We start from the raw sequence: 72089 nt of genomic DNA, 5'->3' as shown, positions 1-72089 counted from the left end.
ACATGAATCTCGTGTTAATCTAATTTTTTGTATTCGGGCCTAAATGATTGTGCATATCATGGTCAGAGTGGATTTTGCATACACATCATGGTGGGAAGTCCCACCTGCATATATATATATATATATATATATATATATATATATATATATATATATATATATATATATATATATATATATATATTTATATGGAAATGGTACTATGGATTATGTTGATGTAAGATCCACTATAACTATTGGATATTAAATCTCATATTAGGCCTAAAGATAAAATGTAAGACCCGACCCAAGTGCATGTGTATGCATGTGTGTCTGTGTGAGTGTGCATTTTGTTTCTCTTCTTCCCGCGGTCCTACCGGTCGAATCTCGGCGACTCGCGACCCTCGGATAGTGTTTGCGGTCATCCTTAAGTCCGGTCATATAGACAAACCTATGCCATCTTGTTCGCATCATTGTTACGGTTTCGACGCCGTGTCTTGTGCGTCCATCCGATGTGTGGATCATAAGTTGTGTGCATCTCATTTATAGCCTTTGATCATGATCATGTGGCCCACCTAGTGTGGAGAGCACATTTTTCAAGGTGGCAACCCTCTTTTGTGCAAATTCCAACACGCACCACCCATACACTACCTAAACTGTAACACGCCGTACTTTTCAGTACTCGAGTGTAACCGTATAACCAAACTTAGTATAAATACAAGCCTGACATGTTACTTATACACCTTATGAATATTTAAAATTTTTGTAGTAAAATGATGTATAATTATAATCCATAATATATTTATACATTTACAACATCATTTATATAAATTACGAACCATAAAAATCTATATGATGTAAATTAAAAAGAATTTATGATAAATAACATGACTCAAACAACATAACATTTTATATAAAATTTAAAACATAAGATAGATATAACTACACGAATAATACCCCAAATAATATATGTTAATCTTGTTCCTCAATATCTTCATATAATTTAAATGTATTAATAATATATGATAAAATAAACTATATATGACAAATTTCATTAATGAAGTTCTTAGTAATGTAAGACAATGATAGTAATGGGTAATAATTGTAACAAAATTAATATTAATATTAGAAATTAGTAATCTATTATGAAATGAGCCATTTAGACCACTTCAACCGTTGATGCTCAATCCCGGGATGATCCAACCATTAGATTTACAGAAATCCACCATTGGAGCTGGAAATAAATCCATATGGCCCACCTGAGCCTTGGAGCTGCCCCATCCTTGGTCGAGGGCACTAACTGAACTCCTAAAACCTAATGAACGGAGTGGATTTTCTACAAGCACCACCGTGGGCCTCACATTGGTGTGCATGTACACCAGAGCTAAAGCAACCGCAGCGCACCGGACCGTTTGCATGGTCAGACGGTCTTTGACCCGTGCCTAGCCAAAAGAGGCAAAGGGCCTCTCCTACCTCCCCGCCTGCGAGTGTTTTTGAAAAAAACGGAGGCCGACCATTTGTTGCAAACGTGGCCCACCATCATCATCCGCCCGAAAAATCCAAACCGTCCATCGTGTCCAAGGCTTGGGTCCCACCAAAACCCATCCATCTGACACGTTGAAAGGCACCCACGTACGCATAACCCTTGCCGCAAATAGGCCCTACAAACATGAAAATTCCAAAAATGGGAGCTATTTTTCTTCTAGCTCAGCAATCCGCGTGAGCAAGCAAGAGCTCATCCAGGCCGTCTCAAACTCAACATTCTCAGCCGTCGATTCCACTTGTAGAGACCATGGTTTTTGTAGGAAAACCAGCAGCCAAAAACAGCGCCAGTTTCATGTTGCAGACGGTATGTACATCTGTTGCACGCTTGGCAATCTAAGCCGTTTGTTCTAATTCAACGGCTCCGAGAGTTAGGGTAAGCAATAAAAAGGGTCGCGGATCGAGCAGTAGTAGAATCCTCCATTTTCGGGCAGCTGCTCACCGTTTTTCTCCCACTCACGAACCCACCGGCCAAGACTCTCCCAAGCTTCAAAACCACACATCCGTGAGCTTCATAGAGTCCATACGGACTGTCCTCAAGGGCTGGATTGCAGGGAGAAGCAAGGAGACTCCGTCATCCTCTCCACCTCTCCAAATCGAGTCAGGGGTGGAATCGAGTCGAACCAGAACATTTTCTGGTCGTAGTTGAAAAGAAGAAAGAAATAAAGAAAGAAAGGAAAAAAGATCGGAAGAAGAAGAAAGAAGTAGAAAGAAGGAGAGATAGCTCGAATGAGGGTAGACCGTTGTATTGCACTAGCCACCCGAACCGAGGCCTTGACCCACTCGAACTCGCTGACGGGTTTGGGCAAGGTTGTCTCGGTGTTGTTGCCAGCAGACGGGAACCATGAGGAAGAAAGAGAAGTAGAAGAAAAGAAGAGAAAGAAGCAGAGGGAGAGAGAGTGCATCCGCCATTAGCGGCAGCTACCCAAACCGGGCCGAGTCAGCTAGGTCGGGTGCTGAGTATTCTGGCTCGCTAAATCAGAAAGAGAAGTAGGAGGAGAGATAGGAAGAAAAGAGAAAGAAAACACTACAAGAAGGACCTTTACTAGCGCTCAAAAGCATCGGCATAGTTTTTTTGCGTGCTAGGCAAGCGCCGATAATTGGGGGTGTCGATAAAAGACTCACCGGTGCTAGTACACTTTTAGCGGCGCTTGTCTGAGTGCCACAATTGTATAACGGTATTTCTGACAGAAGAGCCGGCAAAAGTAGAAAAAGCGCCGCAAACATCTGTCCAAGCGCTGGTAAATGTGTTATTGCTAAACACTTTTTCCATGGAAAAGCGCCAATAAAAGTCTACACAAGCATCGGTAAAAGTCTCTATGTAGATTTGAAAGGCCCCAGCAAGCCAATAATATTTTTTATTATATATAATTCATTTGAAACCTGCATTTTTTTAATATTTGAAATAAAAAAAAAATGATGCAATGCAATTAAAACTAAATATTCAACAAAATTTATATTACTTCACAATAAAAAAATATAATATTTATTACAATAAATTAAAAATGGTTTCGAATAAATAAATAAAAACAAATCCTCTATATGGTATACTCGTAGCATGAGTGGCGTCAAAAGGCTGAAGTGCTTGTAGGCCTAAATTCAGGCACAATTGATTAAAATCCTGCACACAAGAAAAAAATAAAAAAAAAGTCAAAAAGTAGCATTCAACAAATTGATGCATGAAAAGTCAAAAACCATCAAGGCAACAAATGATCAAGTTGTGTTGTAGAAGAGACCACATATCATTTATTCCTCAGCCCATTGGATTGATTTAGCATTCTTTCAGTGATCTACTTTAGGTGACATGGATGAAACTGGATGGTATCTAAGATGTGTTGAGAATCTAAGCAAGAATCTTCTACATAATGATCACAATAATAGTAGTAAAGGAATAGATTTAGAAACTTGAGAATCTATTAGCATCTACAACAACTCTCAATTTAATTATACTCTAATATTAAAAAAAGAAAAAAAATCAAAGAATAAGACAACTTAAGTAAGGAAAGGCAATTGATCCAGAATAAGGAAACTTAAGTAAGCATTCATGAAATATGACATTCAGAGTATTTAATCACAAAAGTAGCAAGTTATGGTGAAATTTTAGCAATTAAACTGAAATTCTAGCAAATTTATTCAATTTCTATGATCAATATTCTAGCAAATATTTGTGTTTCTTTTTCTGTAGTTTTTGTTTCTTTGTTTTGTTTTTTTGGCCTTTGCCCTTAACAAGATCATCATCTTTCCAAATAAAAATAAAAATAAAAAATCTAGCAATCTGATCACAATTCCCAGCATTTAAATGTAAATTCTAGCATGTGTAAACTTTCTTCCAGTTACTGCCAATCAGTGTCTAGCAATAAGAAATTCCAAGCAATCAATGAACTGTCAACATGACAGACTTACATGCAGATATACTAAAAAGAAGAGAAGCCTTCAACTTGTATCAAAAAAAGGGTGTGAAATACCTAAAGAGACTGTCCACATATCACATGAACATACCTAAAGTGCACACCTTCTGGTCACCAAAGCCATTGATTTGGTGGGCCTGGAATGAGCCATGAGACAGTTACAACCAATGGTTCATATTTAATGGAGACCTTGAACAGTTGTCATTATTCAATAGGGGAGGTGACAAGATTACAATCAAGAAAGTTGTGTTTTATAATGCAGACAACCCACATGCAATGATTCTCTTCTTGCAATTGAACTACCCACCCCTTTTGCTATCATCGAACAAATGCGTGAATGTGGTAACATGTAAACAGGGGCCTGCAATATAGAAACAACATCCATCATTACATGGCCATACTGCACTTGGGTTGTAATTCTTACAAGGTCATAAAACTGGGAACTATCAATGCCTGAACTGCTGAAAGGGATAACCAATTTATATCTTATTAACCAGAACCATAGTAAAGTCACAAACCCAACCAAAACTGCCTGAACAGCTGAGAGTGATAACCAATTTATATCTTATTAATCAGAACTAAAGTTACAAGTCACAAACTCAACCAAGACTTTGAAATATTCACAATTATTCTTGCATATAAATAATTTCGAATGTGAAACAGTTCAAACCCTTGTCATGGTTTTTTACCTATTCTGAGGGTCCTTCCATTTCATTCTACCATGGAAGCTTCTGATGGTGAAAGATGGTACTTTGATGAAGTTATAGAGTCCTTCTCCAAGGATGAGAGCTATGGAGATAAAGACATGCATACCAAATCAGCAATTCATGGTAGAATGAGAAAAAGAGAATGGTTGATGACGTAAATGATTCAGAGATAAAGACATGCAACTATCCTCCACGTACAAACATGAAAGGACCTATTACCATCCACCATTTTCCTAACAAGGCTATATACAGAAGGCCTACAGATTTCTAGTAGCTATAAAATATATCAATGACTCAACAATGTTCTTTTATACACAATTGTAAATGAGAGTGCACCTGTAAGCAGTACTACACATCAACTATCAACTATATTATCTCAAACCCCTTGTTCAACATCAAAGAACACTTATCAGCTTGTCAGCCATCAAGGAGGAATGCCATATTTTCACAATAGCCCTAAGTAAAATGAAATGGGAGCCCAATAAGCATTGTGATGCTTGAATACCTTGATCATATCACTGCGCCTTTCACATGTCTAAGTAATTAGTGTTGTTAGATCTAACATGTACACCTGCAAGATGCAAAAGGAGGTCACCAATCACCATCAAGTGTGATATATGATATGAAAAAACTTAAAAATTATTTGGAAATAAATAAAAGTGAGATTTTTTTTTCAATCTCAAGATGCTCTAAATCTCTAAAATAAAAAATTGAAAATAGAAAATTAAAAATTTCTTCTAATGAAGGAAAATAAAAATAAATTTTTTTTTCCAATCCTCCTCAATCTGAATATGGCTTCAAATCATCTCGAGAATCTCCAAAACTCTGAAATAAACTTCCTAAACTGCAATGGAAATAAAAATAAAAAATAAAAATATTAGTTTCTTAACAAAAACTGAAAGGATATAGAATTTCACAAATGTTAACAAGTACCAAAGGCATTATCTTTTCTTTTCTTTTCTTTTTTCAATTTCTCTGTTTTTCCTCCTAATCCAAGAACTACACCAAAAAAGATCTCTGTAATTAAAGAAATTTGAAAAAATAAATAAATATGAAAAATCATTAAAAACTAAGCACAATCCATGGGATAGTAACCACAAACATAATGATCCTTGCAGAAGATAAGTTATTACTTACATAACTTTCAGTCATGGATCAACCAAAAAGTTCATCAATGGAACAACATAAAATACATCAAAAGAAAAGAAATTGGCAACTGCCCACATTTACAATAAAAGGATAGCTTAGTTAAAAATTAAAAAAAGGCATTTACATGAAGTCACATCATGTCGACACTTAAATGCGTCTGCATATTAGACAGTCCTAAACATGGCTCATATATAGAAACAATTTTATGTTTGCATTTACCTATTGTTGCCTTTTATTTTGTGAAACTTCTTCAACATATAAAAAGTTATTTCAGGTAAATATTCATTATTTATTTTGAGGATTCTTTCACAATTCACATGTTATTATATAAATAAACTAAAGCATAGCATTTTATTATTTCACGTAGGAGTGACAAGGGAAAAAAGATGGGGTTTCGACAAATAGAGCAACATGGGAAATCCCAATACTAGCATGCAACATTAGACGGCACAGGACCAATTGGAACTCTTCCTGCAATGACAGAGTAGCAGGCCTGCTTATTTTTAGAAGAACATACAATATTGTTGATCTTCTTAAAAAGCTCATACAATGCTTCAATTTCACTTACGCTGACTGCAAAGAAAATAAAGCACAAATTATCATCAATGTTATATTAGAAATTGCTTTAGCGAGGTATCGAAAAAGCATAAAACATTAATGAGTTACAGCAAGAAGAACATAGCTAGCCAAAGTGGTCAGACTTGAAGCAGTTTCCCCTCGAAAACAAAAACAAAAATGATGGAGCATGTGGTTTAATTCTGAATGAAGTATCTACAGGAATGGAACTCAAAGAAATTGATGGGGGCCTACACAAATGATGGAGCATGTGGTTTAATTCGATGCAAAGTAGAGAACAAGATTATTAACCAAAACAGCCTAGAAAACTAATTTTCATCAAGTAGGAATATATAATCCAACCTGAACACATCTTTCAAAACGGCTATTAAAAAACCTAACTAGCTGATTTGGACTGAACAGAGCTCACTCTATATTGGCCCTTTATCAACTGTCATGAGTTTTGGTGGTGAGTGATACCGTATGTCAAAACCAATTTTTAATCCATTTGCCTATATGTAGGGAAATTGATGCAAGTTGCCTCTAGGCACTGCAACATGATATTCCACACTCGTTAAAACATCCATACTTGGTAAAATAATCAGCTAGATGACACCTTGGTAGATAGAAAGAACCTTTGGAGTATTTCGTGATTCAGCTGACCACACCCAAATGCAAGGGACCATGGTAATGAAGGGCAAAACTAGAACGTTATCTATTGGTGACAATAAAATGAAGATTATAACTACCTGTGCTAGGAAAAAAAATGCCCTTTTAGATGCTTAGAGGTTTCCAAATGCCAGAGGAAAACTAAACTACATTTTATATATATATATATATAATCAATATTTTTTAAAAAAAAGAGAGAGATTTTCTTGCAACATAATGCCGAAGGGCAGGAAAAAGAGTCTAAAAGAGAATGACTAGTAACTAGAAGAATTTCTATCCTGTCCATCTCCTCCTATTGCCTGAAAGTAAACAAAATGCAGTTAAACTTTCATCATAAGAGTGCATCAATGATTGTTTACTTAAATACCCAAACAATGTGCCATCATCTCAAGACATAATTCATAAAAATGGAAGGTTTCAAAGAAGGCATGGTCAACAACCTCCTCACATAGTGTTTGGCTGCATGTGGCAGAATATGATTGCGGCTCAGAATGTGGATGCATCATGAACCAATAACTTACTTGAAAATACTTGGACATTGCATGCAGCATGCAAGCACTTCAAATCAAATAGTCCAAATTGTAAGCTCGCAGGAAAACAATTAGAAAACCAAAATTCTACAGTTTTTGCCATGGCCTAAGGACAATGCCCAGGCTTGAAATCTTAGGCCTGGTACCTAATAGGGCTGAACCCAGCAAGCACCAGATTGTCTGGATTATTGCCGCCCTAAAGGAGTCTTCCAATCATTTGCAAGGATTATCCATTCATTGATTTCTATGGAATACATGATCTTTGGTAGCGCCCAGCATGTGACCGGTCAGGTTTTGCTACATGTATTTTCTAAGAGAGGATAACTAAGATATAAGCAACAACACCACAGGTATTTTCTGAAAAAAAAAAAAAAAAAAAGGTGATCTAGTTGAAAAAAGATGCCTAGTGTTTAGATATTTTATTCAACCCTGCCTAGTAGCAATGCACCACATGGTCCAAAGATTGTATCAAGATTGATGTCAGGTAGGCACCTACTCACAAAACTTTTACCAATCAATCATGACAAAAGTAGTACATTTTGATTAGCCTGATTTTTAGTTGTAGATAGAGAGACTGAAAAATACATTTATATCCCAGGAATAGTTCATTTTGATTGATGCATGAGGACTGAATTTTAGTCATGATAGAACTGATTAACTAAAGCATTTGGTGAGAATTTCATTCAAAATGATGCAATACCCAAGCATTGGCACCTGCATTGGAACCACGGAATGTTCATGGTGGGACCTAACTGATGGATGGCTAGCTAGGATCTTAAGAAGGTGCTCCTCAACTAGCAAGTGTCAGCAGACACCAGGTACTCAGAGGAATCATAACAAACAATCAGAGGAAAGGAAAAAAAAAATACTACAAGAACCCCAAAAAAAAAAATATTTATCAGTTTTTATAGTTACCCAGCCTAGTTGTCTTCATCAGCAGATACACACTGCAAGAAAGAAAAAATAAAAACAGGAATTCCAATTTTTCAACAGGAGAAATTTATTAAAGAAACCAAAACCACAAGCTATCAAGGTCCTAGGGTTTCAAATAAACGATTCCTCCACATCTCTACAATTTGCATTAGCAAATAAGTCCATAAACAAATTAAATTGAACCATGATCCTAGTGGTGGTGGTGGTATAACCAGCTAATCTTTGGGTATCCTTGTCACCTTTTCTAAATGAAGTATCCTAGCCACATTGAATGCCAACGAGAGACCTTCATGCTCTTTTTCTTTTCTAATTGATGTTTTCACTCTCTTAGGCAATTTGATTGGAGAAAGAAAATGCAATCTAAGAAAAAAGCACATACTGAATTAGATAACTGAAAATCACAATTATGTGAAGGAGCTTCCCTACAATCAAACCTTTAAATTAAATAAAAGGTAGTGCAAACACCCCATTGCAGACCCAAAATGGGTGAAGCAGATTCACTTACAATCTCCGACAAATCAGAAATCAATCACATCGCTTCTGCCTATTCTAGCCATCCAGGTAACTTGCTTCCACCAATGGCAACTGCCACACATGGAAGAAACAAATTCCACACTCCCATAAAGTACCAAAACAGATCTCTATCCACTGTCTAAAATTGGATGATGTCATTCTACTTCTCCCAAAACTAAGCTCCAAACATCCCACATAATTTCCAACAATTGGGAAATATTTTTAGAAGGAAAAAAATGAAAATCATCGCATGTTACCCTCATGCAAGACATCAATCATATTATAGATTCGTTTCTCCGCCTTGGATTGAACCTGCATTGATGTGATATTTCACATCGTTGTTGTCGTCGTCATCGTCATAGAGGTGATAATTCAAAATCAGGATATATTGTTTCTCAAAAATAAAAGAAAAAAATTCTTGGAATAATAGAAAGTGGGAGAGCGATCAGCACCTTTGCAAAAAGGAAAATGGCAGCATCAACAGTTCCCTCTACATATATTGACCGGCCACAAACATTATGCTGAAACTCAAACGAAACTCTAGTAGAAAAAGGAAAAAACAAACATTAAGCATGATTGGGATGTTCGAGGACATGGGTATTTGATAAAGACTCTGAATAAAATTCATGTTGAGAGGGAAGTTTACGTTTGCTCAGGTGATGTGAGATGATACATATGAAAGGCATGGCCAAACAGATATTCTTCAGGGACACCCACCATCTCGATTTGTTTTTTAGGATCCCTTATCTGTTGTATCTGTTGACAAGAGGGAAATTGTTAAAGGAATATCAAACAGTGGAGAGTAAGAAGGGGACATGAATCGTCGTGTGAACCTGAAAGGAATCATGAATTGCTTCTTCTTTTTTCTTTCTTTCTCAAGACACGTAACTTTAATTTTTAAAAAATAAAAATAGTAAAGATTGACAAATCAAACCCAAAGGAGGGCACCAAAAATAAAAGGGAAAAATAAATGTCATATAGTATAGGGATGAAAATCAATGATGTACTCATTTAACTTGAAACAAAAGCCTACATAGTTGCATCTATTCTGCTTGTTCGCGTTTGATATAATTCCTTACAACTCAAAAGTGGAGAAAATACATCTGAAATATGGACTAAACTACACCTACATGATGATATATCACTGTTTAAAATCAACAGAGAGGAAGCATCATAAACAAAAGAAGAGAAAACAGACGTAATGTAGAGTGCGATTAACGGGAGACGAGTTTGGAAAGGAATTGATACCTATGTATACTTATTCAAAGGAATAGGCTGAATTTGGATGCACTATATATGCACTATTGAATTGAATTGCAATAAATAGTTCAAGAAAGAAGACAAGATCAAGTTGTGACTACCTTACTATTCGTACTGAGGAAATGGCCCCCAAATAGCAATTATATTTCTTCAAGCCCAGCTTAAAAGTAACATAATGCAATTTTCATCCAATCCCCTGATAATAATTGTAAACACTTAAGTGTTGGGAACATCCAAACTTGTATTGACTGATGAAAGAATGCACAAATAATAAAATGTAATGGAATAATACAAACCCAATGGCTAATCTTTGCAGTCTGTGCATAATGGAGTATTTATAAAAATAAAATAAATAAATAAACACCTGAAAATTCTGACTACATAATCAAGTGTAACAATTTGGGCTTCTTTAGTGCTAGATCACCATAGTAGGCATCTTTCTTTCTTTCTTCTTCTTCTTCTTTTTTTTTTTGTTTTTAACACTCAGATATATTCAAAACTAAAAAGACAAAGATGTAAGCTCAAGGCAGAAAGACAAACTACAACACAAATAGAGCAAAGAGAGGGTAACCAAAACAGAAACCCCCTCAAAACAGAGCACCACTAAACAATACATAAGGACACTCAAGGATATGGAGAAATTCTCCAATCACAAATGTATGGATTCCTCCTAGAGGTCCACTGATCTTCTTTGTCATTCGCCATAGTAGATTCCTTTAACACTAGATCTTGATGTTAAACAAGCATCAGAAGGTAGACAGAAATATCATCTCTTGGAACAGGAAGAAGTGTATAAATCCATTAACAACGGAGGTACAGTTATAAATCCCTCAAGGATTTGAAATACTTCCAGACATGAAAAATCCCTAATTAGGGTTTCAACATTGAATTAGGGTTTCAACATAGTAAATCCCTGATTAGGGTTTCAACATTGTAAATCCCTAATTAGGAAATCACTAAGGTTGAAATTGATGAAATCTAGACTCTTACCTATTCCAGATCTTCATCTAAGCCCTGAAATTAATGGTAGCTCGCTCGAGAGAGAGAGAGAGTAGGGGGTAGGAAGAAGCTGAGAGTCAGGAGAGAGAGAGAGTCGTCGGGAGAGGGAGAGAGAGAGAGAGAGAGTCGGGAGCTAAATGGAAATCGCGTTTGGTTTTTATTTTTATTTTTATATAGAAACATCCATGGGCCCGCTTTCAAATAGCGCCAGTGCATGATGCGCCTAAGTGCCGGTTTTACATATTTTTGTTGTAGTGAAAGATAGGGGAAGAAGGAGATAGAACAGAGAGTGGAGAGAGGGTGAGTTTGGGCCTGAGTTATGGGCTGACTCGTTGCCGACCCAGCTGGGTCGAGTTCGGTCCGAGTTGGGCCAAGCCCTATGTCAAGCTGGGTCAAGTTCGGTCTGAGTGAAAAGGAGAAGGAAAGAAGATGAGTAGAGAAAGGGAGAAAGTATAATGGGTGGTCATGTCGAGCCGAGTCAACTCGACTCGAACCGAGTCGACCAAGGTAAGTCCACCTTCTCCTTCCTAATTTGGATTCGTTTCAATTTCTGTTATCAATGTTAGCCTAATTATCATCATTAGTATCGTTAATACCGAACATGGTCAACTATGAGCAAATTACCTACACTAATGTTAGTTTTACATACAAATTACAACTGTTAAACACAAGTGCTTTAGTCCTCACCCTTAAAAATTATCATTGATAATTATGATCATCATCATTAAATAATATTATCATGGGGTTTGTGAAATTCCGTTAATATGATTATTAAGTGTTAGTTGTCATTATATTATTGTTAGTAAGGAAAATCTTATTATTATTACTTGAATTATTTAAGAGATTATAAGTCACTATAAGGGTATTAGGTAATGTTGGTATAATTGTTAATACCAGTTATTTAATACTTCCATTATAACTATTACTACATTCATGATACAAAGATAAACAATTATAATTATAATTAGAGTACGAATCCTAAAATACAAGCCTAGTACTAAACCCTAAAAGATAACCCTAGGCTATGATCTTAAACCCTAGGTAGTGCTTAAAACCTGGATCTAATTGTACAAGTTCATGATTTGTGGTAGGATACAATCCTAAGGGCGTAAGCACTTAGTAATACTAGAAGGTGATTCGGTTCATCAGGTGAGGACTCACCCTTTGAGCTTCCTACTTAAATTCATCAATTTAGATACGGATGATACATTGATTTCTCTTATTGCGTTACTTACCTTATTATATGAATATGTTAATCTGTTGTGGAATTGATTCATATAATGGACCTGTCTCTTTAAATTTATCAAGTATAACTAATTTGATGCTCACATGCTATTTCCATTTGTATAACCTGCTAGTTGATTAGACGTTACTACTTGTGATCATTTAATCGATAGAATGAGATTTGTTGTGGGCTCCATCTTGCAGTTCATGTTTACCCTACGTGGCTTGGATCGTTCATTTGCCCTTCGTGGTTTTATTGAGTCGTTGGTGCCCTTTTGTGGCTTGATAGTTATATTCGCATATCTTGTTGTTTCCTAGCCATCTTGCAGTGTTCGGTCGTATTATGATTTCCAGGTGGAGCAGGTGTTCGCTTGGTGATTTTCTATCCATCTTACGGTGTTCACATACGATATGATTTTCGGGTGGTCTAGAGTTTATATGTTGATTTTCTAGCCATCTTGCGGTGTTTAGTTGTACCATGATTTTCGGGTGGAGCGAGTGTTCGCTTAGCGATTTTCTAACCATCTTGCAGTGTTCACATACGATTTGATTGTTGGGTGATCTAGAGTTTATATGTTGGTTTTCTAGTCATCTTGCGTTGTTCAGTCGTACCATGATTTTCGGATGGAGCGGGTGTTCGCTTAGCGATTTTTTAGCCATCTTGCGGTGTTCATGTATGATTTGATTTTCAGGTGGTCCAGAGTTTGTATGTTGTTTATCTCTTTATCTTGCGGTGTTCAATCGTACCATGATTTCTGGGTGAAGCGGGTGTTCTCTTAGCGATTTCCTAGCTATCTTGCGATGTTCACGTACGATATGATTTCCGGGTGAAGTATATGTCAGTATGTTATTCTCTCTTCATCTTGCAGTGTTCAGTCGTACCATGATTTTCGGGTAGAGCGGGTGTTTGCTTAGCGATTTCCTAGCCATCTTGCAGTGTTCACGTATGATTTAATTTCCGGGTGAAGTAGAGGTTTAAAGGGTGATTTTCTATTCACCTTGCGAATTCTACTTGTACCATGATTTCTGGGTGGAGCTGAAGTTCGCTTATCGATTTTCTAGCCATCTTACGGAGTTCACGTACAATGTGATTCGGGTGCAATAGAAAATCGTATGTTTGATTGTTTGGTTATCTGGACATATTTCCTTGTATTGCAACTGCCAACATATTTTGCTTATGATGAAATTTTACTGATTGGTTTGACTTTCTTAACATGAGTATGACTATGAAATGCCCTATTTAGTGTATCCAATTTCATGACTTATAATCTATATTGGATTATGAATGATAAGTGCGTAATCTTAGAGGGTGCTCCTTACTGCGATAGCCATTAACGCTATCAAACCGTAATAGTTAATGCAGGTGTAGAGCAAGCCGATACTGTTCACAGGGTTGTTACAGGATTTCACATCCCAAGTTTATTGTAATTTACTTTATTTCACATGTAATATTATTTCATTTGTAATTGTAAGAATGGGGGCGTTGATTTGTATAAGTCATTATGGGCAGCTTATTGTATATTCCAAATGTAAATGAAATTCTTCTTTATGCTGATTTATCCACTCTATGCTCATCTGCTTACTCTGAATGAATATATATTTAAAAAAATGTATACTCAAATTTGACCATCTTTTAAGGTTAACACTTGGGTTTTTGGGAAACGGGTCATAAACTCGGGTCCTGAAAACATGGGTTGTTACATAAACCCCCATATCCTACACCACCCACCACCTATATACTACCAATCCCTACTCTAGCCTAACAAAATAGTTTATATCACCATAGGCTATGATGATTTTTCTCTTATCTAGGAGAGAGAGTGATGATTGCATTGTTACAACCTCTCTCTCTCTTTCCCTCTCATTTCTCCCTTTCCTATTCTCTTTTTCCCTTGTAAGAGGTGAGACTTTTTTCTATTTTCCAGCCCCTTCTCCTCCTCTTTCCTCTCAATCCCTCCATTGAAAACTCATCTCACCCATTGATCTTACTTCCTCTGGAGATTTGGAGTTAGCCCTTGAAGAAGGAATGAATGATCTTAAGGTGGGTGCTTTTTCTTAGCTTCATCTCTCCTTCTTCTTCTTCCCTTTCTTCCTTTCTCTTTTACTACATGCATGGAAGCATGTAGGGCCCACCAATCCATGGTGGAGGCCCTATATGGTTCCTAGGATGAAGGCCAAGGGCCTAGATCCTTCACAATCCATTCCATGGAGGGCCATTTTCTATGGACCCACTATGATGATCTCCTCTTATTTCTTACATCTCATGAGCCACCTAGGCCTTTGCATGAATGTAGGTAAGAGATCCTTACCATCTAGTAAATTATTTTGATGTATCTTGGCTTGCATGTAAGTGTATGATAAGTGATGTTGTGGATTTGTATGTGGGTGGTCTATTAGTGGCGGGACCTCCCACCTTTGGCCGATCTTGCTCCTTCTCTCCCCCCTTTTCCTTATCCTCTTTTGTACATTCTCTGTTGATGTGTGGCCCACCAAAGTAGGTCAGCAACATCCCAGGCCCTAGCAAGATGGGACGTCTAAGCCCACCTTGATTGGACGTACAGGCCCAACCATGCATGCATGGTTTGGATGGCCTCTAAAATGGATTTTCATGGAGGCTTGAGAGCTTTGATGGGTCTGAAATTTTGTGAACCTATTAGGGTGGACCCCACATAAGGAATCTGGGCTATGGACCCCTTTGATTTATTTGCATGGGCTAAAATATGGACAGCCTATGTTGCTATCTAGATTTCAGGCCCAGTTGGAGAATGTGTTTTCAGCTACTGTTTAGACCTATTTGTAGGCCTTTTTATGCCAAATTTATTTAGGGTTTTTGTAGTGTGTGGACCCCACTTTGATGTGGTATAGGGCCCACACCTACCTCCCATGTTTGAGGCCCATGGATTGCGCCAAAGATGGCTAACTGTCCAGAAATTTCTGGATAGTTAAGCAATACAGTATGGCAGAAGATAGTATATTCACCTGACTTTCTAGAAGAATTGGGCTACCCCAGTGGACCCCACTTGTTGTCCATATGTAGGACCACCTTTTCACCTAATATTCGAAGGGTTTGGGTGGGTCCAGGCCCACTCCATGTGGTCCCAAACATAGGGACAGTTATAATTCCAGCAACATTTCACCCTGGACGGATTGTAATTCCGAATTTAATTAAAATACTTTTGAGTATCCAAAAATCATGAAAATTTACATAGAGATGGATCACCCATGTTATGACCCACCTACCAATATTTAGGGCCAACAGACCCCTGTGTACACCGTGGCAAGGGCTGGACCGGCCCACCTTATTAGGACGTCCTGGTCAGATAGATTTTCTAGACAGAATGTTTTCTTTAAATTAATTAAAATACTTTTAGTTATCCAAAAATTATAAATTTTTATGAAGGTGTGGTCCACCCATGAAAGTATCAAACTACAAAATTTTAGGGCCAACGGGATCTTATAACATCCATGGTATGGCCTAGAGTGGCCCACTAGGCTGGGACGCCAAGGCTGGGGCGTCCAGCCTTGGCTGGCCATTCAGGCCAATTTATGGGCCCACCTTAATGTATTTTATATCCCACCGTTCATCCATGTGTGGTCCATAGGGGACTTGATCATCCTTTCCTTCAGTAGCATTCAATTGGGGCCCATTGGATGAGTTTTTGGGCCATATACCCAGGCCCATAGAACTACCTATGCATGGGACGCCCAGCCCATTGGGCTGCTGCTCGACGTCCAGTCCAGCAACATGGCCCATCTAGTTTATGTGTTAAATCTACTCCCTTTATCTGGTGAACCTCCCTATCACATGTATGGGTCACCAGGAACTAAAATAAATTTATGAATTAATTATTTTGAAAATTTCAGTAAACCCAGATTGTGAGTGGGCTGGAATTTCAGCAACAGGCCCATGATTGCTACCCATAAATGAATGTTTTGGGGCAAAAAAATTGGGGACATTATTACACATATATTGCATCATTTTAGTTAATTTTTTTTTACTTAATTAGTGTATATTTAAGGCTCATTCCAATTGGATTTTTATTGGACTAGTCTTCTTAGTTATTTGTTAGGTTTTCCTAGGCTCATTATCTTGAAACTCTTGATATGCCCATTGGACCCTTGGGGACTATATTTATTTATGCCATTGTGATGGGTTTTATGTGCCAATATTCAAGTATGGGACCCTTGCTTGCCCATTAAAATAAATCTATACTTGGGCTGAGATGTGAGGCCCAACTTACTCGTTTTAAATATAAGGGTTATCCATATGTTAGAATAATGGGCTGCCCATTAGGACCACCACAATGAGTAGTCTTATGATCTTTATGGTTTAGCCCAAACCTTGCTTGAGGGCCCACCATCTTGCTTAGGTATTGGGCTTAGTATATGGCTCATTAGGCCATGGATTGCTTGGGCCTTGGACCTTACTTTATATGTGTAGCGGGCTACCTTTTGGGACCCATTTGAGGTGGATGTCCTCCTTGGTAGCCTGAAAGTAGGCCCATATGGCCCTTATAGGTGGTTGAAGGCCCACCTTGGACCTTATTAGAACCGTTTCATCCATTAAGACTTTATGACTCTCTTAGCTTGTGGGTCACCCCAAAGTATCGGGCCCCCACTAAAGGACTTCACTTCTCCTTAAAGTATCTATCTATATATCTTGACCTTGTCCCTCCTTGAGAAGGAGGAATATATTCTACAGGTAGTGCACTTATATCATTGTGAACCATATGCATCATCTATGTGAATTGATTGCATTTTGTGGTGGTCATAGAAGGATGGAGTTTCTCCCCTTGTGCACATTCAGTGCCTGAAGCTTGTGCATGATCTATATGTGTGACTCATGCATTGATATCACATTTCATGATGATACCGCCCTTGCTTCACCAAGGCCTTGCCTCCACAGGGACATTTATGGATGGTCGTATGTGTGGACACCGAAAATATTACTTGAACATACCGAGTGCATAGGATGCCCATGGGTGAAATTTCTAAAACTTCTAAGTACCAAGGATCTGCCCCAACGCCGTGACCGAGTGAAAACTATGAGCGCACGAGGGCCTTATACCATTAGGCTGCAACTCCCACTATCGTGTAGTCGGTTGGGTAGGGGTGTGGCCTTACTCGCCTGATATGAGGAGGCATTGCTCGGCTGAGTTTGACCAGCTCGTAAATGGGTCCGCTACAGTCAGGCCTTGCTAGTGATTGGCTATCCACAAGCGGGTAGTGAGGTCTCTTACGCTCGTTTGACTGTGCGGGTCTGTAGAGCGGCAGTGGATTGTCTTTTATTTATACATTCAGATAAGAGAAAAAAAGTTAGTAATTTAGTAAAGTTGATGGATGAAACGCATGCACTTAAAAATTGCTAAAAAAAAATTACATACCTGGAATGCAAGTAATTAAGTTAAATTATCCAAACCTAGAATGCACGTGGATGACAGGGCTCACACACATGTGGAATTAGCAAATCTCTTTCCAATTTTGGCAAACTTAGTTTCAAAGACCTGCTTTTCCATAGCATTAAGGCTGTCCATTAGTTTCAACCAAAAAAGGAATGGTAAATCAAACTTGCATAGAAGTATGAACTCGGATTGACATTCATAGAGATTCCAAAAGAAAAAGAAAAGTGCAGATGAAACAACATTTTTTTCATTTGGCTGAAATAAAAGAATTAGTTCTTATGCCATGAGCTAAAGTAACAACATTTTTTTAAAAGAAAAGGATGTAAAAGAAACCTCTTTCAAAGCTACACTTGGAATTACAACAAAATGAAACAAAAATAGATGTGTTTTTATGATTTGTTCTGGCTGGAAAAAAAATAGTTCTCATGCCATTGGCCAAAGTAATAACAGTTTTTAAAGAAAAATACTTAAAAGAAACTTCTTTCAAAGCTACACCTGGAATTACAACAAAATGAAACAAAAACACACTAGCCATTCTAATCATTCAATGAATCTAAACAAACATCACACCATCAATCAGACAGGATTCATCAATGCAGTCTTTGGCCCGTAGCCCATCCAGTGTGCCCACCCAACTCTTGAAAAGTTCCAATCACCACCACAGCAGAATGGATAATGGAGATTTCTTCTGAGACCTAAACTAGACCATTTTCTAGATATTGGCACTCTCCTTTTTCTATACTTTAATCTACAACACTCCATTATGTCCACAAAGGTCGGCCCACATCCCAATCTACTCTACCTGCATCACACCTGAATTCGAAACTTTGAGGCATGTATTGAGGGTATAAAAGAGATTGCGAGCACACTGGAGTGCAAGCCTCTCAGATTGCCATGAGGGATGGTTCCTATCGCACTGGAGTGTTTTTTCACTTGGCTGCCTCAAACCACTACAAGGAATTGTACTAACACACTGAAGTGTTTATTGCTAGACAACCTCAAACGACCAATACAATGAGAGTGCCAGAATGTATTAAACACAAAACTGTTGGTATGATATTAGAAGAAAATGCAATATGAACATGAATACTTGAGTACATGGGCATCACTTGATTTCATGAACACAAAGAACAAAAGCATTCAAATGCAATATGTAGACCAACCAACCAATCTACTAATTATAAGGCTGCTGAATCATATTAGACCAACCAATCAATCTATTGATTGCAAGGTTACCGAATCCTAGTTTTAAGGCTTACAAATTATGATTCTTGTCAACTTATTTCAAACAAACAATAAATAGATCTATCATCACGCACCTGAGAGAAGAAATTGCAAACGGTCGAAGGCTGCGACTAGTAGATGAGTCGAGACAGTGATGAGGGTTGGATGAAAGGGGTTTCAAAAACCCTAGCATAGGGTGTGCTCACAGATCAATGGTGGATTTGTGGTGAAAGGGGGTTTTGAAAACCCTAGCGAGATAGAGAGAGAGAGGGGTTGGGAAACAGAGAGACGATAATGGGGCCAATAGACAGAGAAAGGCTAAGGGAGCACTAGAGATCGAGAGAGGGCGAGGGAAAGGGAGAGGTTGAGTGTAAGAGAGAGAGAGAGGGTGAGGGAGCCTGGGAAATCAAGAGAGAGCAAGGGAAAGGGAGAGGCAGAGTGCGAGAGGGAGAGAGGGTTTGGGTTTTGGGAGGTGGGCGCGCGCGCTAGAGAGAGAGAGAGATGGATTTCTTTTTCGGAGATGGTGCGCGCGAGAGATAAGGGCAGACGGGATTTCATTTTGGGGGTGACGAACAGCACTTTAAGTGCCTAGTTTTAGCACTCATGGGGCCCACCGTGATGTATGTTATTTATCCACTCCGTCCATTCATTTTAACGGATCATTTTAATAGTTGAACCAAAAAAGGAGTCAGATTAAAGCTGTAAGCGGACTACATAACATATTAACGATAAAAATTTATTTTTTATTATTTTTTATGGTGCAGTCCACTTAGACCTTTAATCTACATAATGTTTTGGCTCATCTATTGAAATTATATATCAAAATTGATGGGCGGTTTAGATCAAACACATATATTGCAATGGGCCTCATGGAGCCCCTTAAGCACCATCAATATCTAATAAGGTTATGGTGAGGAGGTAGGTTTTAGCTACGGATTAAGTCTGTAGCAATTATAGCTAAGATTTATATCTGTAGCAAAAAACTAATGTGGTCTATATCCTTTGCCCCCTTTTTTGGTAGTGAATGGGCCACGGTGATTTCCTTATGATTGGAAATGTACTTATTATGTGGATTGAAGATGAGCACTGGCATCACTTTGCATCGCATTCACATCGGCTATATAAGCCCGCTTTATGCATCGCCTTGCTAAGGTACTCAGTACTCATTGCATCATATTCATGATAAGCCTTGGTAAGGCTGGTGATATTGTCATTGAGCATATTTCCCTTCCTATACCTCCTGCTATTCTTCTGTGCACCATTGTCACACACTTTCACCACCCTCTAAGCTTCTATAAGCTTATGCACGATTGATGTGTGCAAGAGATTCTACGCAGGCGTCGTAGCGACAGAGCTTAGATTAGAGCTGAGCTTGAGGACCCTAATGTTGTAAACTTTTCTCTCTTTCTTCTATTATCTTATGTATGCCCTGTTGGACCTTATGAAGACTTGTAAAAGTTCAAATTCATAGTGGATTTTGTGATGTGTACTCAGATATACTTGCTGTGATCTTGGGTATGCTCGTATTGGTAATGATTATACTATTATGGAAATCCCCCTTATAGGATCACAAGATTGGAACCTGCCTCAAGAGCCAAGAATGAGGTATTACGGAGGCTGTTGCGGCCAGGTTCCTTGTGAGTCCGATTACCGAGTCTAGGGCATGACATAAAAAGATCATGCTCATTGTGATTCTAGTGAGCCGCACTAAAGGAAATAGTTGGGAGAGAGACGCCATCATTAATTTTAAAGGGCCAAACATTATACTTACATGAAAATCCACTCCAATCACTAGATTTTTTTTATTTTTTATTTTTTAAAGGCATTTGGCCAAAAATCATACCGCTACATGAATCACGTGGGCCAGACTAATGGAAACAATTTGAATGTCAAGCATTGTCTTTACACTGTTTCCAGTCATGTGGTCAACCTAAATTGAAGATGGAACTAATTTTTTCAGCCCGTGGCCTAAAATGAGGTGACACACCTGGTGCTCCAGGTTAATTTTCCAGAAAACATCACAGTAAGCCCACCTAAGCTACTGACTTTTTGCTCATATAAGTGGCTTTGATATATGAGATTTTGGTAGCATACACCACCAACTGCACTATTGTGTGCTATTGGAAAAGCTCTATTAACTCCACCATGATGTATGTGTTTTATCCACGTTGTCCATCCATTTTTACATATCATTGTAGTGCATTAGCACAAAATGGAGGTGTTGCACAGCACCCCAACAACGCAGTGAACCGAGATCCAATCTCCGGTCTCACCGACAAACGATAAACAAGAAGAAATATAAACTAGAAATAGAATCAAAGCAATGCAAACAAACCACAAGACAAGATATACGTAGAAAAACCCCAACAAGGGTAAAAAACCACGGATGCAAACTTTCACTATGAAGAAAAACGAAGATTATAAGGCAATATACTAACCTCTCCCTTGAAAGTACAAAGAAAAGCCCTTTGCCCACTCCTTAGAATTATTTTTCATACCCTAGAAAAGCCCTAGGGACACCTATTTATAGTTTAGGCAACTTCTCTTTCGCACCTCTGTAAAAACTGACTTAAATTCATACAGTCCGTATCAAATCCGGACTCAAATCTACGTAAGCTCGACTGGTCTTGCGGAGTCTTTAACCAGTAGAGTGGCACCCTCGACCGGTCGAGCACATCCCACGACTGGTCGAGCACCTCAAAAATTTAAAATCCCAACTCGCTGGAAAATGAGTCAAGCCAGTCCATGACTGGTCGAGCGGGCCACTCGACCAGTCGAGCAGGTCACTCGACTAGTCGGCGGGATGTGGCTCCACATCTCAAAAATCTCTCACTTGGAGACACATCACCATAAACCTTTGTCTTTTTCATCTGGAGTGCACCATCTCCATGTCTTCAAGCCTGAAGACTAATCAAAGCTGAACAGAGATTCAGCTTCTCCCGTGCGACCGCCTTGGTCAGCATAGCCATAGGATTCTCACTTGTATGAATCGTCTCCAAAGTAATCAATCCATCTTCTAGTAACGAACGTATAAAATGATATCTGATGACAATATGCTTGGTCCTTGAATGAAAGGCTGAATTCTTAGCCAAGTGTATTGAACTCTGACTGTCACTGTACAGCTTGCAATCTACTTGCTTCTTACCCAACTCTTCCATGAAACCTTGCATCCACACCATCTCCTTGCATACTTCTGTAGCCGCAACATATTCTTCTTCTGTCGTACTGATAGATACTATCTTCTGTAACTGAGGGACCCAACTGACTGCAGCACTACCTAGAGAAAAAACATAACCTGTAGCGGTTCTTCTGCTGTCGATATCTCCTACCAAATCTGAATCCACGTAGCTTTGTAGCTTAATTTTCGATCCTCCATAACATAGCCTTACATCCTTAGTACCTACCAAGTATCTGAGGATTCACTTCACAGCTTCCCAATGTTTCTTCCTGGGGTTGTTCATGAACCTGCTAACAACTCTCACTACTTGAGCAATGTCTAGCCTCGTGCTCACCATAGCATATATGAGACTCAATAACTGACGTGTATGGGACTTTAGCCATATAGTCTCATTCCTCCTATGTCTTTGCACCTTGCTCCTTAGAAAGCTTGAAGTGGTTGGCTAATGGAGTGCTAACAGGCTTAGCACCTCCCATATTGAATCAATCAAGTACCTTGGCTATGTACTCTGCCTGTGACAAAACTAGTTTCTTATTTTCCCTGTCACACTTGATCCTCATGCCTAGGATTTGTTTTGCAACTCCTAAATCCTTCATGGCAAATTCTCTAGACAGTTGTCTATTAAGATCTGAGATGTCCTCCATGCTTGAACCGGCCACAAGCATATCATCAACATACAGAAGAAAGATGATGTACGACATATCAAACTTTTTCAAATAGCAACAGTGTTCTACTTGACATCTCCTGAAACTGTTTCCCAACATGAAACTGTTGAACTTTTTGTACCATTACCTCGGGGCTTGCTTTAAGCCATATAAACTCTTCTTCAGTCTGCACACCTTCTTCTCCTTTCCTGGTGCCACGTATCCTATCGGCTGATACATATATATCTCTTCTTCAAGGTTCCTATGAAGAAAGGCTGTCTTAACATCTAGCTGCTTTAGATGTAAGTCCTCTGTAACCACTATACTTAAGATCATGCGAATCATAGACATTTTCACTATCGGTGAAAATATTTCAGTGATATTGATACATACCTTTTGTTAAAACCCTTTCACAACCAATTTAGCCTTATACTGTTTTGAACCATCATGCTTCTCCTTCAGTCTATAAACCCACTTGTTATGAAGAGCTTTCTTACCCTTAGGTAGAGTGACTAGCTCCCATGTATGATTAGACTTAAGAGAGTCCATCTCATCATCCATGGCCTACTCCCACTAAACCCGTGTATCTGACTGTAACGCCTCTTCAAAACACTCTGGCTCACCATTATCTGTTAGCAGTAGATAATGAAATGATGATGAGTATTAGACTGTGGATCTCCTCTCCCAAGTAGACCTCCTCACAACTTTGCCTCATAATGCTCATGTGCATGATCATCCTGTGGCGCTAAAACACTCGTGTCTGGTAACTCTTCCAACTCTACGAATTCTTTCTCCTCGGCCTTTTTTTCTTGCACACTGTCCTTATGCATCACTTTTTCATTAAAGACTACGTCCTTGCTTCTGATGATTTTTCTGTTTTCTGCATCCCAAAACTTGTAGCCAAAATCATGCTGCCCGTAGCCTATAAACGTGCACCACTTAGACTTCACATCTAGCTTGTTTCTATGCTCTGCATCAATGTGAACATATGAAGTGCAACCAAACACTCTGAGATGTGCAAGATTCACCTCTTTCCCAGTCCATATTTCTTCTGGTAGCCCACCATCCAATGGTGTTGAGGGACCTCTATTAATGAGATATGCGCTAGTATTCACAGCATCTGCCCAAAAGGTCTTGGGCAACCTTATATGTAACCTCATGCTCTTGGCGCGCTCAAGGATGGTCATGTTAATGGGCTCAACCACACCATTCTGTTGTGGTGTCCCTGGAATCATTTTTTGATGTTTGATTCCATTTGCTACATGATACTTCTTGAACCTCTTATCACAGTACTCTCCCCCATTATCAGATCTGAGACATTTTATTATTTTACCTGTCTCGTTTTCTACCATTATTTTCCACTTCTTAAATACATTAAATACATCAAATTTGTGCTTTAAGAAATAAATCCACAGTTTTCTATTAGCATCATCAATAAAGGAAATAAAATAACATGAGCCACCAAGAAATAATATCTGTGTCGGTTCCCACACATCATTATGTACAAGTTCCAACAAATGCATCTTTGGAGCGCGTTATGTCTTCTTAAAACTTACCCTCTTTTGCTTGTCATACACGCAGTCCTCGCAGAATTTCAAGTCAATAAACTTCAGCCCTGGTTGCTTCCCTTTTGACAATAGCACTTTCATCAATTTCTCACTCATATGTCTCAACCTCTGATGCCATAACTGCCTATTTACTCTAGTTGATACGACTGCGAGTGAACTATATGATCCTGAAGTCATGTATAAAGTGCCTTCCTTTTTCCCTCGAGATATCACCAAGGCACCTTTTGTGATCTTCCAGGAATCACTGGTGAATGTCGTCACATAACCGGTATCGGCCAACTGCCCCAATGAGATCAAGTTCTATCTCAAACTCGGTACATGTCTGACATCCATTAATTTCAAAGTCATTCCGTCTTTCTGATTTATATGAATGTCTCCATTTCTAACGATACTGCACGGCTCATCATTACCCAGGTAGACTCTCCCGAAGTCACCTGATACATAATTACGCAGAACTTCTTTACATGAAGTGGCATAAAACGAAGCACCCAAGTCTATAACCCACGACTCATTCCTCGCATCAAGAGACAAGATCAATGCCTCTGTGTCACTCTCCTCAGATAGATTTACTGAATCCTTCCCACCTTAAGAGTTTCCCTCTTGTTTCTTAAGTGCCATGTAATCATGTTTCATGTGCCCCTTCTTGCTACAATGCGAACAACCATCTTTATATTTCGGTCCCTTGGACTTCTTCCTCGACTTAGAACGGCCGTGTTTATTACCTCCTTTATTCAGTGATCTTTCTCTTCCTTCAACGTTTAGAGCATTCCCTGAATCCTCTGAAACTCCTAATGCATTTCTTCTAGATTCTTCGCTGAGAATTGACTGGCCACATCATTAAATTTCAGTTTTGTCGACCCTGAAGAATTACTCGCAGTAATCACCAAACCATCCCAACTGTCTAGTAAACTGGACAAGATCAATAATGCCCTGATATCATCCTCAAAAACAATGCCAACGGATTCGAACTGGCTCATAACTGTATTGAACTCGTTTAGATGTTCAGCCATGCTCCCACCATCTGACATCTTTATGTTGAATAATTGTTTCATAAGATAAACCTTGTTGGACACTGAGGGCTTTTCATACATGGTGGCTAGGGCTTCCATTAATTCTTTTGTAGTTTTCATCTTGGATATATTGAAATTGATGCTCTCAGACAAAGAGAGTCGGATTGTTCCTAAAGCCTTTCGATCCAATAAAAACCATTCATCATCTGTCATCATTTCTGGTTTCTTCTCTTCTCCTCCTAGAGGAATATAGATGTCTTGATACGGATAATCCTCCATCTGCATCTTTCAGAAGGCAAAGTTTGAACCATCAAACTTTTCAATTCTAGTCTTCCCTTCTTCCGTCATCGCTCTCAATAAAACTAAACCAAGCTTTGATACCAGTTGTTGCGCAACATGCCAACAATGTAGTGAACCGAGATCCAATCTTCGATCTCACCCACAAACGATAAACAAGAAGAAATATAAATTAGAAACATAATCAAAGCAATACAAACAAACCACAAGACAAGATATATGTGGAAAAACCCCAACAATGGTAAAAAACCACAGATGCAAACTTCCACTATAAAGAAAAACGAAGATTACAATGTAATATACTAACCTCTCCCTTGGAAGTATACAGAAAAACCTTTTGCCCACGCTTTAGAATTATTTCTCATACCCTAGAAAAGCCTTATGGACACCTATTTATAGTTTAGGCAACTTCCCTTTCGCACATCTGCGAAAACGAACTTAAATTTCCGCAACTCGTATCAAATCCAGACTCAAATCTGCGTAAGCTCGATTGGTCGTGCGGAGTCTTCGACTAGTTGAGGGGCACCCTCGACCAGTCAAGCACATCCCACGACTGGTTGAGCACCTTGAAAATTCAAAATTCTAACTCGCTGGAAAACGAGTCGAGCCAGTCCACGACTAGTCGAGCCAGTCCACGACTAGTCGAGCAGGCCACTCGACCAATCGAGTAGGTCACTCGACTGGTTGAGCGGCCGTCGAGATGTGGCTCCACATCTCAACATGAGGGAGATCCAAATCTTAGGTGGACCACACCACACGAAACACGGGTGATTATAAGCCCACCATTAAAAACTTCTTGGGGCCTACAAAAGTTTTGGATCAAGCTGATATTTGTATTTTCTCTTCATCCATGTCTCAAAGTCGCTGTCAACCGGTTGGATGGCAAATAAATATTGAAGTGGGCTCTATGAAGTTTATAATAGTGTGTGTTCAATCACCACTTTTCAACTTGGTCCACTTGAGATATGGATCTATTTATTTTTGGGCTCCATCATCTAAGCTGACAAAATGGACAAAAGAGCTTGGGTAAAAATAACCATCAAGGTGAAGCCCGCTTGGATTTTTACCTTTCAATAGCACACAATACCTGCTACGCCAGCAGTCCAAGTGTAATCCCACTTAATAAGATCCCACGGATATCAGTGATCCTGGTCACATGTATGACACGGGGTTGAAAGAGACAGTGGAATGTAATTATTAGTCAATCAAGAGGCACTGGAATGTAATATTCTTAGTCAATCGGGCAGATTTTATAAATATTTTTTTATTTTATAAAATTGTTGTGAAAAGACGCGGCCCAATTAAATTACAGAAATAAGAAATAGCCGTGCGTGAAAAACCAGACGCCCTGCCCTCTTCATCGAGATCGCTCTCTCGTAGAAATGCATTGATTGGAGTATTTATCGAGATAGCTCTCTGACAGAAAAGCACGTGGGTAGCTAATCCTCGCAGAGAAATGCGCCTGAACATCAGTATGAAAGAATTTCTCGAGATAGAAGGGCAAGAAGACAAACAGAGAGAGAGAGAGAGAGAGAGAGAGAGAGAGAGAGAGAGAGAGAGAGAGAGAGAGAGGGCTTAGAATAGAAGAAGCCATGAAACTGGAACAAGTTCTGCATATGATTGGTGGTGATGGGGAAACAAACTATGCGAGTAACTCAGCACTACAGGTCTCTCTCTCTCTCTCTCTCTCTCTCTCTCTCTCTCTCTCTCTCTCTCTCTCCAACCAAAATCATTTTACTCTTTTTTCTTCCACAACAGAAAACAGTAATATCCAAGGCAAAACCCATTGTGGAGAAGGCCATTCTAGACCTCTATTGCATTACCTTCCCGAAAAGCCTCAGCATTGCAGACTTGGGTTGTTCTTCAGGTCCCAACACCCTCATGGTCATCTCTGAGATTATCGATGCTGTGGACCGAAGATGCCACCATCTGAACCGTCCATCGCCGGAGTTCCAAGTGTATTTGAATGATCTTCCAACCAATGATTTCAATGCCATCTTCAGGTCCTTGCCAGGCTTCCATGAGAAGCTCAAGAAAGAGAAGGGGAGAGATTTCGGGCCATGCTACATTGTTGGAGTGCCTGGTTCCTTTTATGGACGCCTCTTTCCTGACAAGAGTCTACACTTCGTTCATTCTTCTTATAGCGTGCATTGGCTCTCTCAGGTTACCATTTTCAATATCACCATATTTGCTTTATTGTTGTTGTTGTTGTTGTTGTTAGAATTAGAGACCGAGCTTCCTTGTTTGTAAATAACAGAGAGTTTCAAATTTGTAAACTGGGGCCGTTGTTGCTTTAATCCAAACCAATTGATCTGAGGTCTCCCTTCATGAATGGACTCTGCCTTAAAAATCTCTTCAGTTGCTCAATTTTAGCCTTTGCATTGTTAGAATGTAGATAAATGGTTAAGAAAATAGTGAACCTGAAACCAAATTCAGTGGAGCAAATACCCAAGATTTAATGGCCAGGATATTTCAATTTTCAGGATTTGATGGTGGGGTCCATCAATGATTGGGGCCGTCAGATCAATTCTTGGTTGGTTCCACTTGTGCAAACTCCGTTGACAATAGGTATGCCGGCCGTCAGATCAATTGTTGTTGCTGTTGCTATTGCTGGCCCTGTGTTGCGGTATATTTGAGTATAAGTGTAACATGTATTCAGTGGTGTCATGTAGAGCGCTGTATCTGTGAAGATAATAGTGTAGCGTTTTTTATTTTCTTTTATTGATGAGGAGTTTTCTCTTGTAGCTAATGATCATATTAAATAAAGAATTCTAGAAGAGGAAAGATGGACAAGTTTTGTCTTCTTCCCCCCATTCTACTTGTTATGAAAGCCTCTTGGCTAATCTTCCTTTGTTGATTTGAGAGACCGCCGTTCATTTCTCCTTCCTTAGACCTAATATGATGATTGAGGAATATTTTTAAACTCATCGTTATCATACTGGGTCCACCCTCTCCCAATCCTTCATTATATTCCGTCAGCCCCAAATTCATCATTTGTCATGCATTTGCTCAGGATTGACGCAGGGAGGGATGTGATGAGGTCGATCACCGTCCACCTCACCGTCCACCTCAGGGGATATCTGCTCTGAATCTATGGAACTCTATGGAATCCTCGTATAGCTTCCTCAAATCCACGAGTAAAAGCAGAAATAATTCCTAATAAATTCGAAATAATTTGATTAATGATAATAATAAATGAAATTACATTCTTTTAAATAATGAGCTCAAACCTAAGATGGAGTTTTAGATTCAAACTCCAATACAAACACCCTAAAAACGTGACTTACTATAAATAGTAAACGTTCTATTTATAGACGGTCTCCATTCCTACTAGACTTCATGGTTTTCATCCAAAAATAGTCAGTGTCCAATTTGGCCTAACCACGTTAATCTCCTAATTTTTCTAAGCCCTTTTCATGTTGGGCACAGCTCCTACCACTCAAAAGATCAAAAGTTATACTCAAACTAAAACTTATTATTTATAGTAAAAATGAAAATAAATCGGACTTTTGACCTTCGATGGAATCTCACAAATCCAACATGGCAACCCGGTGTAGCAGGGTTGGCTGGCTAAAGTAGCTTCTCCCACCCAAAACCCGGTTTGCAAGATATAACTGTTTTAAGGTTCTAATGGTCCGGATCATTTCACCTCCAATCGGGCCTTCTTTGGTCCATCTTTGCCATGAAAGTGTCCGCAACCTGCTCTACATCAGGGATCCACTTCTGTTTTCACATCGGGGAAGGACCATCTATTGCCATTGCCATTTGCCATTGCAACTCACCACTATCACTTGTGCTTCATGCCCACATCCGACGACTTGTGTATAACCGGTTGCAAAGAGAAAGAACAAGAGAATTCCATTTTAAGAATTTTAGTGCTTGTTGCTGTATAAGTGCACCATGTTTGTTGCACATTCAGATGATCTTGGACTCTCTCATCCTCTTTTTGTTACTTGACCTATTTTCACCATTTCTGGCATTTTGATCGACCTGTTTTCCTATTTTCAGGCTATTGATCACTACCTCACACCATTATAACTACTATGCCATTAGAAGCCTGCTCTGATTCAAAAATCTTTCAAGCTTCTAAGTAAAACCAGTGCCATCATTGATTTACTGTTGGAACATTTTAGAGCCACTAGAAGTGACAATGATTAAAATCCTAATAACCAGAAGTGTTGTAGCCATTGAAAGCACCAATAATTCAAATCCCACTACTAGAAGAGTAGCTAGATCCTTTGTTCAGGCCTCGGTGGTAGACTTACAAGAGTTTCAACACGAGGCCATGGGTTCTTTTTTTCAACACAAGGTCATGGGTTCGAGTACCCATTGTGGTGAAATCTCACTTAGTGTGAGTGCTTGGGGGTGTGAGGGTGTGAGTACATATATTTAAAAAAAATAAATAAATAAATAAATAAATCCTTTGCTAGCTAGTGTAAGTGCCAATGGCTCATATTCTAGAGGGCATCGAAAGTGTAGTCTTCCACTGCTCTTGGAATCATAGGCAAGTTGGAATCATGTATTGTTGTATTTTGTTTCAAAAATAAATATTAAAAATTTGATTTTAAAAATTTTTCGATTTCCCTCCACATTTGGAATTTTTGGTATTTTTGGATTGTGGGTTTTGTCCCACATCGGATTTGACAAAGTAAATCCTCTTGTATATAAGATAGGCTTTTTGTCATGGGCTTGAGTCTCATTCAAGGGGCATGTGAATTTGGTCTCGGGGGAGAGGGGGAGGAGAGGACTATGCCAATAGCTCTAATCTATGCCATTGACCAAACACGAGCGTATGCATCGAGCCAAGATATGTCATGCCATGCCGAGCCGAGCCGACTTCATGCCCGTGTACGTGTGCGCAAGCCCAACGGGCTGGGTTGGGCTGGGCATGGGCGCAGGTGCGGGTGTGGATGCGGTGTGAGTGTACTCGAGTGGGTGTGTATGTATGGGTACTCGCGGGACTTTATTTGCGAGAGTATACTCGCACTTTCACCTTTTCGTTTTAAAACAGAGAGATGTATCTGTTCCGGTTGGTCGCACCATTTAGGTTTAAACCCAACGGACCTAACCCTTTATAAGGGTGCTTATGCACCACTTCGGAGTCTACATAAAACTTCTGATTTATGTTTGCAAATACGAATTTTCTTTTATAAAACTCTCTCTGATATTCTGGTTTAAGAATTTTATTGAGTTCATCGCTGAGTCAATTCAGCACTTTTGGGTTAAACTGTAAGCGGTTCGAGCTCATGTACAGTGAGTGCACCATTGAAACCGGGTCATTGTCGTTGTATCCTAGAGGTCGATTACTCTGAAAACCTATTGCACTTGAAACGTTGTCCAAGGGGAGCAAATTCGATTTCAAGCCGAGTGATTTAGTCACGCCTTGACTCTGTTCAATAAGTCATCTTTCTCAAAATTTTATTTTCTTTTTTTTGTTCTCGATTTTCTATAGTCTATTTAATTCAACCAAATATTCTAACACGTATGATATACGTGCACCAACTTGAAGGGGGAGTGTGAGAGTATAGTCTTCGATGTACACACATCACAATAAATTTGAGTTTGAGGATACACATACATTCAGTGGTCTTGTGAAGCACCATATTTTTTAAAATAATATTATATAATGAGGATCTATCTCTTGCAGCAATCCATCAATATAAATAGAAAATTTTAGACGAAAGATACAAAAGCTCTCTCTGTTTCTAGAGTGTTGAATGAAGAGTTGAAGATACTGGTTTTATCATGCACTATATCCAATCCGTTCATCTGGTAGGGTGCTCGAGGAGCTTTCATCACATAATCCACATTTAAAAAGAGAATAGTGGCCATTGGTCTTCTTTTTTAATAATAATAAATAAATAACATTTTTCTCATTGAAGTTTGGCCCACCCGATGACCGGATAAGGGCCATATTTCGTGTTTGGATTGTACTCATTGTCCGCCAATAGCACAGACCTCACACGTGTGCTACATTGACACACATTGCAAACCCAGTACATCCCAAATTAGGATGACATGATAGGCATATTTATGTTCAAAATTCAAATCTAACCATGCGTGTTTAGAAGCATATAAACATGTATATACGTTTTATTTTACTAATATTGTTGCCTAATCCTTAACAAAATGGGCAGGTACCTTCAATTCTCGAGAGTGAAAATTACATTGGATTGAACAAGGGGCATATCTATATAGCAGAGACGAGCCCTCCTCTCGTTCACAAAGTCTACTTGGAGCAGTTTCAAAAGGATTTCACATTGTTTCTAAGGTCAAGATCACAAGAATTAGTTCCGAGTGGGCGCATGGTACTAGCTCTTGTGGGACGGATTGATAGTAATCCCATTAGCAGGTGGTGTGGCTACATTTTCGAATTACTAGCACAAGCACTTAATGACATGGTCTCACAGGTATATCATCTCTCTAGAGGTTTGTTGATTCCACAAGCGTGTGGGAGCCGCACACATTCACATTTGGCTGCAGTTGTCATAATGCAACACATGTGAGATATGAACTTTCCATGATCTACACTATTTTGATCTTGTGGCGTAAAAGAAAAAGAAAATAAAATAAAATAAAATAAAAAATCAGCCCATTTCATACCTCATGTAGGCCACAACATATTTAAACAAATGAATGGTTAGAAGTGTCTTATGGAAAGATCAGATCTCACACGTGTGTTTTATATTTGCACATGCGCCCATATGTGAATTTCACAGTTCTACACCACGTGTGGAGTAAGCGAACCTCTCATATCTAATCCCATCTTTATAACTCGAGAAGTGCAATTGGGTTTTTTTTTTTTTTTTTCTTCACATATGCTCACCTACGCACCCAACATGGGCACACCAACCCATGACCTCGGTGTTGAAGCACTGTCTGTCTACCACTAGGCCATTGTTGGATCCCCTGCAGGCTGTATTTATATTCTAACCCGAAAATCTCATATCTGATCCCTTCTTTATAACTTGAGAAACGCAATTGGGCTGTATTTACATACATTTTCACCTGAAAAGACCTTCTAAGGCTGCGTTTGAATGCACATTTGAAACTGAATTTTAATCAGACATTTTAATCAAAACCCAATAATAATAATAATAACAATAATAATAATAATAATAATGATTCCTCGTATTCACGATGAAGGAGCAGCCCTCCGATCGTAGTTCCATTTCTTTCAAGTGTAGCTTGAAGGTAACATTATTGCATTTAGGTAAGGGGAAAGGCAATTTGTTCATTTCCACTTTATTGTACTGATAATTGCAATTCACCTCTACAGTGCATGAAATGCACCTTAAGTATTTTCATTGGTCCCTACAAAGGCAGGTGATGGGTGATTGTTGATGCAAAAATCTGGTCCACCCTCTTTAGACTTTCAGTTACCTGCATAGGAAGAAGACAAAGGAGACCCTAGCTAGAGCAAGGGACCCTCCAATGCCAAAGTCTAGCTAGGAATCTAGGTCTAGTAGTATCGAGAGGTTTTGGGTGAGAGATTTTGTGTCCCTTTCACCATTAGAGGTGCTTCTATTAATAGGTGAGAAGAGGCGGTGGCATAAAGGAGATCTCCTTTTTTAGTAAGAGTATATTGTAGTAGGATCCGGATCCTCCCTAGATTCTTGGCTAAGATCTCAGGCGGATCCGTGTTATGGTCGATTTCCTAGATCTCCGGCTGTGATCCCAGGTAGATACGGTTGGGATCAAGTCAGGATTAACAGAAGGTGGGTTGTGTCGACCTGGGGTCGTACCAACCTGGGATATGTGAACCTGACTCTTTTGGTGAGTGGTCGAGCTTATTTTCGTGTCGGGCAGCTCAGTGGGTGTGTCGACATGGGATTATGTCAACCTGTGGACGAGCAATAGAGCTCGACTTCATTTCCCGCTCGATGTATCGATCAGTTGATCTTCTGACCTCTTGGCGGGATACCGAGCCCGACCTCGTTTCTTACTTGGTCTGGGGTCGGAAGTTGGACTTCTTAAGTTGTATCTGTCGTCGTTTTGTCTGGCGAAATGCAGAGAGTCCCGACCTGGCCTTTTCTACTGAGTCGGTTCATTTTTCCCATAATAGTATCACGAAACAGGGACATGATACCCCGACCTGATCCACACCAGGTCAACCTTTATCAGCGAATACCCCACTGGCCCCTTCTCCTCTCCCTATGACGAAAACCCACTTTTGTCCTTATCTATTAAGGCAACCTCTGGCATATCCTCTAGCCGCTCGGCCGAGGATTGCTCCACCACCCGTGACTCGTGGGATGCCTGAAAATACATGTCGTTCATCATCATCAAAGGTGATGGTGGATTCGACATAGGGTGAAGATCACCTACCCCACTGTCACACCAGGATGTCCCCTCCTGTTTCAGGTAGGACGGTCATCGAACACCTGAAGAAAAGAAGAAAAAGACGAAGGGAGGGGATATGAAGTCAAAAAGGAAGCTCACCAGGGAAGGAAACTTCTGTAAATCTTCGGAAATCGTCCCGAAATTTCCTAAGTGCAGGGTAAGCAAGGAAATGGGTAGAGAGGAGTGACGGTGCAAATAGCCCTTGCACGATTAGGGCTCCCCTTTTTATAACAAATATATTCGGACGAGTATTTACTGCCCACATTCAACGCGCAGCCAAAGTAGCTCCTCGACACCCGCGCTTGGACACATGGAGCGCCACCACTTGCGAATGACCCGACTCTCGAGAACAGGCCACGCATCATCGCCCCACACGCTGAGCACCAATAAGGTGCCTTGACAATGCACGTGACATCGAGCCACGACACGCAACCTCGAGCGTAGCGTATCATGATTACAGATACATCTCGATTCCTGTGCACACCGCCTAACTTGTTGATTGATGACGAACTGATTTAACACCCCGACCATAAGATAATCTGACCTGACCAAAACCAACCTACTTCCCGAGCTTGCTACACGAATTTGAAAGTAGGGGGGCTTACTATTATGGAAAAAATAAACTGACTTGATAGAAAATGTAACATCCTGAATTTTCATGACTCGAATACATGCTTGTGCCTGAGAAAACTGGGTATTAATAATTGAATGAATTCGATGCTTCGAAATTACACTCATTTTTTTTCATTTAAATCACATTCAGTTATATTCATAAAGGTAATCATCCACAAGAATAAAATCAATTGTATTTATCATTCCATTATTAAATAAATTTGTCAAATGCTCTTAATAGGAGCTTATTACAATGTTCAAGTTTTGTAATGGAAGTATAACTAAAATAAATCATAAACTATTTTCTTATTCTATTGTGCAAAATCTTCTATGAGGAACTGGTCTTCTGAGTCCTCAACCTCTACACCACCTGCATCATCTATAAGGTTGGAAAGGGTCAACGCCCTACTCATAGTGATAGTCATTCTTTAAGATTAACAATAATTCAAGAGATTCATAAAAGCAATGTAAAGGTTCTGATACGTCTCGTATTCCTCGACTACAAGGAGTATCAGCATGCGCAAACAATCTACATGAGATGCATGCTTAGCAAAGTGTGTGCGGCTCATCATACGTAGAGATCATCACAATGTGAAATACGATTCATAAAAAACCTGACTCGACCCGCATCCCATAACTACAGATATTCTCCGGCATGTCCAACACTACTGTAGATTTACGTGAACACCTCAAGGTGGCACAATACATGAGTCAAATGAATTACGTGATGCGATTTGTTCATGTAGCGATTATTTGCGACATCCAATCCTGGAAGTAATGTAACACGCATTGTGAATTCCTTACATCGATTTGTGCACCACTACCCAAAAACCAATGGAATTACGTGTCGACCAAGAGGGTCTCTACCCAGAGTACATTACGTCCATGATATAATAATTGAAGCACTAGTTGTGATACCTTTAACACATCACTTGCATCAAAGAGAATGTAAATTGAATCATGGGATTTTTAAAATACTAGACACATGCGTAAGTCATAAAGGTAGATAGCACAAGGCTAACAAAATAAAGAGAAGAGTAGCAATGGCCAACTCAACAAAGAGGAGAGTGGCATAGCCAACTTAACAAAGAGGAGAGTAACAATGGCTAAATCAACAAAGAGGAGAGTAGTAATGACCAACTCAATAAAAAGCGGAGTAGCAAGAGCTAACTCAACAAAGTTGGTAAAGGCTAGGGCAAGGCTTGTATCCATTGCCCCATATAAAAATAATGAAGATCACTCATAATTAACATTATGACATAATCCCAAAGGGTAAATAATTATTAATGGTATTGAACAATTGCAGAGAGAGTATTATAATAACATGAGAACAGGTAAAAGGCAAGATAATTCTTATTAACTTAAATTAAGGTAAGCTTAAAGGAAAAACTCTTACCTCGGGTGGTGGTGTAGTCTCTTACTAAGTTAAATGATCAGAGGCGTATGATCAGGTTCTATTATAATCTACCTGTTTTGAATTGATTTAGATGTCATATTAGAGTTGAGAAAAACTCGACCTAAACCATTCCTAAGCTAATAAGTTTGTAACTTATCGTATTTAGGCCCTTCTTATCATTGACTTGATTTGATTTTAATGTAAACGGAATTTCATTGTTGAGAGATAGATTAAATTTGAGAAAGGGAAGAAAAAGATAAAAAGAAAGGGAATTTAAGAGTCGAACCGGGCCTTGGTGGTAGCTCGGCGTGCAACTACACACTGCCTTCACAACTTCTTCTCTCCCGTTTCTCTCTCTCTCTCTCTCTCTCTCTCTCTCTCTCTCTCTCTCTCTCTCTCTCTCTCCCACTCTCTCCTTGGATGTTTAAAAGGTGAGTGTGTGAGTTCAGAGGGAAATGCATGCCCCCTTTTTAAAAGGGAGTGGGCCTGTGAGGAGGGTCTTAATTTCCCATCTCACTTGGATTGGGTTTTTCCAAATTTTCATTTTTAACGATCTTTCTTTAAATCTAATTCGTCCATTATGTCAGGGCCGTCGAATAGAGCCATAATATATGATTTTCTTGGTGATTCGAAATTTAGATTAGCCAATCTTGAAAATTCTCCTAACATATGCCAAAATGAACTTGATATCAATTAACGGTCCACACTTAATAATCATGGCCCAATTTTGGGAGAAATGTGTAGTCAATAAAGGCAAACAGTTGGACAAAATTTGTTGGTTGATTGATTGTGGAAAAGGCTTATATCTAAAATATCACCTTTTGTATCAAAAGGAAGTAATTGGCTTCAACGTTCAATGATGCAGGATCATAGATCAGGGTCAAAATTTTGTATAACCTCATAGTCATATGAAACCAGAGTGTGGTCCAAATTTGAGTTGCGATGGATAGAAAGAAGTGGTTAAATCGGAAGATCTAGATTTATAAGGAGTTGATATGCCTTGAAAGGATAATTTCGCGCCTAAAGAAAAGCCTACCAAAGTGGGGTCTTCATATTTCACGTTTGGTCCATATTATGGGCAATCCAAGTCGTTCATATGAAGGAAAATATCCTACTACGACTACTCAAAAGCTTTCTTCACTCGATGGACACCAAAATCAACGGTTAAAGGGTTGATTTATCAATTGGGTCACTTTTACAATAATCTAACGGCCAAAATTTGACATGTAAGGTTAATTTATGATACATAAGTATGATATAAAATTTTACATCAAATGGATCATGGGAACCATGTGATTTATAATTCAGGGGTCTAAGTTAATGACATTTTCATAATTATTGTTGATATAAGAGTTTCGGAAAATCTAATGGTTCTACATGGTTATAGGAATGTTTCTAAGTAATTCTTACAAAAGGACTTATATCTAAATCATTATAAATAAAGAGTTATTTGCCAAATTAATTAGGGAATGTACATATATCAAACCACACAATAAATAGTCAGCTGACATGCTTAAAATAGGAAAACTTGATGGTTGGTACTCTAATAGTGTATATAGGTATATGTATGACCAGTTTTGTAAATGAAAGAACATAAGGTAGGTTTCTGAAGTGATTAGGGGGTAGGACATGTGTATCATTAGATTCGAGTATCATGTTCACATGTGTAAGTTTCTCAGATTGTAGTTCTGATAGTGGGTTAAGCATATTTATAGGTGATAAACAAGATGAATGGATTAGAATATCAACTTGATGTGTGTACGAACGGATGTAAAGATTAAGTAGCTAGTTTACTACGATCGGGTGGTCTAAAATCAAAGTGGACGGTTAGATGTCTCTATCTAACAATGCATATTTGACTAAGCGGTTGGTTATGATGGACAAGTGAGAATATTTGGGTATATGATGATCCTCTTAAAATCAGTTATCAAATAAGTTGATCTATGAATGGAGATTATTTTCAACGGTCAAATTCGTGTTAGAGAATAGATGTAAGGTTAGGATAGCTAGATTGATATCGTACACATGTACATAATAAGTTAAATTTTGATAGTAACACTCGAGAACTTTCAATACGTGGGTATTGAAAAGTTCGGGGTGTTACAATCTACCACTCTTAAACAAAATTTCGTCCCTAAAATTTAATTACTTGTACTATTTATACTAATCCATTTAGTTTAATTTTTCACTATATTTCTCGGAAATTGGATATATATGTATAGGTGTGCATATAATTGACTATATGAAATCGAGATGCTACAATCTAAACCCCCTTAAATAAAAATCTTGACCTTAAGGTAATTGGATTAAACTGCTTATGCTTTACTTGAACATGGTTCTGTAAATCCATGGTCTCGATCATTCTAAATCCTTGGGGAATACCATGAAATTTCTCATTTTACCATAAGAGTATCCTAGGTTTCATAAAATATAGGTTCAAATTATCTTTTCCTTATTGAACCTAAGCTTTAGTATCATCCTTTATGAGAAAATTGTAAATTCTAAAATCGTTTTATAATGACAGTCTGTCACTCCCGGAATTTTAATTTTTAATCCATATGTCCAATTTATTCAAAGTTTGGAGCTTAAGCCCCTAACTTATTCTTGAGGCTCCAGAAAAATTTTTGAAGCAAAATTCTACTGTTTGGGGGGTGTTTCATCCTTATGTAATGTATAAAAGCCTACTGTCCAGCAGCAATTTCTACTAATTTTTACTACTGTTGGATTTTTATGCAATTTTTTACAAACCCAATCGAGGTGAGATTTTAGAGGAAGGTGGATGGGGACTTAAGTGATCTATTGAAAAAAATTTGAAATTTTCTAATATCTTATTACTGTAACTAGTAGAGATTTCACAACATGTCAGAATTTCATTGAAATAGTAGAAAATTTTGAAATAATTAGGAAATCTCTATTCCCATAAGGGAAACTTGCTTCTTCTTTATTATGACTCTTTTTAAGGATGAGTTTTATCTTAGAACAAATTTATTTGAAATTTTAGGGATTTATTCTGGGGGTACCTATATTCGTAGTTTTTAAATTCCACGTCTAACTTATTATTTCCAATAGGGAACTTGAATATGGGTTTCTAATTCCTCAACTTCTTAGTTCCTTTTAAAAATCAATTGAGTATATGTATCTATTTCATAATTATATTCTAGTCATGTAAAGCTTATGATGGTCCATGCTTGCAGGCCCAATTAATCTCATTATCATGCTCTGATACCAACTGTAATATCCCGAATTTTCATGGCTCAAGTACATGCTCGTGCTCGAGAAAATCAGGTGTTAATAATTGAATGAATTAGATGCTTCGAAATCGCACCCTATTTTTTTCATTTAGATCACATCCAGTTACATTCATAAAGGTAATCATCCACAATAATAAAATCAATTGTATTTATCATTTCATAATTAAATAAATTTGTCAAATGCTCTCGCAATGGGAGCTTATTACAATGTTTGAGTTGCGTAACGGAAGTATAACTAAAATAAATCGTAAATTATTTTCTTATTCTATTACGCAAAATCTTCTATCGGGAACTGGTCTTCTAGGTCCTCAACCCGTACATCACCCACATCATCTATACAGTTGGAGAGGGTCAACGCCCTACCCATAGTGATGGTCATTCTTTAATATTAACAATAATTTGAGATATTCATAAAAGCAATGTAAAGGTTCTGATATGTCTCGTTTTCCACTACTATAAGGAGTATCAGCATGCACAAACAACCTACATGAGATGCATGCCTACCAAAGTTTGTGCGGCTCATCATACATAGTAATATCACAATGTGGAATACGATTCAAAGAAAACTCGACTTGACCTGCATCCCATAACTACGGATATTCACCAATATGTCTAACATTACAGTGGATTTACGTGAACACCTCAAGGCGTCACAACACATGAGTCGGATGAATTACATGACATGATTTGCTCATGCAGTGACTATTTGCAATATCCAATCCCGGAAGTGATGTAACTTATATTTCGAATTACTTACATCGATTTGTGTACCACTACCCAAAAACCCATGGAATTATGCGTTGACCAAGAGGGTCTTTACTCAAAGTGCATTACGTCCATAATATAATAATTGAATCACTAGTGTGATACCTTCAACACATTTCTTGCATCAAAGAGAATGTAAACTGAATCAAGGAGTTTTTGAAATACCAAGATACATGCCCAAGCCACAAAGGTAGATAGGACAAAGCTAACAAAATAAAGAGGAAAGTGGCAATGGCTAACTCAACAAAGAGGAGAGTGGCAGTGGCCAACTCAACAAAGAGGAGAGTGGTAATGGCCAATCAACAAAGAGGAGAGTAGCAATGGCTAACTCAACAAAATGGAGAGCAGCAACGGCCAACTCAATAAAAAGGAGAGTAGCAAGGGCAATGCTTGTATCCATCACCCCACATAAAAATAATCAAGATTACTCATAATTAACATCATAACATAATCCCAAAGGGTAAATAATTGTTGATGGTAAATTAAACAATTGCAGAGAGAGAATCCTAGTAATATGAGAACAGGTAAAATGCAAGATAATTCATATCAACTTAAATCAAGGTAAGCTTAAATGAAAAGCCCTTACCTCAGGTGGTGCTGCAGTCTCTTACTAAGTTAAATAATCAGAGGCATACAATCAGGTTCTATTATAATCTGCCTGTTTTGAATTGATTTAGATGTCAGACTAGAGTTGAGGAAAACTAGACCTAAACCATTCCTAAGCTGATAAGTTTTCAACTTGTTGTGCTTAGACCCTTCTTATCATTGACTTGATTTGGTTTTAATGTAAATGGAATTTCATTGTTGAGGAATAGATTAAATTTGGGAAAGGGAAGAGAATGATAGAAAGAAAAGGAAGTTAGGAGTCGAACCAGGCCTTGGTGGTAGCTCGGCGTGCAACTATCCTCTGCCTTCACGTCTTCTTCTCCCTCCCGTTTCTTTCTTTCTCTCTCTCTCTTTCTTGTTTTCTTTTTCTTTTCTTTTCTTTCTCTTTCTCTCTCTCGTTGGACGTTTGAGAGGTGAGCGTGTGAGTGGAGAAGGGAATGCATGCCCCCTTTTTAAAAGGGAGTGGGCATGTGAGGAGGGTGTTTCCCATCTCACTTGGATAAGGTTTCTCCGAGTTTTCCTTTTTTGAAAATCTTTCTTTAAATCTAATTCGTCCATTGTGTCAAGGTCATCGAATAGAGCCGGGGCATATGATTTTCTTAGTGATCCATGAAAAGGCCAAGCAATATGTCCTAGAGGGGGGGGGGGGGGGTGGTGAATAGGACTATGCTAAATAAAACTTTTAACAATGGAAAATAAGAAATAGGATAGTCAACAACATAAAGAAAATAAACCACAATACAGGAATGTAAAGCAACCTCAAAATTCAAGTCTTGAGAAGTTGATACAAATGTTGTTCTAAGGACAACCTTACACCAAAAATCAGAGTTTATGGTAGGACAACCTTATTTCTAGTAAGGTCTTTGTATTAAAAACTCAAACCGAAGAGGAATAAATAAATAACAAGGAATTGAAATAAATTGCAGGAATTTAAATCTAAGTTATTACAACATTCCCCACTGTGCTTGAAATGTAAAAATTACAATATTCACATCCACACATATATTCCACAACTTGAATAATAAAAGATAGGAAATTAAGCAAACATTCAAACCACAATACACAAGGAGTTATAGTGGTTCGCCTGTGTGTTCACCAACTGTTAAACAACAGCCACACAGAATGCTACTCCACTCCTAATATCCTCACACAGGGGATATTAGTGTTCACTATCAAAATAGGTTTCATAGGTTCACCTAAAACCTTCACAATTGTCTCCTTTTAACTTGAGCTTACATAATCTAAAAACCCACACTATCTGAGTTTTTTGGCTCTCCTCAGATAACCAAACACAATGAGATTTTTCTGGCTTAATATCAAAAGAAACCAAAAACAGAATGTAAATTACAATAATGTAAAATAGCTGGATTTCTCCTTTGTAGCAGCCTGAAAGAACCAAGTCGGAGTAGAGATTTGAATGTCAAAAGTTCAATGTCCAATACTCACTTTATAATGGTTTTAGGTTCTAATAGATTTTAAATTAAACCAAAATGGGCTAGCTTTAATTGATTTTAATTTCAGAAAAAGGAAAATAACACTTCCTCTTTTCAAATCAGATTGGAATACAAGAAACAAAATCAATTTAAAAAGTTAAAGAAAGATAATATTAAATATGCACACTTAGCTTAAAATGGAGCACAGACTTATCTCTCAGAAGGTCGGATTAAAATTGCTTGAGTAGTGATAAATATTCTGAGATTCATGCTCTATTTATAGGTAAGCAAATCGCATCTTCGGCTGGTCCAGAAGTTGCTACGACTGGTCTTAAAACCAACGGATATTTGAAAATTTGAGCGCGATAAGATAAGGCAGTTTCACGACTGGTCGTAGGTAGTTTACAACTGGTCGAAGGACACCTTCGACTGGTCTTAGGTTGATCACGACTAGTCGAAGCCAAGCAAAATACGTCGATGTAGTTTGGGTCGTAGGTTCATGACTGGTCGAAGGAACAGTCAACACTATTCATACGACTGGTTGAAGTTTAACAAAAAATTTTGAATTTTTGCAACAAACTTACGACTGATTCAGGAAAATCTTAGACAGGTCGAAACAGTGCTAGGACTAATCGAGAAAGATCCAGGACTAGTCTTAAAGCAGACCAAATTCCCAAATATAAAACATTTGCATTATGTATCCGAAATGACCGACTCTAAAGGTCAACTTAAGGTCAAACATACCTTAATAGTGAAGTAAGGACATTGAACCCTTAAGATATGTAACCTTTAAAGAAAGTGAAGCTTGAAATCTTGATGAAGCTTTTCCTTAAGGATCAAGTTGATGCATGCCCTTGTTCAAACGCCTAAGATATTTGCGCATATATTTGAACTGTGTGACATTAAAAACATGCATATTCTCAACCTTTTCCTCCAAAGCATGTAAACGTGCATCAAACTCAGAAGGCTCATAATCTGGATCATTAGCAGAATTAGATTCAAGATCTTCAAAAATTTCATCCATGTTAATGTCATCAGGAGGAAGATCATCAGCATCCTCCTCATTTCCAGCTTCAGCACCACCATTACCATCACCTTTGCAAGAAAGCAAATCTAACTTCATCTTATTAAGGTTAAAATTGTTAAATATCAGATGATGGATCAGGGCTTCACCAACAGGCATGTCAACTAACATATGTGTAGCCAACACAGTCATCAAATAAGCAAAAGGGATGTCACTGTGACCTAGATGGAGTCTAAACTGAATAATGGAGTGAGAAATCAAGTATAGTAAACAAATATGAACACCTCTGGCAACAGAATGAAGAACACGAACCATAAAGAATGTTAGTTCAGATTTATTACCCGACCGAGGATACAAGTTAGATACAAAGATTTTGTAAAAAACTCTGTATTTAGGTAAGAAAAACTTTGAGGGGAGCGCATTCCCTTTATGCGTCCAATGTACGTCCAAATTGCATAAGGCTCTAGTGAGCATACGTATTTCAGTTTCTGAGGGTTTTTCAGATAAGATATGGATGGGAATGCCCTCATCATTCACAAGAATTTCTATAAGAGCTAAAATCAAATGACGATTAACGTCAAATGGTCCTTCTCTTGTGGCTATTTTAAAAGTTAAACTTTCCAATGAAAACTCACTTATGCAAGCAAACGTGGACTAGGCAATGGACCGGTATGCTGGCCCACCCCAATGCAATAAGTTATCCCAACCTACAGTTTGAAGAATAGGAAGGATATCATACAGTGCAACATGATCTACAGAAACAGGACGTTCTACAATAACATTCCTCAATCTAATGTCCCGTACATAAGATGGTCTTCTTCGTAGAACCGAAGATGACATTTGGTAATAGGAGTAGATTTGGAAGAAGATGGATCGCGGGATGTTGTCTTTCTTTCTCTAGATGCCATATGTGACAAAGATTTGAAAGAAACAAAGAATTACAATGGATTGAGAAATGACTATTCTCAAATCAGATATGGGTGAAGAAAAAATCCCAAATCTCAACAAAATAAGAAAAAGACAACTTCAAGAGAGAAATAGAAGTATACTTGACACAAATTCACAAGAACTAAGCAAATGGAACACTAACCTTGACGGATTTGGAAGTTGGGTTTGACTGGTTGGGCATCGGCCTGTCGGAGAGGGAAGTCGAAATAAGGAAGAAATGATATTTTCCCCAATTTAAGTCAATCAGCGCGATTTACGACTGATTGTGAGTTTTTTTACGACCGGTCGTAATAAGACAGGTCGAGGAAATCCTCGACTGGTCGAGTACCACCATAAAAATCTGATTTCCTACATTTTTCACAAAAATTGAAATCTAAACTGGCAAATATATACAATATGATACAAGTAGGCATAAATAATCATTTCAGAATGCACACGCCAAGATCAAATTTCATTTTGTTAAACCTGCTTTTGTCGAGCAGTTTAGTGAAAATGTCAACACGTTGATTCTCGGTAGGGATATATTCTAAAAATATAACCTTTTCTTCTACTAATTCACGAATATAATAAAATTTAATGTTAATGTGCTTGGTACAAGAATGCTGAATTGAATTTTTTGAAATATTTATGGCGCTAGAATTATCACAATATAATAACATAGAATCCTGTTTAATTCCATAATCACTTAACAAACGTTTCATCCAAACAAGCTACGTACATGCATTACCAGCTACGATATATTCAGCTTTAGCAGTTGAAAGTGATATAGAACTTTGTTTCTTGCTAAACCAAGAAACTAAACAATTTCCAATATAAAAGCAACCACCACTAGTTGATTTTCTATCATTAAGATTACCAGCCCAGTCAGCATCCGAGTACCCAGCTAATTGAACACTAGTCTCATGTGGATACCAGAGACAGAGATTAACAGTACTTGCAACATATCTTATAATTCGCTTGACAGCAGTCAAGTGCAATTCTTTAGGATCAGACTGCTATCTAGCACAATTATCGATACTTAGAGTGATATGGGGTCTACTAGCAATTAAATACACTAAACTACCAATCATACTCCGATATAATTTCGGATCCACATTTTTACCTGCAGAATCTTTTGAGAGTTTCAAAGTTGTACTCATAGGAGTATCAAAATTCTTACCATTCTCAAATCTGAACATTTTAATCAGGTTCAAGGCATACTTGGTTTGAGAAATAAAAATACCATCAGATTGTTGTTTTACTTGCAACTCTAAGAAATAATTTAATTTCCCAACCATGCTCATTTCAAATTTTGATTTCATTAAATCTGCAAACTCAATAGTCATGTTAGTACATATTGATCCATAAATAATATCATCAACATAGATTTGAACCACTAAGATATCATCGTTATATTTCTTAATAAAGAGTGTCTTATCGACACTACCCATTTGAAAATTATGACTTAGTAAAAACTTGGTCAATTTTCCGTACCATGCCATGGGAGCTTATTTTAGACCATATAGAGCCTTTTTAAGACGATATACATGATTAATAAGCTTGAGGTCTTCAAACCCTGTAGGTTGTTCAACATATACTTCTTTATGTAAATCGTCATTCAAAAAGGCACTCTTTACATCCATTTGATAAATTTTAAATTTTTTAAAGCATGCAATGGATATGAAAAGTCTGATTAATTTATGTTGAGCAACTGGGCAAAGGTTTCATCGTAATCAATGCCTTCTATTTGAGTATACCCTTGAACAACCAGTCTTGCCATGTTTCGAATAATATTACAAAGTTCGTCAAACTTATTTTTAAAAATTCACTTTATTCTAATAATATGTTTATCTTTAGGTCTAGGAACAAGATACCAGACATCATTTCGAACAAATTGATTAAGTTCTTCCTGCATAGCTACTATCCAGTTTTCATCAGAAAGCGCTTCTTTTACATTTACCAGTTCAATCTGGGATGTAAAACACACGTAGTTACATGTCTTTTAATTGTCTACGAGTGCGCACACCAGTGAGAGGGTTTCCAAGTATCTGATTGGTTGGATGATCTTTGACAGTCCTTAGTTAAGAATTAACTTGATTTGATGAAGTATCTGGTTCAATCAAAAGAACATCATTATCTGAACTTGGGGCAGGTGTATTCAAGTGATCATCATTGACTACATTGATGGACTCTTGAATCACACCAATCTTGTTGTTCAGAACACGATATGCTCGACTATTTAAAGAGTATCCTAAGAAGATCCCTTCATCACTCTTTGTATCAAACTTTTCCAGATTTTCACGGTCACGTAAAATATAACACTTGCTGCCAAAAACTCGAAAGTATTTGACAGTAGGCTTCTTATCAAATCAAAATTCATAAGCAGCTTTATTATCAGACTTACATGTATACACTTGGTTGATAATATATCATATAGTATTTACGGCTTCAGCCCAAAGATTTCTAGGGAGCTTCATATTATTTAACATTACGTTTCCCATTTCTTGAAGCACTTTATTTTTCCTTTCCACAATTCCATTTTGTTGTGGTATTTTGGGCGCAGAGAATTCATGCGATATTCCCTGATCATTACAGAATTTCTCAAAACTACTATTCTCGAACTCAGATCCATGATCACTGTGGATCTTACAGACTTGAGAGCCTTTTTCAGTTTGGATCCATTTGAGAATCTTTTTTACTTCATCAAGGGTTTCTGATTTATCCCTTAAGAAGGCTACCCAAGTGAATCTGGTAAAATCATCCACGATTACCAGTATGTATTTTTTGCTCCTCAACTCTCCATCCTGGTAGGTCCTATAAGGTCCATATGGAGAAGCTCAAGTGGTCTTGATGTGGCATTGGAGTTCACTTTTTTGTGAGAGTTCCTTGTTTACTTGTCATATTGGTATTTACCACATATTTTATCTACTTTTTGTAATTTTGGTAGACCTCTTATTAGTTCTCTTTTGCTCAATCTGTATAAATTACGATAGTGTACTTGTCCAAGGCGTTTAAGCTATAATTCAGTCTCATCGGTATGGACTATGTAACACAATTATTTAGATGAGCTACCATCACTTACAATATAGCAGTTTTCAGAAGTCCTGCGACCAGTTAATATTACAAAACCCTTTTTGTTTAAAATTTCACAACCTTATTAGAAAATTTCACACTATGATTGTTATCACATATTTGAGATATGCTTAACAGGTTATGTTTTAGTCCCTTAACATATAAAACATTTTTAAATAAGGGGAGATTATATAGTTGAACCATACCTTGACCAATAATCTTGCAGTTGCTACCATCACCAAATGTGACTGATCCATCAGTCATATCTTTAAGATCGGTGAATAAAGCCTTGTCGCCTGTGATGTGCTTGGAGCATCCACTATCAAGGTACCACTTCGAATAACTTGTAGCTTTGAAAGTAGTGTGGGCAACCAAGCAAGTAACCTTAGGAACCCATTTCATAACTGTTTTGGGTTTAGAAGTATAGTTGGTCTTCTTATTTTTGTAATGACCCACTGAGTTAGATTTTAAGAGCTCCTTAAGCAAATTAACTGTCTTTTCAGCTAAAGGATTTCGGTTCTGATTCTTATAGCTGATATGGTTATTTCTAAAAGATTGAAAAGTTTTGGAATCTTTGGAAAACTTATGATTTGCACTCTTTTCTTTTTATGAGTTTGAAGACTCTCCTTTTACAAATTTAGGAGGAGTATTCTTTTGTCTAGGAGGAATATTTCTATCGTATCCCAGACCAGATCGATCACCATATTTTCTTGATCCAGACAGAAGTTTTTCTAATTTACCTCCATGTATCCTTTAAACTCAAAAGTGAAGCGACTTCAAATTTAAGTTTCTCATTTTCAGATTGTAGGTTTTCAATCAAGGAAGTTTTAAAATCTAAATCACATTTTGATTTTTCAAAACTATTTGAAATGAGGGATTTTTCTAAAACAAGAGAATCGAAATTTTCCTTAAGCTTCGAGAACTTTTCTTTCTGAAGTTTTAATTTTACTGCAATTTTACAACTTTCCTTGTATAGGGCATTGTAAGCATCTTGAAGATCTTCTTCATTGTCATGATCACTATTCAGATTTTCTTCACTAGTTAAATCATTATGATATGAAAAAGTGAACTTGGCTAGAGTCATAAGAGCCTTATCATTACCTGACTCGGTTTCAGAATCTTCTGATTCAGAAGTAGCTTCAGAGTCAGAAGATTCATTCCAAGTAACCATCATTCCTTTCTTTTTAGGTTTGCCCTTTTTAGGACACTTGTTTGCTAAATGCCCATATTCTTAGCAGTTGTAACATTGACTATCTTTTAATGATTTTCGAGGCTTAGATTTCGATCTCTTATTATTAGATTTTTGAAAATCAACCCTCTTTTTACTTTTGAAAATCTTGTAAAACTTTTTAGCAAGAAAACCTATATCATCTTCAGAATTTTCTAAATCAGAATCTTGAGAAATACATTTAGAAGATTTAAGGGCAATAAATTTACTTTTAGGAGCTTTAAAGTTTAACTCATAGGTTTGTAAAGAACCAACTAGTTCTTCTATCCTCATATTGTCCGTATCACGAAGTTCCTGGATGGCAGTTACCTTAGAGTTGAATCGTTCAAGAAGTGAGCGTAGTATCTTTACACATACTTTACTTTCTAGGATTTTATCGCCAAGACCCCACAGAGTTTACAATGTCATTTAATCTTGTATAAAAGTCCATAAATATTTCATTTTCCTCCATATGAATTTCTTCAAATTTGGTTGTGAGGACTTGGACTTTAGATTTCTTGACAATTGAAGTACCCTCGTGTATCATTTTTAAAATATCCCAAGCTTGCTTTGCAGGATCACAGGATATAATTCTTTTGAACTCATCCGGTGATAGTGCGCAAGTGATTGCATTTAGTACTTTTGCATTAGCACTACTCTCATTTTTCTGAAGAGTAGTCCATGAGAAATACGGTGTTACTCTCATTGATTTTAAACTACCGATCCCAGTCACTTCTGTCACTATGGCTTGTCACACACTCTCATCCATTGATTTGAGGAAAATCCTCATCCTGGCTTTCCAAAAAGCATAGTTGGAGCCATCAAATGGTGGAGGCCTAGTGACTGAAAGGCTATCAAAATTTGACATCTTATATATAGCTTAGATCGTTAGCTCAGGAAATGAATCCAAGAATAAAGAATTAAAAATGAGTTATTTGGCTTTGATACCACTTGAAAAGGCCAAGCTATATGTCCTAAGGGGGGGGGTGAAACTTTTAATAGCGGAAAATAAGAAATAGGATAGCCAACAACATAAAGAAAATAAACCACAATACAGGAATATAAAGCAACCTCAAAATTCAAGTCTTGAGAAGTTAATACAAATGTTATTTTAAGGACAACCTTACACCAAAAACCAGAGTTTATGGTAGGACAACCTTATTTCTAGAAAGGTCTTTGTATCAAAAACTCAAACCAAAGAGGAATAAATAAATAACAAGGAATTGAAATAAATTGCAGGAATTTAAATCTAAGTTATTACAACATTCCCCAATGTGCTTGAAATGTAAAAATTACAACATTCACATCCACACATACATTCCACAACTTTAATGATAAAAGATAGGAAATTAAGCAACATTCAAACCATAATACACAAGGAGTTATAGTGATTCGCCTATGTGTTCACTAACTGTTAAACAATACCCACACAGAATGTTATTCCACTCCTAATATCCTCATACAAGGGATATTAGCGTTCACTATCAAAATAGGTTTCACAGGTTCACCTAAAACCTTCACAATTGAGTCTTTTTAACTTGGGCTTACACAATCCAAAAACCCACACTATTTGAGTTTTCTAGCTCTCCTCAGATAACTAAACACAATGAGATTTTTCTTGCTTAATCTCAAAAGAAACCAAAAACAGAATGTAAATTACAATAATGTAAAATACCTAGATTTCTCCTTTGTAGCAGCCTGGAAGAACCAAGTCGGAGTAGAGATTTAAATGCCAAAGTTCAATGTCCAATACTCACTTTATTATGGTTTTAGGTTCTAATAGATTTTAAATTAAACCAAAATGGGCTAGCTTTAATTGATTTTGATTCTAGAAAAAGGAAAATAACACTTCCTCTTTTCAGATCAGATTGGAATACAAGAAACAAAATCAATTTAAAAAGCTAAAGAAAGAGAATATTAAATATGCACACTTAGCTTAAAATGGAGCATAGACTTATCTCTCAGAAGGCAGATTAAAATCGCTTGAGTAGTGATAAATAGTCTGAGATTCGTGCTCTATTTATAGGTAAGCAAATCGCATCTTCGACTAGTCCAGAAGTCGCTACGACTGGTCTTACAACCAACGGATATTTGAAAATTTGAGTACGATAAAATAAGGCAGTTTCACGACTGGTCGTAGGTAGTCTACGACTGGTCGAAGGACACCTTCGACTGGTCTTAGGTTGATCACGACTAGTCGAAGCCAAGCAAAATACATCGTTGTAGTTTAAGTCGTAGGTTCACAACTGGTCAAAGGAATAGTAGACAATGTTCATACGATTGGTCGAACAGACCCCAAGACTGGTCGAAGCTTAACAAAAAATTCTGAATTTTTGCAACAAACTTACGACTGGTCCAGGAAAATCTTAGACAGGTTGAAGCAGTGCTAGGACTAGTCAAGAAAGATCTAGGACTAGCCTTAGAGCAGACCAGATTTCCAAATATAAAACATTTGTATTATATATTCGAAATGACCTACTCTAAAGGTCAACCTAAGGTCAAACATACCTTCATAGTGAAGTAAGGACATTGAACCCTTAAGATATGTAACCTTTAAAGAAAGTGAAGCTTGAAATCTTGATGAAGCTTTTCCTTAAAAGCTTCAATTATGCAATCTTGAATCTTGACTTGTAACTTATACAAATTCAGTTGAACATTCTTGAGTCTTGACTTGTAAATATGTCTTGTCTTTCGAAGTCGATCTTGCGAGACAATGTCGTGACTTGACATATCTTGAGTTGAGCATTGTGCTTCCCTAATGTAGTCAACATCCATACACTGAGACTCGCTTCATCCATACAGTGTCTCGAACATTTACATTTATGCAATTTCACAAAGTACAAACAGTGTTGTTGGCACCACAAATTTGACAACATAAAGGGGCTTTCAACCATAGCACTTACAATCCGAAATTTAGATTAGTCAATCTTTAAAATTCTCCTAACAGGTGTCAAAACGAACTTAATCTCAATTAACTTGTCCACACTTAATGATGAGGGCCCAATTTTGGAGGAAATATCTAGTCAGGATAGGCAAACGATTGAACAAATTTGGTGGTTGATCGATGGTGGAAAAGGCCTAGATCTAAAATATTACCTTTTGCATCAAAAGGAAGGAACTGGCTTTAGCGTTCAAAGGTGCAAGAATATAGATCGGGGTTTAAATTTTGTATAACCTTGTAGTCATATGAGACCAGAGTATGGTCCAAATTTGAGTTGCGATGGATGGAAGGAAGTGGTTAAATCGGAAGATCTAAATTTATAAGGAGTTGATAGGCCTTGAAAGGATAACTTTGCGCCTAAGGAAAAACCTACCAAAGTGAGGTCTTCATATTTCGGACTTGGTCTATATTATGGGCAATCCAAGTCGTTCATATGAAGGAAAATATCCTACTTCGACTACTTACGAGGTTTCTTCACTCGATGGACACCAAAATCAACGGTTAAGGGGCTAATTTGTCAATTAGGTCACTTTTATAATGATCTAAGAGCCGAAGAGCTAAAATTTGACATGTATGATTAATTTATGATACATAGGTACAGTATAAAATTTCACATCAAATGGATTGTGGGAACCATGTGATCTAGAATTCAAGGGTCTAAGTTAATAGCATTTACGTAATTATTGCTGATATAAGAGTTTTGGGAAATCTAATAGTTTTACATGGTTATAAGCACGTTTCTAAGTAATTCTTACAAAATGACTTATATCTAAATCATTATGAATAAAGAGTTATTCATCAAATTAATTAGGGAAAGTATACATATAACAACCACACAATGGATGGTCAGATGACATATTTAAAATAGGAAAACTTGATGGTTGGTACACTAATAGTGTATATAGGTATATGTACGACTAGTTTTGTAAATGGAAGAACACAAGGTGGGTTTCTGGAGTGATTAAGGGGTAAGACATGTGTAAGTTTCTCATATTGTAGTTCTGATATAACACCCCAAAAATCGGGGGCCGAGCAGATGCTCAACTCCCGAGTTCCAACGCATCACTTATACAACATAGATAATGATGATTAAATGTTGTCCATATTTGTGCATTAAACATATGTGAGATTATACCAAATCAACATATCATACTCCAGAGGCGATTAAATTAAGCAATGAGAAGACTGTGGTAGATATATAAAGCATATAAGTGGATATAAACCCCAGAGTATGATCATGTCACCAGGCTGAGTAATTACATGAATAGTTCCAAAATATACAAAATGATAAAGTTTAATGTCATCTAATCTATATCCCTATAACCCCGATGATGCAACTCCAGGTCTACATAGATCCGCCAGGGAGTTGTAGGTAAGATAACTCCTTGTCTTCATAGAAGGCAGGCTCCGTCTCGTAATCTATGTAGACCTGGAGTTGTAGGTAGGATAACTCCTTGTCGTCATCTGAAACTACCTACTCTGGGACGGTGTTTTAAAACGCCAGGGAGTTGTAGGTAGGATACCACCGTCCCAGGGAGTTGTAGGTAGAATAACTCCTTGTCGTCATCTGAAACTACAACAGAGTCTGGTTAGTGTTTTAAAACACCGTCCCAGAGTAGGAGTGAGTGATCAACTCAGTGGAGCTATAAGGCAAAGATTAACATGTTATCAGTTCAATCAAGAAGTAATGATAGAGCAGTACAACAAGTATTCCTAAGTACTCTCGTTAATACAAGGATGATATGTATTAATAATGTATGCCCTCGCCTGCACTCCCTCTGCGACATCATCTCATGGTCGCGTATGCAACACTCCCTCTATTCTCAACTCCAACGCTAAAGGCATATGTAATGCAGTGCATGTGCATGATTAGCCAAGTTCTTAATTAGACTTATTCATATAGCAGGTTCGAGAAGCTAAGGTACCTCCCTTTATATCATTGATCCAAACAATAATCCATCTAGGGTCGTCAATCATAGTTAATCACATACGATAGATAAATTCGCAAGTTCACACTGTAGGTCGCTAAGGGATGCTTGTCACCTCAGCATAGGCTTAATTCATACTCAAGGTCACTACGAGAGGCTCGTCACCTGATCGTAGGCCTATTTTATACTCGAGGTCACTACGAGAAAGGCTCGTCACCTTAGCATAGGCCGACAGCTCGAATATAGTGTCCCATACCACCGTATTCGGCTCACGAGTTTGGTTTGCTTACTAGTCACTACGGGGAGGCTCGTCACCCCTGCGTAGCCTAACAGCTTGGCCACGGTGTCTCATACCACCATGTCTGGCTCATGAGTCTTCGCAGATCGTCGTACCAAGGTTAAATGGACTTTTCACAGGTAAGTTGGTACCTTAGATTCAAACAGTAGTGTTCATACATGGTGAACATACATTAGGCAAATCAGGTTACTGGACAAGCTCGACTGGTACGAGCACACGTTGAATTAATCGACATGGAGGGCGTAAGCACTCCGCGTGGCCTAATCACTGTGGACAAATAGCATACGACTTAGATTCATCGAACGTGTCTTGTGTAGCGAAACGACCTCAGCCACTAATTTGGGAATCATTACCAATTGCCTGGACTACGCAATAGTCTCAATCACATTCAAACACAGTAGGCATTCATGTGTGATAGTCAAAACAGCATCTGACAATCAATTCAAATATAAATCTCATTTGGGCATTTTACCAAACATATAGTGTACATGTGATCATACATGGACATTCATCCATAAAACACGTAGTAGTAAGATAGGTTACATGAAGAAAACTGTAGCTATAGATAAGGTGGTTGAGAATCCTATCTTAATACCCTCATTAAATATATTTTAACAAGCATTTTCTCATTCAGGCATTTTATCAAACACCTAGACTACACATATCAACATACATGTAATAAATTAGTTATAACGTATATTATAGTAAATCCTTTTACAAGGGGGTTGCCACACATACAACAATCACGTATTCTTAAACAACAATCATGACAAGCAAAAATCATAATTTCATATTCATACAAACATTTCAACAAACACATGGAATGCATTAATTTCAACATAGTTCATATATATATATATATATATATGTAATATATATATATATATATATATATATATATATATATATATATATATATATATGTAATACGCAGAAAACATCACATCTAAGCATATATGATAGCAATAAAGTCAGTCATAAACCATTACTGACATTGAAAGCCTTGAAAGCCATAACCTAAACGTTTATAGTCCGCACCTTCCGTCGGTAAACTCGAATCGAACTCAGTTCGAACACTATGCCTTCGTCTACGGCACAACGGCTACCTGAATCACGAAATAGGTTAGCTATTTCATCGATTCTTCTACTTTGATACCTAAAATAGATTAGGGTTAGGGTTTCTTACCCAAAAATGGAATCGAAATCGTCGGTATAGCGATGCAGGCAGGATGATTTAGCACATAGAGCAGTGAGATCGAATCCCAGCAACTATCTCTCACTCTCTCTCTCTCTTCTCCCCACTCTTTCCTTCTCCTTTTCTTTCTTCTCTCCTTAAGGTTTGAAAATTCGTATGGAATGAGAGGGGTGGGTTAAGGCCCTTATATAGGCCCAGAACTGATGCTAATGGCCCCAGGGCCATGGTATACTTAGGTTATAGCCAAAAGTCATCTGTTTCGGTCCAACGGGGCTCATCTAGAGGTCCATACCTCACATACGGTCTAGAGAAAGTTTCCTGGCAATGGATCTATGTCAGGTTAAGTTTTTGGTCCAATCGGATTTATAAATCGACCGTGGAGGACCAGTTTCTGTTCAATGGTCATCGTTACTCAATCAGGGCCACAAGTACACTGACATGTGTAGGAAAATTTTCCTGATCTAAGGGTGTAGTTGGGTCGTAATCTGATGGTCTGAAACCTTAAATTTGCCTTAAAAATAAATGGCCCAATTCACTTAAGTTTGAATTCATTTTCTAAAGATATTCGCGTTTCTCACATACTTCGCTCCGGGCTCAAGTTGTGCATTTCTGGATACTATTTGGACTTGATTTCCAAGATGGTTGTCAAGCCCGGTAAGATAATCATAATTGTATAGTTTCGCGGTAATCGGACTTTCCACGCGCGGTCCAGGTCCGATAAGGAGTTTCAAGGTGCTCCCGAGAGCAACTGGGTTTTGAGATAGATCCTAGGTTTTTAGATAATGTTAAGTTAGCGATTTTATTAGTTTTGGGTCTTATAGTTCGTCTAAAAAGTGGTTCAAACTAATTCCAAAGATGATTTAGTTTAGCACTTAGTTAATTATCGTCTAATCCATAAAGGATTTGGTTCTTAGTGATTTTTGCTTGAGGTGGTACTTGGGTTTTTGTACGAATTTTTTCGAGACGTTACATCTGATGGTGGGTTAAGTATATTCATAGGTAATGAATAAGATGAATGGATCAAAATATCACTTGATGTGAGCGGATGTATGGATCAAGTAGCTAGTTTACTACAATCTGGTGGTCCAAAATTAAAGTGGATGGTTAGATGTCTCTATTTATCAGTGCATATTTGACTGATCAGGTTGTTATGATAAACAAGTGAGAATATTTAGGTATATGATGATCATATCTTAAAATCAACGCTCAGATAGCTTGATCTATGAATGGAGATTATTCTCAACGGTCAGATTCATATTGGAGAATAGATGTAAGGTTAAGATAGCTAGATTGGTATCGTACACATGTACATAATAAGTTAAATTTCATAGTAACACTTGAGAACCTTCAATACGCGGGTATTGAAAAGTTCTCGGTGTTACAGAAAAGGTCAGGTCGGGACTATGCATTTCGCCAAACTAAATGATGATGGATACAACTTAAGAAGTCTAACTTCCGACCCCAGACTAAGTAAGAAACGAGGTTGGGCTCTGTATCCCGCCAATAGGTCAAAAGATCAACTTATCGACACACCAAGCGGGAAATGAAGTTGAGCTCTGTATCTTATCCACAGGTCGGCATAATCCCAAGTCAGCACACCCAATGAGCTGCCCGACACGAAAAGAAGCCCAATCACTCACCAAAAGAGTCAGGTCGGCATATCCCAGGTCGGCACAACCCACATTCTGTCAATCCTGACCTGATCCCAACCGTATCTACGCGGGATCATAGCCGGAGATCTAAAAAGTTGACAGCAACACGGATCCGCCCGAGATCCTAGCCAAGAATCTAAGGAGGATCTGGATCTTACTACAACATACTCCTGCTAAACAAGGAGATCTCCTTTACACCACTGCCTCTTCTTACCTATAAATAGAAGCACCTCCAATGGTGAAAGGTACGCAAAATCTCTCACTCAAAACCCCTCAATACTACCAAACCTAGATTCCTAGCCTAACTTTGGCATTGGAGGGTCCCCTGCTTTAGCCAGGGTCTCCTTTGTCTTCTTCCTGTGCAGGTACTCAAAGGTTTAAAAAGGGTGGACCAAATTTTTACATCAACAATGATGATTTTCAAACCAAAGCAACACTACATTTCAGATAGGATTTCAAATGGTCAGGATATTGATCAAGGTTTGCTGAAATGTATTGGGATGTATTGCATTAGGATGCATTGGGACATCGGTCTTTGCATATGGGTATCTTCCTATGATATAAACAATTCAAACTACTCTAACTTTGTATATTGTAAAGTTAAATAAATAAATAAAAGATCCCAATTGGATTATTTCAACCCTTTGATATAACCTTTATATAATCAAATGGTTGAAATACTTAATCTAAAAGTTTTTCTCAAGCATCCCCATCCAATTAGATCCTTACCAAATAAACAGTTTAGGTCATTGGGAGAGACCCAATTCCAACATTAGAGTACCAACGTATCTTATTGCCATACATTGGGATGTATTGGAACAAACCTCTATTGATCTTTTTGTTTTTAATAGGTCTCTCTCTCCCAGTTGAGTTTCGAGCACTTTAGAAAAAGGCAAAATGGATGATGACGTCTCCAAGTTCTGTTAGCCCCACCAAAGATGTATTTGTTGTATCTATACCGTCTATCCATTTGGAAAGTTCATTTTAGAACATGAGCCCAAAACCTTAGGCAGATCCACTGCTTAAATGAACCACACCAGAGAAGGTAGTGGAGACAATGATGCCACCATTGAAACATTTCTAGGGCCATCATGATGTTAATTTTCCATCCAACCAATTCATAATGTCACACAAATCTGTATGAAGGGTCAAAACAAATATCAGCCTGATCCAAAACATTTGTGGGCCCTAAAAAGTTCTCAATGATAAGCATTCAATCCCCACTGCTTTCTATGTTGTGGTCAACTTTAAATTTGAATCTATCTTATTTTATGGCTAGTGCCCTAAAATGATCTCGCCAAATGAATGGACGGTATGGATTTAACACTTACATCATGGTATAGCCCACGGAACTTGTTAAGGGTAACATACTTCCAAGGCCGGTGGCTTGTCGCACACCAACCATTCCGCTTCCGACGTAGACAGAAGTGGATTACCTCACCCAAGACAGTATGGTCGTTATAAGTGAGGCTCAACTTGATTTTTGTATTCTATATCGATGTCGTCCATCCGTTTTGGAAGATCATTTTAGGACATGAACCCAAAAATGAAGAAGATCTAAAGCTCAGGCGGACCATACTATCAAAAACAGTTGTGATTAAATGCTTTACCATTAAAAACTTCCTAGGCCCACAATAATGTTTACATAATGCTTATTTTTCATCAAACCTGTTGATAAGGTCATATAAACTTAGATGAAGTGAAAATAAAAAATAAAAATTATCAACTTGATCAAAACTTATGTGCCCCATTTTTTGTCAATCACTACAGTTTCTTATGATATGGTCCACCTGAGAATTGGATGTGCTTCAGTTTCAGATTCATATCCTAAAATGATATATAAAAACGGATGGACGGTGTGGATATAGAATACATACATCAAGGTGGGCCCATGGTAAAGCTACACTGACTTGGGTTGGGCTGCACGTAATCCGTTGTTGACACGGCCGAACGGATTTCCTGCCAAAGGCTTTAACAACAATGTGCTGGAAAGAAACGCCTACCGTTAAGACCTTCATCAGCTCCATTTTGATGTTTATATGATATCCAAACTGTTTGCAAGGTAACTACTTGGATGAATGAAAAACACAAAAAACTTGGCCTGATACAAAATTTTTGTGACCATAGGAATGTTTAGGGGTGGTTGTTCAATCCCCATTGTTTTCTCTAGTGTGACCCATTTGAGTCTTGAATCCGGTTCATTTTTGGTCTTATATCCTAAAATGATATCATAAAATGGATGAACAGGATGGATTTATCATAACGTCACGCTGAAGCCCACCTAGGCTCCCAATGTAAAAAAACTTCAAGCCAGAAGGAAATCTCCTCCATTGTGTTGCAGTCACCAAGTTCTATGGGCCCTACCATGATGTTAGTGTTACATCCACACTGTCCACCCATTTGGAGAGATTGTTTTGGGGCATTAGCCCAAAAATGAGCCAAATCTAAAGTTCAAGTGGACCATAATATAAAAATCAATGGGGATTGAATGGCTAGCATGGAGAACTTCTTGGGGCCCCTAAAGTTTTGGATCAAGCTTATACTTGCTTTGACCTTTCATCGTGGTCTGTGTGACATTATGAATAGGTTGAACAACAAATAAATATCATGGTGGGCCTTAGGAAGGCTTCAACGTTGGGCATCATCATCCGTGATATAGTTCATTTTAGCTTGGATATGCTTTTTTTATTAGGCTTATGACTTAAAATGATCTCTGCAAAAGAATAGACGTTGATATAGCATATATATCATGGTGGGCCCACAAAACTTGATGACGACCACCTATTCACAGCATGCAATCTCCTTGCATCCCAATCTGCATGACAATTACGTAGCGCTGGTTTCATCAGTTTTGACTTTTCCTAAAGCGATAGCATCTCCATGGTGTAGTTTTCAAATTTGCCATCGCACGGTTGGAATACAAGACACGTCTCGTCTTTATATTAAGCTTACATGTGCTCGACTGTATAGTACATTTCCCATATATATATATATATATATATATATATATATATCTAAGGTCGACCTCATGGGAGCTTCCCATGTGGGTTGGGCTGTGCGGGCCCACCCTAATGTGTCTCAGACATCCACACCATAAATTTGGTGTCCCCTGTAGGTTATGTATGAGATGTCCCAAAAATAAGCCGTACCTGAAACTCAGGTGAGCCACACAATCTGAAATCATATAAATTCATGTCTAAACCATCTAAAAACATCCAGTGGGGCACACCTAACTTTTGGAATAGCCTAAAATTTGGCATGAGCCCTCATCCAAATGGAGCATAGGCAATGGACGGGTGGGTGTCTGAACCACATCTCAACGGGCCTTATAAATAATCAGGAAAGTCTCAAAGGCTGGCATCCACTCTCGGCTCTTGTCTGTGATGTGACCCACCTCAGCCATGGATTGGCCTGACTTTTAGGTCCATGGCTCACAATGAAAGGGTGCTTCTAATGCATGGTATGGATGTCCGAGACACATCATGGTGAGGCCCACAGAGCTCAACGACCGACCTCATGGAACCTTTTCCCCACACGGGCACACACATACACATACATAGTAGCTTAAACTAAGAAGATTACACTGTTTAAGTACCAAATTCAAGTACTTCAATTCAGGGAATTGTTGAAGAAGCGAAAGCAGATTCATTCAATATGCCAGTTTATCTACCGTCTATTCAAGAACTGAGGGGTGTGATCGAAAAAGAAGGATCCTTCCATGTTGATCAACTAGAAATTATTGAATTAAATTGGGATCAAAATCATGACGACGACAATCCGAACTGCGTGCCTGATGTTATGACGAGTGGCAACAGCATTGCAAAGCGTATAAGAGCCATCTCAGAATCCATGCTTATTAATCACTTTGGAACGGCAATAATCGAAGATCTGTTTGAGAGGTTTGCAGCGAAAATTGCAGGGCACCTATCGAAAGAGAAAAGCAAGGTTTCTAATCTTGTCATTTCCATGATCAAGAAAGACGAAGATCGACTTGTGGCTTCCTTTTGAGGTATCCACAACCATCTAATCAAGCTATGAGGCGCTGCAACTGAATTGAATGGTGGGCCGCGTGCAACCATCAGGACTTTCTGGGTTCAACGGATTAGTGGGGCCAGGCCCATTCATTTCCACGGTTGAACGTTACGATTTATGGATTTTTGTTATGTTTTTCTATGTTATGAATATATTTTTACTTTTTAGCCTTGCAGACTATGCATTCACCTCATCAACTCAATCTATCGAGCCTTCCAAATTGTGGGCCCCACTTCAGATGTGTTCTGGGTCTGGTACCGGAGCGCAGGGGTAACAGCTTAGCGGGTGGGGCCCTGGCTGTGGGGCTCACCTTGATGTATGTGTTGTAGATCTACACTGTACATCCATTTTGCCAGCTCATTTTAGGATACGATCCAAAAAATGAGGCAGATCCAAATCTCAGGTGGACCACACCACAGGGAAACAGTGGTGATTGAACACCACCAAACATAAAGGGCCCATGTAATGTTTATTTGCCATCCAACATGTTGATAAGGTCACATAAATCAGTACACAGCTTGATCCAATGGCTCTCAGGAAGTTTTTAATAGTGAGAATTCAATACCAACGGGGTAGTCCACCTGAGAATATATAAGGTAACGGACTTCACATTTAAAGGGCATTTGGATTGTTAAGTTGTTTCACATATAAGTCACTTATGCCTTAAATAGTTTATCTTAATTTTTACTTATTTAATAAATAAGAATATTTGGTGGACAATATATTTATTAGTAAAAAAGTAGATAAAATATGTTTGATTTCCAACAACATATAGGTACTTATCCTTCAATTTTGTTTTGTTTGGTATACCCTTAATATTCACCATTATCATGTGAAGCCAGCCTTCGATGTAGACCATTTATTGTGTTGGGCCCACCTTCTCCTTGTCTTTATTATGAACTATCCATCGTGTGAGGTCCACCTTCAATGTGGACTATCCATCATGCTGGACCCACATTGGATGTGGACCGTCCATTATGTGCAGCCCAGCTTTAATGATTAAACTTGGGCCCACCACAGCTAAATCACTGCATATGCATCAGAAATTAGACGTACTCACGTCCTGGCGTTCCATAAAAGAGGAATAATCTAGTGTGAAAGATAGCCCTTGATGAAGATAAGGTGTTGTTCAATGCCGAATACCCTATACGTGGTAGCTCGTGGATATAGATCCCATCCATCCATCTAGTGGGTCCTTCTAGCACATGTCCCTTGGTTCGAAAATAAAATCGAATTTGTGATCACACCCAACAGTTTTCAAACACGTGATCCCTTGGCCTAATTTTCTGACTAGGGTGGGTCCAAGGTGATAATCTCAATGTATGACTCCCGTCTTTGACACGTGTTCCACTCTTGCACACATGAACAGAAGATAGGATTAGCCGTCTCATTTTCAACTTGCACAATGGCCCACTATCTGCAAACGTGGTGGGTAATTTCTGACTACGTAATTTCTTTATAGTCAGAAACTTAAAGTGACTTTACTCTCTTCAACAATACCCATTCTTTTCCTGCAGTAATTACATAGTTCCTTAAAGAGACTTCACACTCTTCTTTCCGCGGTAAGCAGAGAACTCTTGGCTACTTACAATTTAATTGCTACGTCAACTCTTTAGGCCAATGTTTTTTACTTCAAACATTCATACTTAGGCTGCATAATCTCAGGCCGAGATAATTGATATTTCTGAAATAGAGAAAACAACGAGCGATATTCAACAACCCACAAGTCAAATTGAAGACCAAGAGGAGGCAATAGTATACCAGCCTATGAAGTCCTTCAACATCTCTGTGCAATCTATAATTGTAACTCGTATATCTATTAAGGATCAAGAAATTATAAAGTTAGTTGCACCAACAGCCTTATCTTCCATTTAGCCTGCTTCTTCCCCAAAAACCGACCGATCAACTAATTGTTGCGGTTGATGAGTATTAGATTGCTCTAAATGAACAAAAAAAATAAAAATAAAAAAAAAATAAAAAAAATAAAAAAAAAATACTTGAACAAGAGATACCTCAACCAATCGAAACTTGAAAAGGCCGAGCTAAACGTCCTAGATGGGGGGGGGTGCCAAATTAAAATTAAATGCGGAATAGAAAGAAAGATAGCACAATAAAAAAAGGAAATAAGCACAAGTAAATAACAACCTCAAATGTACTAGTCTTGAGAGGTTAATACAAACTTAGTTCTAAGGACAACATAACACAAAAAATCAAAGGCTTATAGCAGGACAACCTTACTAGAACGTTTGTAAGTATCAAAAACCCAAACCAATAAAGAGGCAAAGAAAATAAACTAAGTTATTACAACATTCACCACATGTGCATAAAATAAATTACACCATTCACTACAAGTGCTTTAAAGTAAATTACAACATTCACACACATAAGCACATTCAATCATTTACCACAACTCCAGGAATTATAGTGGTTCGCTTGTGTGTACACCAACTGTTAGAAAACAGCCACACAACTACTCCACTCCTAATATCCACTCCCTAAGGATATTAGCGTTTCACTATGAAAAAGGTTTTCCAAGGTTCACCTTAAAACCTTCACAATTGTCTTTAGTTGGGCTTACACAATTACAAAAACCCCACACTCTGAGATTTTCTAAATTACCTCAGACAAAACCAAAATGATATTTTCTAGCACAACCTCACAAACCAAAAAAAGGATATACAAAATGTAAATGATACTTATCTGGAAATTCCTTTTTTGAAGAAGCCCAGTAGAACCAATCCGATATAGACGAAAATGTTCAATGTCTAGTCTCACAGATGAAAAGGTTCTAGTTCTAAATGATTTTTAATTAAATCAACCTATGCTAGCTTGATTTGATTTTGATCTCAAGAAAGGGTAAAACATAAATCCCTTCTTACAATAAGATTGGAATGAATATCATAAAATCAAATTACAAAAGCTAATTAAAGAGAATCTAAAATGATCACACTATAGCTTAATAAAATTACAAACTTATCTCTCAGAGTGGTGTCTTGATTTTGCTTTGAATGAATGAATAAACTCCAAAATTCGTGCTCTATTTATAGGTGAAAATACTGTTCACTCGATTGATCTAAGGGTCGGTTCGATTGGTTAGAGGATCAACAACATTTCAAATTTTCTGGCGCGATAAAATAAGATTGTTACTTGACTGGTCAAGTGGCTTACTCGACTGGTCGAGTAGCCTGCTCGACTGGTCAAGTGGCTTGCTTGACTGGTCGAGTGGAACTAAAAAAGGTTATTAGACTTTGAGTCGAGCCTACACGACCGGTCGAGCACTGTTCACTCGACTGGTCGAGTAGTCTCCAGGACTGGTTGAGAGTCCAACAGAAAATTCTAAAAAATTGTAACAAATCTTGGACTAGTCGAGAAAACTTTTAGACTGGTTGAGCCAGTACTTGGACTAGTCGAACAATGACTAAGACTATTCGAGAAAATGACCTATAAACTTATGAAATGACCCACATAAAATATGTAATGAATATGACACAACCTATGATCATTCATACCTTGTTTGTAAGTTAAAACAATTGAAACACCATTTGCTTCAGAACATTAATTTCTTATGATACGTGAAGCTTAAGTTCGATCTCTTGAACTTGATATTTGAGTTACACTTGAGTTCTTGAGTTTTTAGCATACAGTATTTGAACTTCAAACTTGAACTTGAGTTCTTGAGCCATAGTTCTTGAATTTGAGCTTGAAACCATGAACTTCAATAATCTTTTCTTCAACTTGAAAATGTAGACAAGTTCGATGAAGATACAGACAACTTTGAAATGTATGAACTTGATCAATTTAACTCAAAGCATGATGTAAATTCTAAATAGTTTGGCACAATAAAATTTCACAACTCTTCGGGTGCTAGATTTACACTATAGCACTTACAAAGAGGACTTACCTGATTCGAATAACTTCAAATCTCACCCTTGTCACACCCTTTAGAAATCCTAAAACCCTTTTAGGAACCCTTAGAACCCCTTTAGAAAGCCTTAGCATGCCCCATAATAGCCTTAGGGACCCCTATTTATAGTTTAGGAAACTTCCCTTCCGCACCTCCGTGAAACCTCCTTAAATTTACGCAATCCGTACAAAATCCATGCAGAATCTGCACAACCCTCGACTAATCGAAGGAGGGCCTCAACCGGTTGAGGGGACCCTCGACTGGTCGATCCAATCCCTTGACTGGTCAAGTAACACGGAATAATAAAAACTGTAGCCGCTAGACTTCAAGTCGAGCAGGCCTTGACCGGTCGAGCCAGCCACTCAACTGGTCGAGCAGTGCGTTGCAGCTTGAAGGCATCCGTTTAACAACAGTAATCAGGTGCAACTATTGTTCCCAGTTTACAATCTAGCTCAATTGAGCACCCAAGTCCCAATAGCTCTTGATGAGGTTCACTTTTGCTAGCCTCTGACGACTGTTGCCTACTATTATGCTTCCGTCACTGTCCAAAGAAGGTGCAAGATATCATGGATGCTCGATTGGAATGCATTGATATAAGTTGTGATGAGTTGGTCTTTCAACTAAGCGAGATTGTTGCATGCCACAAGTTAGTTGAATTTTTCTATGTATTTGTCTATGGTTTAATTTTCCTATCATAGGGTGTGAAGCTGCTCATACATGGTCTATACATCCCCCCTTAACCTTATTGAGCAATTATCGTATCCTTCGTTTCAATGGTTAAATCTTTAGGGGATCAACATCCCCCCTCCCTCTACCCTTGGCAACCTTGGGAGGCATGTTGATTATAATAAAAAATTAAACACGAAAAGAGACAATTACTCAAAGCACGAAGTATGCTCCAATACTAGTTAATACCAACTTAATTGATGGAAACTAACAACACATGTAGCTGATGATGGTGGATAGCAAAGGGTACAAAACAGAGATACACCGGGGGCCTTAGAGATGGCCCAAACAAAAAGACCCACAAGAAGATCAATGGCTCAACTCTCTTATGCTCAATCAAGAGCTAAGAAAACAGAAAAATTTATTTATTTGAAAACTCAATGCATGGGGCTATCTACAATATCAACTTATTAATAAAATAAGACTCATTTCATTATATATATAGATATATATATATATATATATATATATATATATATATATATATATATATAGATATATATATATATATATATATATATATATATATAAGAGAGAAAGTAAACTAAAAAAGCTGAGATTAAGCCATAAGGTAAGAAAAAAATGATTTGGGCGTCATTGATGAGTTGAATTGATTTAGGTCCTATACAGGAACTAAGGTCCTAAACAAGAACTAAATCGAGTTTGGTAGACTCAATCTTACAGAAGAAAGTAGTGTACATGAATTTTATAAATGACATCCTTACTTGTCAAATTGAGCCCCGTTGATGCATTGATCTTGAATCGCTTCTTCAAAGCTCTCCTGTGCTTGAATCCACTCCTCAAATGCTCCCATGATCATGATACTGATGTGTTGTCAATGCTTCAAGTCCATTATCAAACACCTTCCATGAAGTGCTCATTTGAGGTAACTAAGGTAATAGAAGGTTGGGTGAATTTCCTACAACTAATGGAAGGTTGTAATTCATAGGGAATTTACCTAGCTTGGTCTTCTAGAGGATTTAGAGAAAAGGTATACCAATATGGTTAGGTCTAATCTATAGAAAATGGAGGAGTTCAAACTCATCTTCAAGGTGGAGAATGGAGTCATCATTAGAGTTTTAATCTCAATGAAGATGAGTTAGAACTCATTGATTTAGAGACTTAGGATTAGGAAATGAACATGAAATCACCTAGGTTTCTATTGTACCAAAAACACATGCAAATATTCAAGAACCGAATGCTCTTTTATAAGAAACCAATTTGTAAGGGCTATAAAATGGCTAGTAACGGCTCTTTTGATATGATCAAAAGGTCATTTGATGAGATCGAAGGTCATTCGATAAGATCGGACCCTTATCGATCCTATCCATGGCCGCTGATCAAAAGGTTAGACTTCCCTTCATCCATGGTTGCCACAGCTGCTGATCAAAGGTTAAACTTCCCTTCATCCATGGCTACCACAACCCTCGTCAGCGCCTCCAAAACAAGGTGAGAGAAGTTAATCTATGGGTTTTATGTAGTCAGTAGGATTTTCCTGGTGATAGTAGTCACGAATGATTACCAATTCAGATCGAAAATCATGGTTGCCAGCAGGGTTGTAGCAGAGATCTTAAGCTACAAGTATCTGGGATCGCTGTGGATGCTGACCAATTTTAGATCATTTGAATCGGGCCATGATTGTCGATAATGGCACGATCTTAACTGAATTGGGCTTTCACCATGATAGCGTTGCTGCCAGAGATGAAATAAAAAATGATTGGGTCTATTGTCAAAACCCCTATTCACATTATACCCAATTGTGACTCTCCACTAATCAAGGTTTCTCTAATCACACGATTAGAAGGTTTTGATGGTAATAAATAAAAAATAAAATCTACCACACTGGTCCATAGGTGGCTTTGATACCAACTGTAATCTTAATATTGCAAAATATATGGATCGTATGTGTATCAATAATAGGAATTCTTTAATCTTAAAGGCATACCTGATTGGAAAGACATTTCCTTTGCTGTGTTTGCACCAAGAAGGGAACTTGGTCTTCCGCACCTTACACCCTTAAGAGAGAGAACCTTCGATAGGACCAGGGTTATCTCTCACATGTGAGTGGGGGACCAAGATATATATTTATATATTTATAGAAAATATGGCTAGAAAATATATCACACTTCTCTCCTCAAGGTCTCCACACTATAGGTTTCTATATCCGGCTTAATAACCATGTATAGGGACCACGGTTTAAGCTTCCCGCCCAATACTTATCTGTAATGATCACAATTATAGCAAAGTCCACTGAATTGTTCAATCTGAATAATTCAATAGTTTGATCTAACAAATGATCATGCGTGACCCACCCAACACAAGTCTTACATAAGTAAGATAGAATTCAACCAAACAATGGCAAGTGTTAATTAGAGCTAGTGTAGAGTCAACCTTTGAGTTGCTTTATATATATAGTACACATAGCACATTTTGAGACGTATGAAGTAATAGTTGATGAGTTCTTCCCAGTACATTTAATTGCTCCTTTGAGTTTGGATCTCTATCATGTGGGTTTTAAAGTCAACCCATAAAGTGGGGATCACGTCAATCACCTCCGTTGCTTCGGCTCTTTTCGATCTTTATGGTCCATGTCATCCAAGATGTTGATGAAGTCTTCATCATCAACTAAGGATGGTAACAAAAGTGGGCACATACGTATTTTTTAGTTGAATATGACATATCTATTGGGTGACCACGGAAGCACACAAAGTCGGATCTAGGATAACAATCCAATGGGAGCAAGTAAAAGGGAGAAGTACACAGAGATTTTAACATGGAAAAATCCTTTTGGAAAAAAACCACGGCACAAAGCGATAAATGATCACTATGAAAGCAGAATTATAAAGTATAGAGCTTACCCAATTCAAACAACCTCAAATCTCAACCTTTCTACACCCCTTTGAAACCTGAGGACGATTTAGAAACCCTTAAAATACTTAGATACTCTCCTAATTCTAATTGCACTCCAATATATAGCCTTTTGAGGAAGCAAATTCAAAATAGGAAATCAAATCCTGCAAATATGCAACTCCGCGTAAATCTATGCGATCAGTTCGATGTCATCGAACGCCCTTTGATTACATCAAAGCCGAGTCAATGGCATCGAACTAACACCCAAACTGTCCAAAGACAAAACCCAATTTTTTGAAAATTCTCGATTACATCGAGCCATGTTCAATGTCATCAAAGGTGCAATCAAACACCCTTCGATGACATCGAAAAAGTACCGAGATAAGTCAGCGGCCAACTGGAGAAAATTTAGAAAATCTCGATGGGATCGAGCATTGTTCGATGTCATCAAAGGTGACATCGAACAGCCTGCCAATGGCATCGATAGGCTTAGTAACAAACTCGATTTAAGATATCTATTACAACAATCTCCACCATGTCTTCAATCATCAAACTTGTAACTTCTTGTCCTCTTTTCTTATCTCTTCCTCACATCATAACTCCACCATTGTTTCTTGTTCACACTCCGTCCTCATTTTACACCATCGTCAAGCCCAGAGAAGTTACACAGAACTTGAACTTCTCCGTAGAAACCACCTTAGAGTGCATGTCCACCGGATTCACGCTGGTGTGAATCTTCTCCAGAGTCACGCCTCCTTCCTCAAGTACCTGTCAGATAAAGTGGTAACGAACATCAATGTGTTTAGTACAGGAGTGATAAATAAATTTTTTAGCCAAATCATGGTGCTCTCGATACCACAATTAACCGACACGACCTCTTGTTAAAGCCCTAACTGATTTATCATGCCTTTTAACCAAATACATTCCTTAAACGCTTCCGTTATGCCATATACTCAACCTCGGTCGTGGAAAGAGCTACCATGGACTGAAGCTTTGACATCCAAGTGATCGCTCCACTCACTAGTACAAATGAGTAACTTGAAGTTGACTTTCTGGAATTACACTTCCTACATAGTCTGAATCCACATACCATACCAACTTTGTCCATTTCTTCTCAAAAGTTAAGACGTAGTCTTTTGTACCTTGAATGCATCGAAGTAACTATTTCACCTCTTCCCAATGTTGCTTGCCGAGGTTTGACATGTATCTGCTCATAACACCAACTGCTTATGAAATATCTGGTCTCGTACATACCATGAAATACGTTAAACTGCCAACATCATTTGAATAAGTCACATGAGACATATCATGCTTTTCTTCATCTGTTTTGGGACATTGTTTTGAGGAAAGTTTGAAGTGAGCCACGTGGGAAATGCTCACCGACTTTGCCTAGTCCATCCTATACTTGATCAACACCTTTTCAAGATATTCTGCCTGAAATAACTAAAGCCTTCTCTTATTCCTGTCTCTATGAATATCTATGTCGAAAACCCTCTTTGCAGCCCACGGATCTTTTATCTCGAATGTCCCTAATAACCGAGTCTTCAGTACATCAATTTTAGACATGTCATGACTGGCAATCAACATATCATCAACATACAATACTTAGATGATGAATTTTTCATCACTCAGTATCTTGTAATGGATACAGTGATCGTATTCACTCCTGGTAAATTTCTGACTCAACTTGAAAGAATCAAATTTTTTATACCATTGTTTAGGCGACTGTTTCAGGCCGTACAACGACCTCATTAACCTACAAACCTTGTTCTCCACCCCTTTTACTTCGTACTCCTCTGGTTACTTCATGTAGATTTGCTCTTCCAACTCCCCATGGAGGAATACAGTCTTAACATCCATCTGTTCTAACTCGAGATCGTATTGAGCAACCAGCGCCAATATGAATCTGATAGACACTTGCTTAACCATCGGTGCGAATATCTTTATGAAGTTGATTTATTCTCTTTGAGCATAATCCTTCACTACCAGCCTCGCTTTGTATATATACTATTTCCTTTTGAATAACCACTTACATCCGATCACTTTTCAACCCACTAGAAGCTCTACTAGGTCTCATGTGTGGTTATTGTACAAAGAGTCCATCTCATCATCTATAGTCGCCTTTCACTTTTCTGCATTAGACTTATAAAGAGCCTCCTAAATAGTAGATGGGTCTTCGTCATCTGTAATGAGGGCATATGCGATATTAGAGTAGATCATGTATCTTGTTGGTAACTTGCGATCTCGCAGTGAGTTTCTTCTCACAGGTGGCTACTCCACCTGCTCCTGTACCTCTGTCCGCTCATCTATTTTATCTATGTCAATCTGGACGTCTATAATCAACCTTTCTGGTTCCTCTTGCTCATCTTGATCATTCTTGAGAATATATGGAGCTTTCATCGAATCTGATGTCACAGCTAGTGATGACATTGTATGTGACCTTGTCGAATAACATGTAACCTTCATACCAACACTATAACCAATACAGATGTACTTTTTGGCTTTATGGTTTAACTTATCTCTCTTAACTGATGATACATAAGAGTAAGCCTCACAACCAAATATGCACAAATCTGAGTAGTCCATCTTATAACCACTCCATACATCCTCTGGGATCTTATAATCAATTGCTGTAGAAGGGGACCGGTTCACCAAATAGCAAGCTGTGTTAACGGCCTCAGTCCATAGGTCCTTGCCCAACCCATCATTACTTAACATACATCGGGCCCTTTCAAAGAGAGTCTAATTCATCCATTCGGCCACACCGTTTTGTTCGAGTATGTGGCACACTATATTGTGCCTAATGATCCCTTTATCTTTGCAATATTCATTAAACTCAGTGAAAGTAAATTCACTTTCATTGTTAGTCCTTAAAACTTTTACTTTTCGCCCTAACTGTTTTTCTATCATTGCCTTCTATTGTCTGAATGTGGTGAAAACTTTGAATTTACGTTTCATGAAGTACACCCAAACTTTTCGGGAATAGTTGTTAATGAATGAGACAAACCATGATAACCCTCTAACGGAAACCTCAGGCGATGGGCCTCATACACCAGAGTGCACATAATCAAGCACTCCCTTACATCTATGTTTTCCATATTTAAAAGATATTTTAAACTGTTTATCATATATACAATGCTCGCATATATTTAAATCAGAATTCTTAAAAAGTTAGAATCAAACATCCGTCAGAAAGTACCTTCATGCCCCGCTCGCTCATGTGGCCCAGACAAGTATCCACATACATGCAGATGTTGAATCCACAATAGTCATTGCTGCTCCACCTACTGAAGTACTTCCAATCAACCTATAAAGGTTTTCGTGCCTCTGTGCTCTCATAACCACGAGTATCCCTTTTGAAACCTTAAGGACTCCATTAAGACTGGTGAACTTGCACCCTATAGCTTCGAGTGCACTGAGAGAAATCAAACTCTTCTTCATATCAGGAACGTGCCTGACATCAGTCAAGCTATGCTCCATCTCATCAAACATCCTGATGCGCACCGTACCAATAGCCACAACATTACAGGCATTATCATTGCCAATAAAGACATGTCCACCATCGCACTCTCTGTAACTGACGAACCAACTTCGATGATGAGTCATGTGATATGACTCCCCTATGTCAAGAATCCACTCATCTCTACAATCGTCGTACTAGTGTTCGATCATAAACATAAACAAAACATCACATGTTCTTGTCTCTTCATCAGATGTGACAATATTGGCCTCCCTGGAAGAAGCCTCTGAGTTTTCTTTCTTCAACTTAGGATTTTTGCAATCCTTCTTCATGTGTCCAGTCATCCCATAGTTCCAACACTTTAACTCGCCCTTGCCCATACCTTTGGATTTAAATCTAGATCTTGAAGTTCCCATATCTCGCTCAGTATTCTTGCCTCTTGTAAGCAATGCATTAGAAAAGGTTCCTACGCTACCGTTTATCTTTCTCATAACCTTCCCTTGAAGGAATGAGATAATAGTGTCCACACTCAGGCACTTATTACCAGTGTATAATGGATCCCTAAATGACTCATACGAAGCCGGAAGAGAATTTAGTAAAATTCAAGCTTGATATTCATCTTTAACCACTTCCTCTATGTTTAGCAATTTGCAAATCAACTTATTAAAACTACTGA

General features: G+C 38.1%; 1 protein-coding gene and 2 long non-coding RNA genes across 5 annotated transcripts; 1 reads left to right on the top strand and 2 right to left on the bottom strand.

The window, feature by feature from the left end:
* Positions 1 to 2960: 2960 nt before the first annotated feature.
* LOC131221180 (uncharacterized) lies at positions 2961 to 4287 on the bottom strand. The gene is made up of 2 exons (XR_009159066.1): positions 4201 to 4287; positions 2961 to 3142 (listed from the first exon to the last, which is right to left on the bottom strand). It is a non-coding gene; the product is annotated as an uncharacterized LOC131221180 (long non-coding RNA).
* A 4592-nt stretch (positions 4288 to 8879) lies between these two features.
* Positions 8880 to 10631, bottom strand: LOC131221179 (uncharacterized). 3 transcript variants are annotated; one of them, XR_009159064.1, is made up of 4 exons: positions 10019 to 10631; positions 9632 to 9741; positions 9438 to 9525; positions 8880 to 9297 (listed from the first exon to the last, which is right to left on the bottom strand). It is a non-coding gene; the product is annotated as an uncharacterized LOC131221179 (long non-coding RNA). The 3 variants fall into 3 exon arrangements; XR_009159065.1 differs by having other exon boundaries at positions 9632 to 9991; positions 10244 to 10631; XR_009159063.1 differs by having other exon boundaries at positions 9632 to 10631.
* Positions 10632 to 27320: 16689 nt separating this feature from the next.
* Positions 27321 to 60648, top strand: LOC131220430 (probable jasmonic acid carboxyl methyltransferase 2). The gene is made up of 4 exons (XM_058215346.1): positions 27321 to 27458; positions 27550 to 27954; positions 31929 to 32201; positions 60060 to 60648. Exons 1-4 carry the CDS (start codon positions 27384 to 27386, stop codon positions 60447 to 60449), a joined length of 1143 nt encoding a protein of 380 aa, XP_058071329.1. The 5' UTR covers positions 27321 to 27383; the 3' UTR covers positions 60450 to 60648.
* The last annotated feature ends 11441 nt before the right edge of the window (positions 60649 to 72089 follow it).

Source organism: Magnolia sinica, chromosome 12 (genome assembly GCF_029962835.1).
Source record: "Magnolia sinica isolate HGM2019 chromosome 12, MsV1, whole genome shotgun sequence".
NCBI lineage: Eukaryota > Viridiplantae > Streptophyta > Magnoliopsida > Magnoliales > Magnoliaceae > Magnolia > Magnolia sinica.
The sequence above is the reverse complement of the archived record's forward strand: the minus strand, read 5'-3'. Positions and strand labels throughout refer to the sequence as shown.

Excerpts from the sequence above, each read along its gene's own strand:
- LOC131220430 (XM_058215346.1), top strand. The coding sequence starts at position 27,384 with ATGAAACTGGAACAAGTTCTGCATATGATTGGTGGTGATGGGGAAACA. Across the intron at positions 27,459-27,549 it reads CGAGTAACTCAGCACTACAG|AAAACAGTAATATCCAAGGC; the intron begins GTCTCTCTCTCT and ends CTTCCACAACAG. Across the intron at positions 27,955-31,928 it reads GCGTGCATTGGCTCTCTCAG|GTACCTTCAATTCTCGAGAG; the intron begins GTTACCATTTTC and ends CAAAATGGGCAG.